Raw genomic sequence first — 72,089 nt, 5'->3', positions numbered from 1 at the left:
TAGAATCTTGACACTTCGTGGGTGACCTGTAGGATGTCCTGGAGGTCAGATTGCCTTGGAGCTGCCTGTCCTAAGGCCCAGTATGGGGTGGGTCAGGCTTTAGACAAGGTAAAGCAGGAAGACCTGAGAACCTTCTCCAGTGTGGTCTCCTGAGCAGGGACCTCTGGTGACAACCTAGCCACTGACTTCCCTCAGAGCTTTCTCTTCCCTCAGCCAGCTTTGCCCTCAGGGCACATCTGGGTCCTCCATGCTTGCCTTCCCACATCTGCTAAGCTGGTTCAGCTCTCATTGGACATAAATATACCAATTGCTAAATGCTATAGAGGCCTGCTGGCAAGGGTGGCAGGGAGAACAGCCTAGTCCCAGAAGCAGGGGAGGGGACACCTCACCAGCTGGATGGTCTGCTTTTCCAGCAGGATACAAGACTGAGAACTAGGCAGAAGCAGCTGGGGCAGGAAGGGCCTCATGAGTGTGAAGCTAATGTTGATGATTTCCTGGGTAAGGTCAGTCATGCTGTACCCTGCAGAGACACACACAGCAGTCGGGGAGGTTGGACCGGTTCCCTTTCTCACCATGGCCTGCTCAGGGCTTGGGAAGATTGAAGTGGGTCCTCCATGGAGCCTAGCCAGTGACCTCCATGAGGAGGCAAGGGACAGGTGTTTCTCTAGACTCACCATCAGAGGAAAGGCCATGGTCGGCCAGGGACAGGTACCCAAGCGACCATCTGGAGGACTTCACTTTGCGGTACAAAGTCCAGAGGATTTCTATGGACGAGGGATCCGGAGGACCAAAAATGAGGGAGGCTTTCACCTCTGGACAGCCAGGCCTGCAGGAAGCAACCAGTGAGGACACGATGGACCTGGCTGGTGCAGACGGTGGTGTGCTCAAGGAGAGGAGCCCACCCGGGCATCTACTAGCTATAGTGTAGAACCTCCGTACATGACTGAAGCAGTCACATGACCCCTGAGGTGCTGGCCTCCTTGGTAAATGGGGATAAAATCTCCTTCCTAGGAGGCTGTTGGAGGTCTGAAGGATGCAGGTGGGAGCGCCCACAAACAGGCACTTGGTTAAAGTTCCCTTACTCCTCAATGGGCTGGTTCTCACAGCAGTACTGGGGATCTTATCGGGGAAAGACCGGGGGCGGGGGGGGGGGGAGGTGTTACGCAGAGGACGAAGCTGGCTGGGAGCTCTCAGGAGGTCTGGTGGACACAGAAAAGTAGCCTCAGCTGCAGCTAAAGAAATAGGGGGGCTGAGCGTGCTGGCGCACACCTTTAACCCCAGCACTTGGGAGGCAGAGGCAGGTGGATTTCTGAGTTCAAGGCCAGCCTGGTCTACAGAGTGAGTTCCAGGACAGCCAGGGCTACACAGAGAAACCCTGCCTCGAAAGAAAAAAAAAAAAAAAAAAAAGAAGAAGAAGAAGGAGAAGGAGAAGGAGAAGAAGGGGACTCTGGAGAGAGGGAAGTGACAGACCTGAGGAGTTTCTGAAAGCCTACAGGTCATGCCCCAATTGCTCAAGTCTTTCGGGAGGCAGCCTTCAGGGGAGATCTCAGGGAAAGATCAACCTCAGAGCCTAAAACAACACCTGCCCTTGCCTGAGAGCACCTGTCCTATCCCAGGGCTTGGGAGATAAAATGGGCTCAGGGTCAGGGTGTGGACTCATCAAAGCAGACTTCAAAAGGGAAAAGGTTTTGCAGCAGCTGGGACCATGGCCTGGATAACCCTCCATCTCTGGAGGTAGCCCACTTTCCTAGCAGCCCAGAATGAGTCACCCAAGGATTTACATTTATTTACATATCATTTACATGAGCCTGTCCCCAGGATAAGTAGCTTGATCGCTCTTTGCCTGTCTTTTTTCACTGTACTCAGACAATCCCGTCCAAACCCAACAGCTGGAATTAGGAAATGGCAGGAAGGCCAGCTGAGGTCATGGAACACAGATGGTAATGGAACCAAATGTAGACCTCTTATTCACCCTTCTAGGCTAAGGTATTCCTGGCTGCGCAGCCTGGGCTGAGCATGGGGATGCTGTCAAGGCACAGGTCAGTTGAGAACCACACACACTCACCGAAACAGCAGGGCGCTGACATTCCTGAAGTTGGGGAAGGCCTCCTGGTAGATGAACCGGAGCTGCAGAGGCAGGGGCGTGGGAGTCAGTGTGAGCACCCCTCCTCGAGTCCCTCCATCTGTGCTGGCCTCTGCAGTGGTCTCATGCCTGATCCTGGTTCAGCTGGGCCTTTCCTGGCTGTTCCCCTCGAGTGGCCTGAGGTTTGTGATTTCTTTGTACTGAAATTCTAACTGAGATTCGTCTGTCCCGGGTCTGCACATATGCACGATTTACCTCTGGGGTCCAGTTCACCCTGGGCTCTGCATCCCAACAGCCGCCAGCCTGGCTTGCCTCTTCCATCCCCATTTGCCATAGAATCCTTTGCCAGCCCCACCTGCAAATTTCATTACCCACATGTTCCCATTGCCCTGTGCCTGGGAAGCCTTTCGTTGATTGATGTGACTCCCTTCTGTCCACCCCAGTTAAGACTCTCCCCACTGCCAGGTTTGGTGGTGCAAGTCTTTGATCCCTACACTCAGGAAGCTGAGGCAGGTTCACTGTCAGCCTGAGCAACATAGTGGGAACCTACTCAAGAGAGGAAACAAAACAAAACAACAACAACAAACCCCACAACCAGACCAGATGTGGTGTCTCAGCCTTACAGTCCTTTGGAGAGGAATGCCCAAGGACCAATTCAAGGTCAAATTTGACTACTTAAAAACTCAAAAAGAGGGGAATGGAGAGATGGTTCAGTGGTTAAGAGTTCAATTCTCAGCAACCACATGGTGGCTCACAAACATCTGTAATGGGATCTGATGCCCTCTTCAGGCACACAGATCTACATGTAGATAGAGCACTCATACATAAGAAAAATTAAAAACAAACAAACAAAAACCAAAAAAGAAAAAGAGGGCTGGGCATGTCACTTGGGAGGCAGAGGCAGGTGGATTTCTGAGTTTCAGGCAAGCCTAGTGTACAGAGTGAGTTCTAGGCCACAGTTGTCTCAAAGCAAAACCAAACAAACAAAAAGAAAAGAGAGGATGATCATCCATTGCTATGGTAGAGTGGTCACCGGGTGTGCACAAGGCACTTCACCCAGCAGGTGGCCAGTCTGCGACATTCCTTCCCACAGTTTGTCAGACTTAGAAGCAGTCAGTCCCTTGGCTCCCTGTCGTTCCCTGAGATGAATCATTCAACAAACAGAAGCCCTGTATGGCAGGGGAGAAATGTCAGTTCCCCGACCCTGGCTCCAGGATGGAGCTGTGCTTCACTTAGCCAGGGGATCAGGGTGTCTGATTCCAGACGAGACTGTGTGCTAATAAAAAGCCAGCAGCCAGTACCTGCTCTTTTTCTGGTAGGTGAGTTCTCCCCACACTGTGAGATTTTTTTTCCCCCCTCTATAATGACTTCAAAGAAGTATTTCTGCTTAGCCTCTCCTCCGACTCCTCTCAGGAGCACAGCATGGCGATCATTAGATTTTCCTACTTTGTGTCTAACTAATGTTGGGAGCTGTAGTCAATATAGTGTGTTATGGCTGTGCCTGGCATGCTCAGAAGGAAAGCAGAGCAGGAAAGATTGTCTTCATCTGCATCCCTCTACCCATCGAGCAGGTGCCACACCTGGTAGCAGATAAGCCTGTTCAGCAGCCAGCGCTCCAAGGGTACCAGGTTCCAGACAGCTTTTGTGAAGCGATTGCTGTTGATCCTAAAGGTCACAGAGTGGGTCGTATGACTACGTCCTCCAGTGGAGAAACTCAAGTCCTGCAAAGACATATCCTGGCCAGGGTGAGGGAGGGTAGAGGCCAGGGTAGGATCAGCATGTACAGATGACTCTGTGAAGCCAGAGCTATGTGCGGTAGAGGGAGGGCTAGAGAAATGTTGGAGGGAGAGCGTGGGCATGTGGATTGGGCTGGTGGGAAGCCATAGCCCAGGGTGACTAGGTTGTAGAGCTATCTGGGGTCCGAGGTTTGAGGTTTTAATGAAAGAGTCTGTAGTTGAGGGTGCAATGACAGACACAGGAGCTTTAGGAGAGTCACTGGCTCCTGTGGTGACAGAGGAAACCGGGACCAGGATTGAGGCTGGTGATGGGAAGAAGGACAAAGCTGCAGGTGATGGGGATGCAGACAGGGGTGATGCTGATGAGGGGCGAGGGGAGTGGAGGGAGGATGCCTGTGAAGGGGATGTTGCTGAGGGCAACAGCAGCACAGAAGTACCACGGGATACTGGGCCTGTGTCCAAAGCCACGGTGTTTTCAGATGCTCTGGAGCCCACTTGGGAGGTGAGGTCCAGCCCTGATCTTCCAGGAGATGCAGGCAACAGGGACTCTGTAGCTTTCAGTATGTTAGGCATCCATGGAAAGATAGGCAGTCCTAAGGAGGTACTTGGAGCTAGTGGCACAGATGAGGATGCCTCTGGCCTGGAGTGGCCATCCCTCCATGCAGGCACTGGTATGTAGACAGTGGAATTGGGGGTACACCATAACAGGTGTGGAGATCTAGAGAATATGGGGGGAGGGGGAGCTTTAATTAAATGCCAAGCTGGTTTAGATGCAACATTTTTCTCCAGTGTTTCAGAGGCAGGAACTGTCCCGCACAACCTGAAGACCTTGTCGAACTTCTGCTCAGATTCATGTCTGGGAGAAGGCTGTGGTGATGACATCGTAATTGTCTCTAGAGTTCCAAGAGCCATGATTTCCTCTATAGGGTCAGCCCCAGAGGACACTGGCTGAGAGGCCATGTCGGATGCAGATGTGGTCAGGGCTGAGGGAATTGGTTCAGGTATGACCCTGCCTGAGGGGCCAGGCATTGAGGGAGACTCCTGACCCCCAGCTCCTTCTGTAGAGAGGCCTCCTGCCCTCCTCCCCAGGGCCTCCGGTTCCCTCTCAACTGAGTTGATACCACCAGTGACGTCTGTCAGGATGCCCAGTAGAATGCGGCTACTTTGCTGAGCTGATGTGCCAGGGGCTGAGGGAAACTGCTCAGGGTCTTCATTAGTAGAGAGAAGGGTCAGGGTAGAAGCAGAGACTACTAGGAGGGCTGCAAAAGAAGAAAGGCCTGGCTTTTCAGTATCGGGTGGACAGGACTGGCCCCCAACCTCTCAGATCTCACCCTGGCACATCTTGCTCACTTAGGTACTGGAGAGTAATACCTAGGCCTGGTTAGGCCCCCAACCATGGAGCTACTTATTTGAGTCATCTCCCCTCCCTCATTCTAGCCGGGCTGACAGTGGCATGATGCCCTTCCCTGGGAATAGGCACTGTGAAGACAAAGGGAAATGCCTTTAGGATTTGTCTGTTTATCTCCATGCTAACAACCCCTATGTTAAGGACCTCCCACCCGCAAAGAGAAGTCTCCCAGGCCCAAGTGGTTGCTAGGAGTTGAAGGTCTTACCTATTCTATTTAAACCACCTCTGAGGCGCAGACTAACTTGATGGAGCAGGAAGTGCTGTCTGATTCTCCGTTGTGGGTAAAATTGTGACCTGACCATGCTCCCTGCATACAGGGTTTTTCTTGGAGGCTGGGAGGTGGAGCATACATGTAGAGGAACCTCTGAAGGCTCTAGGGTTCATGCCAAACCTACCTACAGCTGTATAAAGCTCCAAGGAGGTGATCTTGAGGTCCCTCAAGATGCCTGAGGTCCCCAATCTTTCCCTAGCATCTCTCAGGCTGCCCAAGGCTAAACCATGGAGACAGTGAAGGGGCAGCCTGAGGTGGGAGTCATGGAGTTCCCTGAGGAGAGGATTCCACCCTTCCCTACAAGTAAGCTGGTGGTGATGGGGACATGACACCGCAGCTCACCTTCCCCATCCTACTCACTCACCAGCCAAGAGAATTCCAGCTGCAGGAAACCACTGCTTGTCCATACTGCAGGCTCCAGCCAAGACTTCCAAGGGTGCGGCGTCAGGTGACAGACACAATGATGTTCTTTGCAAGTCCCCTTTGGAAGGGCGTCCTCAGGCTTGGGTAGAACTCAGTGTAGAGCCCTAGCCTAGGATGCCAGAGGCCCTGAGTCCCACCCCATTACCCAGATGTCCACTTCTGCCAGTAGCTGTCTAGGGCTCTGCCTCCAGAGCAAGGTGCCCTGAAACTGCCCTAGCCACCAAGTGGCCTCCTGAAAAGCCCTTGTCTTGTGGAGCTGCAGATTCAAATGGGAACAGATATACCTTTCCCACAGCCTCAACTTTTATTATGGTTAATTTTTTTTTTTTTTTTTTTGGAATAGTTAAATGTCCTTGGGCAGGGAGAGTTAATGCCCTGGGTGAGTTAAGTCATGAGGAGATGTGCTGTTGACAGGGGTGTGGCTATATGAAGGATGCGAAAGCATCAGCCCGTGGGAAATGGCAAAACCTTCCCTGGGCTAGGCTCCCCTGCAGACTGCTTCTAATGGGATTGGTTAAACCTGCATCCTTGAAGCTGTAAGCAATAACCCCACTCACCTCCCTGTTCAACTCTATATAATAAACATGCTGCGCTTCCAGGATACTTTGGCTTCTTTAGTAGAGAGCCCAGTCCACCTGGTCTCCTTTTTTCTGTGCATGTGGCCGTGTGTCTGTGTATGTGGTCGTGTTTCTTTATTCTCCAGTCAGGTCAATTCCTGGAGCTGTGGTGGATAAAGTGCCATGTTCTTTCCTGTCCTTAGGTAAGTGCTAGTGGTATTTTGGGGGTGGGGACAGCAGTAGTCAGAAGTGAGTTACAAGTTGCTAACCGTGCTGTGGGATCTGAGCATGGCCCACCCTGCCCCTCCCCCAGCTTTGTTCCAGCGCAGTCGCTGCTTCCATTCCATTAGACAGGGAAGGACTGGGTTAGGCAGATCATGATAGGCAGCTTCCGTCATGCCAGCAGCCCTTTCTAGAGATCTGGTCAGAACCTGGCACCAACTATGTGGGGGAGGCAAGGGCTTTGGGTAGAAGGGTCTTTCCCAGACCCCCTCTAGCTGCATTTCTGTGCCATGCCCTGGGTTGGGTAGTTTTGTCAACTCGGCATAAGCTAGAGGCATCTAAGAAGGAGTCTCAACTGGAAAATACCTCCATGATATTGATCTGTGGGCAAGTCTGTGGGAGGCATTCTCTTGATTAACGATCGGTGTGGGTGGTGCTACCCCTGGCCAGGTGGTCCTGGGGTGTATGACAAAGCAGAGTGAGCAAAGTGGGGAGAATAAGCCAGTGCGTCGCCCTCCTCCACGGACTCTACCTCTGTTCTTGCCTCCATGTTCCCACCCTGAATTCTGCCTTCGTTTTGCCTGATGGAATGTAACCCTTAAGTTAAATAAGCCCTTTTCTCCCTAAATTGTTTTTGGTTATAGTCTTTACCACAGCAATAGAAATCTAAGGATTGCTCTCTCACACTGTAGGAGACCAGCAGTGTGAGAACCTCTTAGCACCCCTGGTCTCAGCCCTCTCTCTAGGTTTGCAGCCTTTTCCCCTAAGAGGTCCTGGCCTTCTCTGGACCAGCAGCCCTGTTCCCAGGGTCAACGTTAGTCTTTGTCAGCGAGGCTTGACGGGGAGAAAATAACTAGAATCCCAAAAGAGGGAATCCTCCAAAGCAACTGGGCCTGGGACATCCCAGCCGGGATCCTACCACCCCCAGCCCCTTCTACTTGGGCATACCCCTTCCCACCTGGAGGTGTTTGTCTGTCTGCTTATTTATCTGTTTAGCTCAACTGACTAAGGACTTTGGCATGTTGCCCTATGGTGCTACCTTTTATATCCCCAGCCCTTTAGCTTTTTCTTTTCTTGTTTTAAATCTTGAGACATGGTCTCACTAAGTAGCCTGGGTTGGCCTTGACTCACTCGAAGCTTAGACTGTTCTTAAATCTGCAAGCTTCCTGTTTCAGCCTCCCTCTTGGATTAGAGCCATAGATCAGTAAGCACAGCTACTAGAAATATTTCCTAAGACAAAAAAACTATCATTTATGACACAGTTCTACCCCAGGCCACAGATCCACAATCCTACAGGCCTTCCCACTCAACCCGCTCCCTTGGCTTCTTTGTTGCTTGCTATCTGTAGCCCTATACTCTGCTGGTCCCAGGAAGCCACTGCCTGTTCCTTGCCCTCCTTGGAGGTGCTATGGGACAGCTGTCTCCCAGGGAGAGAAGAGAGCTTTGGCTTCTGACAACTCCCACCCGCAATCCTGAATTCACGATCACTCCTCTCCTTGAAGCTGCTCTTCCCAGTCCTCCTCACCTGTCCCCAAGCCTGTACACACCCCTCTTCCTTAACTCTTCCCTCAGTTGTGTCCCCTGGATACCCAGGTCTGACCTGGTACCCCTGGTGCTGCCAAGAAGCCTCTGCCCTCTAGGAGGAGGATGGAGATTGGCTCTAACACTTTGTGCCACTCTTGCCAGGTGGGCGGGGCTACTGCTTTCCAGACAGCCTCAGGCTGAGGAAAATCCTGTCTGTTATGGCTCTAGTCTTCTTCTTTTTCTTCTTCTTCTTCTTTTCTTTTTTGCTTTTTCGAGACAGGGTTTCTCTGTATAGCCCTGGCTGTTCTGGAACTCACTCTGTAGACCAGGCTGGCCTCGAAATCAGAAATCCGCCTGCCTCTGCCTCCCGAGTGCTGGGATTAAAGGCATGTGCCACCACTGCCCGGCTAAATTTTTCTCTTTTTTCTTTATTTTTATTTTATTTTATTTTTGATGGCTCTATTCTAAAGAGTAAGCCTTGCTCATACTGCAAGACTCTGGGTTCCCATCTGCCCCTCTGACACCCTCCTGACCAGACTGAGCTCAAACTGTCAAACTGGAATTAGTTGAGACCACAGTGGGAAAAGCTGTAGCTGCCTAGGGAGCCAGGCATATGGTATACTTTCAACCTGGCACTTAGAAGTCAGAGGCAGGGGATCATCATGAGTTTGAGGGCAACCAGCTTGGTCTACATAGTGAGTCCCTGTCTAAAAAGAAATAAAGTAAGTAAATAAGAAAGTAAATAAATAGAGACCAAACCAGTCTGGACTTTCCTGGTTATGCAGGGTTGGAAACTTAGCTACTCAGAAGGCTAAGGCAGGAAAATGGTAAATTCAAGGCCTGCCTAGGCAACTTATCAAGATCTTGTCTCAAAAGTAAGTAAAACAGAGGCTAGTGTCACATTTCAGTGGTGGAGTACTCTCCTGGAGTTACTTTGCAAAGACTCTGGGTTCAAGTCCCAGTGGGAAGAGAATGAAATCAGGATTTGGCATGTCTGAAAACTGAGAAATAATCTCTTGTCAGAATCAGTGTTAAGGCTATGGCAAGTGTCTAGGATCACTGTGGATGAGGGCGAGGCTCTTCTAGCTCTCCCTGGCCAGATGCAATCCCACCTGCACTTGGAGTAAGTTGAATGGAATCTGGCCTCACACCAATGTCACAAAATGTCAGCAAAGTAAGGACGAGATTCCTAAGTGCTAGTCTGTCCCAAGGTCCAGCCACAGGGCTTGATAATATTTTTCATGTGGGTCAATTTCAATCCTCTAGTAAGGACTCTCTAGTAGGTTCTCTTCTTCTTAAAGCCCCATGATACGGACACCTACACCTCAGCCCTGTCACTCTCAGTCCCTAACAGCCAAGTGCTGGGGAGCCCTCTTACCCTGGTAACTAAGTCATGGATTCCCACAGGTTGTATCCTACCTTGTACTCTCTGCAGTAGATGTTGTGCACGGTCTTCTTGTGTCCTGGCTCAGAGAGAATGTGTACATGCTCCAAGGGTCTTGAGGGGTTAGTAGGTATGGTGGAACACACGGGGATGGGTTCTGAACCAGGTAGACATTTGCCTAGACACACAGGCAGCTGGGCCAGCAGATGCTCATCTTTGCTTACATATCTTCTAATAGGAACCTTCCTAGTTTCAGAGATGGGGCACCAAGGCCCCATCCTCTTCCTGGTACCCTCTTCCTGTTTGAGAAAGAGTGTCATGGAGTCTTTCACTATTCATGAGACCTTAGTCCCTGGATGTCATCTTGGTCATCAGAGAGGGCACTATGAGGCTCAGCCCAACAAGGACAAGACAAGACTGGAGATTTCTGTAAAGACTAGGTAGGAAAGAGTGGGGTGTCTAGGACTCCACCCAGTTCCTTTCCAATTTAGAATTCTTTTTTTTTTTTTTTGAGACAGGGTTTCTCTGTATAGTTCCTGGCTGTCCTGGAACTCATTTTGTAGACCAGGCTGGCCTCGAACTCAGAAATCCGCTTGCCTCTGCCTCCTGAGTGCTGGGATTAAAGGTGTGCGCCATCACGCCCAGGTCAGAATTCTTCATGTGGTACTAGAGGTCTCAGTACTGGGTCAATCCCAGGCCAAAACCAGCCTAACTTCTCTCACATGCCCTGGCTATGTTCTTGCTACAGAGAGACATATGAGAGAGACTGTCTAACCACTGTGCTTCCAGGACAAGAGTTCCAGGCAGGAAGAACAGCCAGAATGGGTCCCACAGCTAAAGGTGTGAATTGGGTCAGTGTGTGTGTGTGTGTGTGTGTGTGTGTGTGTGTGTGTGTATGTATGTATGTATGTGTGCACGCACACGAGCACACACTTGCACATGCACATACTTACTACGGAGGTATATACAAATGAGGGAAGTCACAATCCCGGGATTCCCCAATCTTTGATTCTCTGCTGATCTCAAGGTTCAAGCCGTGGATCCTTCAGGGTCTAGGAAAGGTCTTGGTTAACATTCTGCCAGCTTCTTCTCATCTAGTTCTGGTTCATCATTCCATCTTCTAAGCTGGTGGTGAGAGCTAGAAGCATTCTGTGAACCCTGCCAGAAGCTAGGTCAAGTGGCTAGTTCTACTGAACCAGGCAGTCTGATTGGCTATTATCAAGATTTCCTGGCCCATCTTTAGCCTCATAGGATACTGCTGCTCATTCTGAGGAATAACGATGCCCTGCTGGGACGCCAACCCAAGACTCAAATCTTACCTCCAAAGGGGCTTCTGCTTCCTCTTCCTGCTCTTTTCTTCCAGGCTGGCCCCTGGCCTGACAATGTCCTCTTACTGCTTATTTGTGTGATGGTAGAAGAGAATTAAACCATTGAGCTGGACAAGATGGTGCATACCCACAGTCTCAGCAGCTGGGAGGTGGAGACAGGAGAATCAGGAATTCAATGACTGCCCCAGCCACAAAGGAATTTCAATCTACCTGAGACCCTATCTCAAAATTACAGTTTGTTTTTGTTGGGTTAGTTCTCCTGTGGTCCAGACTGACCTTGAACTCAATATGTTGCTAAGGATAGCCTTGTACTCCTGATCTTCTTGACTATGTCTCTCAGGTTCCGGGATTTCAGGTATGAGATGTCACACCTAGGTTACTTTCTTATTTTTTTTTTTAAAGAGATTTATTTATTTAATGTGAGTACACTGTTGCTACCTTCAGACCCACCAGAAGAGGGCATTGCATCCCATTACAGATGGTTGTGAGCTACCATGTGGTTGCTGGGAATTGAACTCAGGACCACTGGAAGAGCAATCAGTGCTCTGAACAGCTGAGCCATCTCTCCAGCCCACTTTCTTATTTTTGAAACATGTTCTTCCTGAGTTGCCTAGGTTGGCCTTGAACTCACTCTATATCCCAGGCTGGATCTGAACTTTCAGTCTCTTCCACGTCACCTTCCTGTGTAGCGGGGATCACAGGCCGGGCTAGTTGTGCTTGAGAGGTTTTGCTTTGTTTTGAGGCAGGGTTTCACGTATCCAACATTAATCTCAGACTCGCTGTGACCGGGAATAACCTCAGTATAGAAGCCCCAACAAGCAAGTACTGGGACTATAAACTTCTACCACTCTCCCTGGCCTTGATTTTTGAGTTTTGCTAAGACTCCAAGGAGTCTTTAATAATTTCCTTCTGCTAAGCACAGATATTCATGAACAGGTACTTAGAAACTGCTTGTGCTAAACAACACCTCATGGTATCAACACCTCGTGGGCCTGCATGTGGCAATAAGCAAGACAGAACCTAGGACCTCTGCCTTTGTTTTATACAAGTCCTTTACTTTGGGTCGTTTGCTTGCCTGTGCGTATAGACATGTTAATCACTCAGTGATGTCTGTCTGAAAATGTGTGATACCTAACCTGTCTCCCTCTACTTCAAGGCTAAAGGCAGAGCAAGATAAGGAACTGAGGCATCTTACTGTCAGCTTTTACAGTGTCTTGCTCCAGACTCCTAACATCCACACAAAGCTGTCTGGTCATTCATTGTCCTAAGCTTGCAGTTGCCTTGGATTTCAAAACACTGAAGCTTGAAAGAGTGCTGGACTTACAGGCATTGAGTCACCATACCAGGCGGAAATGAATAATCGTCTCATGGGAACCAAATTACCCTCTTCACATGACAGCAGTGCTAACTTCTTCAAACTACCCTAGAGAAGCAGATCTGAGGTAGTGGTCAACCGTCAGGCACATTGGCCAAGACTCTTCCCACTTCCTGCCATAGTTTTCAAATGGTGGCACAGGCCTGTGATCCCAGCAGTTGGGAGAAAGAGGCTAAAGGAAAGTTGTAGATTCAAGGCCAGCCTACTCTACATAGGAGGTTCCACACACTACACAGCAAGAGCTTGTTTCAACAAAACAAAACAGGCTTACATGTTGGTACCTCAGAGACAGACCTGGAGGGATGGAGATGTCAGTCAGTTCATAGTATGCTTGCCCCTCATGCTCAAGACCTGGTTCAATGCCCAGGGTAGCATTAACTGGGCATAGTGACACACAGCTGTAATCTCAGCACTCCAAGGATGGGGACAGGAAGGTCAGAAGTCCAAAGTCATCTCAAGAGAGACATAACAAGTTCAAGGTCAATCTGGGCCAAAGGAGACTGTTAGCATAAGAGGGAGGGGACTGGCTCGAGTTATTTCGACCCTTATCTGGCTTTCCCAACGTGGCCCTATTGAGATAAATCTTCTCTCGGTTTTCCACCGTTATTCTCTTCTTAAATTGGCACATTGGGTTGGGTGATGTAATCTAGCCTGCCTAGAGCTGATAGAGATGGCACTTTGCCCTGAAACGCCAGTATCTAGACTCACCACATATATGCTACTGTAGCCACTGGAAGACTATATTTGTAGCCTATATTTGTAGCCTATATTTGTATAGGATCTCTGGTTTTGGTTAGGAGCTGACAGTTGCCATAGTCTTAGAACTAGGAGTGTTAATGCTTCTGGGTTCACCTTGGACCTTGTCCTCTCAGTGGAAGTTAGAGTTACCTTTCGTCTCCCCTCTCCCTCCCTGTCCCTTACTGTTACCAGCTCTTCCTTTAGTCAGGGTCTTGCTGTATAATCTTGTTCTGATCCTTTCTGCCTCAGCCTTCCAGATAACAGGCATGCAATACATGCCTGTCCCCTCCCTCCCCACCCCCCATATCACATTTTAGGTTTTACTTTTTACTTTTTTTCATTTTTGAGATAGGTTCTTACTATGTAGACCAGGCTGGCCTTGAACTCAGATCCATTTGCCTTTACCTCCCAAGTATTGGGACCAATGATGCGCGTGAACCTTCCTGGCAAACTTTCTCTTAAACATCTCTGATTTAAATATGCATCTTCTGGTTGAATACAGGAAAGCTGGGCTCCTAATGACCTTGCTACAGCCAGTGGGGTTGTGTTTGCTCGTGCAAAGCATATTCCTAATTTCTTGTTTGACTTCCGAGATGGCTGTCATGAAAATCAACTCTGCTTACTGGATGGTTTTCTTGAGTCTACAGTGATCTCAGTCTTCCTTGGGTTTGGTCCAAAGCTGGGGAAGTATATTCAGCCTGCAAACGGGTATGCCCTAGAGATATCAGTGGGTGAGTGTGAGGAAATGTAGAAATGGCCTGGAGAGCCAGTTGTTCTTCTGGGTAATTCAGAGTCAATGGAGACCAGGAAGCCACAGATAAGTTCTTAGAGAGGCATTCTGTAGTGGGACATGGGTTCTTAGAGGATCCTCACAGGACTGGCACCATGGGACAGGACGACTGGCTTCAAGACACTCTACCTTGCCTTTCCTTCCTTGCTGCCTCTGACCCTATCTCCATCCCTCTGATTTTTATCCCTCAGAAAGCTGCTGGAGCCTAGGACAGTGTTGCAGACAGAATGATCACGAGTTTAAATCCAGTCTGGGTAACTTAGTGCAACCCTTCTTTCCAAACCTGAAAAGAAGGCCAAGGTTGTAGCTCACTAGTGGAGTGTCATCATCTTGGAGGCCTTTGGTTCAATCCCTGGTCCCATCTCCACACCTCATGTGAGGTGGAAGGGAGAGCAAGCTGCTAGAACCCACAGGCTTCATGTCGGGCTCCTCTGGGGGAATCTAACCTCGGACAATATAGGCGTGGCTCTTTCTAGAGCTCATGATCCAATGGCAGTGAGTCCCAACCACACCTCGGTTGCTGAAGCAGGGATCCAGTTGCTATGGACATGGGAGAGGTACAGGGCTGTGGTTAAGGCAAGGCTGGTTGACACAGCAGCTCTGGGCCACAGGTTTTCCCAATTAGTCTCCAGGACCAACAGCATTAGCACCACTTGGCAATTTAGCAAGAGATCCAGACTCTGACTCCACCCTCAAACTACTATGTCAGAGAGTATGGGGTGAAGCCAACCTCTGTGCTTCCCCGACCTCTGTGTGAGTCTCAGTTGGATGACATCTGAAAACCACGATCATTATCTGTCTTGAGCTCTTCTGGTCAGTATTGGTGCTTACATTTCCAGGCACACATCGTTTCTGTTTCTCCTGGGACCATTTTGAGACAAAATCAACAGCAGTTTATTTATCTTGTTTTTTTAACAGCAGTTTTTTTTTAAATGTTTCTTCATCCATTATTTATATCTACATTTATAGATAGATAGATATCTTTTATCTGGGGTGGCTGTGGGGGGGGGGGGCGGTGGTGTTGAAGCAGCATCTCACTATAGCCCAGGCTGGCTTTGATCTCAGTCCACCTGCCTCAGCACAGGCTGTTTGTGTGTTTTTATGTTTATGTCCTTTAAAAATTCCTTTTAAAAAATTTTTGATTCTTTGTGAATTTCACCTCATGCACCCCAATCCTGCTCATCTCCCCAAACTTTTGTATCCACAGTCTGCACTTGCAACCTCCCTGCCAAAAGGAAGTAAGATTCAAAACAGAACATTTTGTCATGAAACCTATAGTGTGTCACACACACTGTGTTACATAGTATACCCTTTTGTCCACACATCTTTTCTTAAAAATGTCCATTGCAATGAGTCTTTGGTCTGTTTTGAGGCCTCTGGCTTCTGCTACACGATGAGTCCTGGATCCTCACGGGGACTCCTCCTGGAATTCCTGCCATTGCCCCAAGCCATGGAGATCCTGCTGCTCAAGATAAGCCTTTCACGAGCTCCAGCTGTTCATAGATGGGGTTGATGCTGGGGTAGACCATCAAAGCCCTGGGCCTAGACATGGGAGTTAGCTGAGTTGGTCGGTCTGCTGGCTCTCCTGTGTCTGTCATGGGGTTCTCCAGCACTGCCCTGGCTAGCTTGCCTACTATTGTCCCCACAAAGGACAGGGTCAGCTCTCTTGCTCTCATGAAGTCAGGGCCAGTTTTTCTGCCTGCTGCTGGGAGCGAGAAGTGAGGGGGAGGGAAGGCATTTCTCCCTCACTCAAACCACCTCATGGTAGATAGAAGCCAGACCAGCTCTCCCACATTCATACCCTCAGGCCAGTTCACCTGCTTCCAGGGTCCTCTCTACTGGGCTGCCCAAGCAAGGGGTGGGGCAAGCTCAGCGCAGTGCCCTAGGCGGCAGTTCAGACCAGGGACATCTTCACAGCCTTCAAAGATAACAGGAGCCTGGGACATCAACACAGATCTAGGCGCCATAGGACCACTGACCCAGACATGGCCCCAAGCTGCAGCATGGGTCCAGATGTTTCCATAGCCTCACGTGCAGGCACTCCAAGAAGCCTGTCGCCCCTGTGGCCACACAGCCCTCAAATAGCCACATGCCGCTCAATTTTAAAGCAAGAACAATCAGTTCCAGCTGGGCGGCATTCTCTTTGAGATCTCCCAGCTGTTCCAGAGATTTCTTAAGAAATCCCGCCACACAGGACTCAAAAACTCATTGATTTTCCTTCATATGTGAAACACTCTCCAACATGTAAATGATGGCTCTGTCTATGAAACAACTGCTTGGAAACAGCTCAAAAGAAGAGGCAATCACTTTCAAAACTGCTCCAACCTTTCCCATCCTTTATGCACTGTGTGAGATTATTTAAGGACAGTTGTAGAGTAATATTAACTTCCATGCAGCCTGGTGTTTACTTTATAATCTTAGCTGATGACCTTGGCTCACCTTGGAGTAAAAAACAGTCATTTGGCTTGCCGCCATCTTGGTACCCATGTGACTTGGCTACCATCTTTACTAAGGTTAAAGGGCAAGCCGTGTGACTTCATCTGGGTTAAGGTGATCACGTGGCATAAATCAACCAAGGCAGTGCACATAAAACAACTAGACCCACTGAGTTCTCTGTTAATCATTGCAGCCCCTTTTCTTAGAGGAAGAAGGCGACCACAGGTCCTCCAGCTGGTGTAGTTTATTTTATTTTATTTTTCCCTAGATGAAGGAGGCAATAGCAAGTCCTAATGAATTAGGATGGGTTTTTGTGCATGATGATTTTTGCTCTAAAAATGAAAAATTACTAGTGAGGACAAAACCATGAACAAGTCTTTATAGTATATGTTTGATGATTAAGTCGTATAAATTTCTAAAGTTATAATGCTCTATTCAAGCTAGCAAGCAGTGATGGCTAATCACTTACGTCTCTGCTTATTTTCTGAAGCTTTAGGTAGTTGGTGAAGCTTAGTCATATTAAAAATTAGATATATTATAAATGCATACTATAAAGGATCGGGAAAATAAGATTTCCCACCTCTTTTTGAACTGTGTATGCATGTGTGTGTGTGTGTGTGTATAAACTTTATATATAAAGTTTTTATTTGATACTAAAGGGTCTTTATTTTTTTAACCATTTTTATTTTATGTACTTTGGTGATTTGGTTTCGTGTATGATGTATGTCTGTGTGAGGTGTCAGATCCCCTGGAACAGGAGTTACAGATAGTTGTGAACTGTCATGTGGTTGCTGGGAATTGAACCAAGGTCCTCTGGGAAGAGCTGTCAGTGCTTTTAATTGCTGAGCCATCTCTCCAGCCCCCACTAAAGGATCTTTAATTCAAGAATTATAATTTTTTAGGGCTCAAATTTAATGGGAATATAATTATTAAATCCTAATTTTATAAAAGGTACCAACTTGTTGTCAAGTGTTAAAGGTAATTAAAGACACACAAATTAGTGGTCAGTTGCAAATGATGAGATTGTTTAATGTGCTCAGAACTATGTTTGTAGTCACACTATATACAAATCTGATTCATTTATACAACAAGTTTGAAGGAAGAGACCAATTTGTATTTCCAGTCATAGTATTCTGTATATATTGTCAAAATTGAACCTAAAGCAAGTAGGGCAAAACTAACTTAAAGTAAGCTTAAAGTTCAGTCTTCAAAAACAGTTATATAAAAATGTGCTTATAAAAGGTAAATGCTAGAGTACAATAAGTTAAATTTACAATATGTGGCAGGGAGACCCTAGGTTCAAGTCAGTTCTGATGGATGGAGCCCCATCCTCCCAGAGTAAATTGCATCCTAGCTGCTTATGGGACAAGAATACCTAGGAAAATAAGACTTGCCGGAAGTCTGCTGTTTCTGCCTCCAACTGTGTAGACCTCCCAGCTCTGCCTGTGTGGGCTTGACCAGCTCAGGCCAGTGAGGCAAAACCAGAAAAAAATCCTCCTTAGCTAAAGATGAATTGCTTTTCGTGTTTGTCATGTCATGACAGGGGGATGGAGTGACTTGCCCAGTGGAGGGTCTCCGTGCGAATACCCACATCCTAAATGTCTCAAACCACAGAGATGCAAACCACAAGGGCTCTGCCCTCGAGGTCTCCCAAGCTGGCAGATGAGGATGCTGTGAACAGGGGAACCTTATAAGCAAGCCAGACTGGTATGAGGCCTGCATGCTAGTGCAGTTGGCTACACCTCTATCCAGTTTTTCCTCTTAGCAAAAGCTCATTTCAGGGTCTATACCTACACCTATCTTCTCATATTTCCCGACAAAAGGAGGAGGTCAGATAGTCTCTCATCAAACTCTCAAACATCCCTAGAAAGGTATTCAGAATATCCAAGCTGTGTCTCTGACAGCTGGTTTTGTATCTGTAGAGTCAACAAGTGTTTGTGTTAAGTGATGTCCCAAGCCTTTAGATTCTTCAGGGGGAGAGGACTTAGATGAAGGAGAGCCTCTCCACCCTGTGCTCACCTGCGGCGTTGGGAATATAATCTAGCCTTTACCCAGAGAGCTCCAGAGCCAGTGTCTGCCCTCTCATTTTACAGTCTAGAAGGCATTAAGGGCTTTGGCAGTGAGCTTGTGGATGGTTTCAAAGAAATTCAGAAAGCCTAAAGCTCATTTAATTTGGTTATCTTGCTTTATAACATGCCTCTAAACAGAACTATGACTCCTGCTGTCTTCATGTGGTGACCTAGTGACTCACAGAGAGTCGCCTTTAGCCTTCATTGTTAGTTCAGTTTGTTACATGTATTTACTACAGATATGATGTGGCTTTCATCTTTCACCTGTGTAGCCTCCCCCAGCCTTAAGTAGGCTGGCTTTTACCTTGCTGCCACTGAGTATGAGACCACCTGGGGTGGAGCCTTCTGACTTAGAAGGCTCTGTCACCTGCTGCTGCTCTTCTCCAAGACACTGCTACCTGCTGAGAGGCCCTTGAGATATTCCAGAGACAGCATCCTGCTGTTTCCTTCCATACAGCTCGGGCCTCCCACTCAGGAACCCAGTTAGTGTGGCCGCAGGCGGCTACACACCTGTTGGTTGAGTGCATGGAATGAAAGTGTAGCGATTTTTAAAAGTTCTGTTAATAGGGTTAATTTTAAAAGAACGCTGTTCTGTGTAAACTTTGTAAAAGAATCATTTACTGACCTGGGTAATTGACTCAGGATGCTCTAGAGTATTCTAGAGAGGTGCCCACTGAGGAGAAAGTAGGTCATCTCTGTCTCTAGGAGCAGTTTTAAATTGGAAAATTAAAAATCATTTCTTTGGAGGAATTAAATTGTCTCTTGGAACATAGGTATAGCAATTTGATTTTTAAAGATTATTATTTATGTCAGACAGTGGTGGTGCACGCTTTTAATTCCAGCATTTGGGAGGCAGAGGCAGGTAGATTTCTGAGTTTGAGGTCAGCCTGGTCCACAGAGTGAGTTCCAGGACAGCCAGGGCTGTTCAGAGAAACCCTGTTTCGAAAAAAAAAAATTTATTTATTTTATATATTTGAATACACTGCAGCTGTCTTCAGACACACCAGAAGAGGACATCAGATCCCATTACAGATGGTTGTGAGCCACCATGTGGTTGCTGGGAATTGAACTGAGGACCTCTGGCAGAGCAGTCAGTACTCTTAACCGCTGACCCATCTCGCCAACCCAACAATTTGATTTTTTAAAAAACGTATTTTCATATACTAGACATGGCCATTTAAGGTAGTAGTCCCAACTTAAAAAAATTTACCTTATCAAATTATTTCTAACCAATTGAGATTCTCTATTTTTGTTCGTTAAACAATAGCTTAGGTATTGTTAATATTTGAAACAAATGTACAAAGTTCATTAGATGTAACAGCAAGGGATATCATGTAGAGACTTTGTGTTGAGATACATTCCTTGGGTGCTGACTTTACCTGACTTCTTTTACACAGCTTCTAGGTGCGCATTCAGTCTGATGTAACAAACGGCTACTTACATAAACCTCATCCCTCTACAGAGCTCCGGTACATGGTCGGTCCGGTCAGTTGTACAATCGCATTTAACTCATGTTAATCTTGATGTATACACTTTCCTCAGATACATTGTCTCTTAATGTTCCCCACAAGCTGTGCAGTTATTACCTCCTGACTTAGGTTCTGGATCTTTGCCAACTGTTAAGCTTTATCTATCGTGGCCCCATGGATGGATCCTCTTCTGAGACACTCTAACTGCTGTTCCCCTTATCACCTTTCTGTCAGCATGAGGCAGTTACCAAGAGATCAACACCCAGACTCCTAAAGGCACCTCAGGTGACCTCTAGAAGGAGACTAATGGGCCATGGGCCATCCCGTGGGCTCATCTCTCTTCTTGCCACTCTGGACATTGGTTTTAAGACTCCGAACTGTAACAGCTGGACCACACCTCTGTTGCAGCAATTAACTTGTCTCACCAGCTCAGATCAGCTTAATATCCCTCAGGACTAGCTGGACTCCTTGGCTGTGGCAGTACTCCAAGATTAGAAAGAACTAGCTCTGACTGCTGCTGAGTCGGATTTGAGCCCTTCTCCAAGAATGATGCTGCTTCCGTGGCAACAAATCCTAACTGGTTTGAAATGAAACTTAAAGACACGGGGACCAGATGAAGATTGGTTCTGGTTCCCTCCCACTCTGGCTCCTCCTGGATCACGTCACTCCTTGTTACCCTTGTGGGTAGTTTTTACCCTGTCCTTTAAGGGCTTTGCTTGTTGAACGTCACTCTATACCCACACAAAATGTTCCAGGCAACTCTTCCCGTCATTCTCATCCTAAAACAGCTACGTTTGCTTCGGATACATCGGTAAAAAGACCTTTTAGATGCTGTGGAGAAACTCTGGCTAAAGGAGGCCTTCATCCTTTTCACCCCAGGCCAGATACAATTTTTTGTTTTGTTTTGTTTTTTGAGACAGGGTTTCTCTGTATAGCCCTGGCTGTCCTGAAACTCACTCTGTAGACCAGGCTGGTCTCGAACTCAGAGATCCGCCTGCCTCTGCCTCCCTTACATCAGTCCTCTGTTTTCCTGCTCCCTTCCTTTGAATCTCTCTGCTATTTCTAGCTCAGTTTGGAGCAGCTGTCCTGGCAATGGGACCAGTTTCTGTCATCCTGAATCAACTCTGCCTCACTATTGTTTTCTTGCTGTGAAGAGACACCATGACCAGGGCAACTCCTACAAAGGCTAACATTTCATTGGGGCTTTCTTTTTTTTTTTTTTTCTTCTTCGAGACAGGGTTTCTCTGTGTAGTCCTGGCTGTCCTGGAACTCACTCTGTAGACCAGGCTGGCCTCGAACTCAGAAATTCACCTGCCTCTGCCTCCCAAGTGCTGGGACTAAAGGCGTGCACCACCACGCCTGGTTTCATTGGGGCTGTGTTACATACAGTTCGGAGGTTTAGTCCATTATCAATACAGTGGCAGCATGGTGGCATGCAGGCAGACTTGGTGCTGGAGAAGCAGCTGGGAGTTCTACATCCTAATTGGCAGGCAGCAGGAAGTGATTTAAACACATTTCCTTTGTCAAGGCCACACCTTCTTCAACAAGGCTACTCTAATAGTATCACTACCTATGAGCCTCTGGGGGCCATTTTCTTTCAAACCACTACAACCTCTAGGGTCACTTTCTCTCACCTTGGCTCCTCCCTACCCCTCAACCTTCCCCAGAAAACTCAGTTCTACTCCATAACCAGACCGCCTGTGATAAACCCTTTTAATATTTATTTTCTAAGGATGACCATTGCATGGCCCACTGCAGTCAATCAAGTGAAGACATTCACCCTGCTTCAGTAGACCCAGACCAGCCTCTCCTCACAGAAAGAGCCATAACGCCCCTGCATTTTGATAGCCTCTCAAGAGTTAGGAATGATTGTTTTCTGCCAAACGACTCCATTTCTCAGCTTCCCCTGAGGACTACAGGTTGTCGTGCATCTCCACCCCTAGAAGTGTTCTCCATCCCATCTTATTCTGTAGTCACTTTGGCCATCTGCACATATGGGTGACAAAATGCTTCCTCACCATAAATAAACATGCTTCCATCTAAGGTCAGACTTTTGTGGGATATCCACCAGAGAAGACTGCCCAGGCATGGGTTTAAGCCAGTAAGAGACTCTCTATCGGACAGCTGGTGACTACACTTGGGTTTTCAGGATTCTAGGGTAGCCCCAAGCCTTTCTCAAGGTGAGCTTTTAAGCATAAAAAAACATGTTTTAGATTGATACACTTCAGTTAGCAAGAACAGTTAGAAGCAAAACTACAGAAGTCAAAAAGCAAGGTTAGTACCTTTGGAGACTTTCTCAGACCTATGGACTTTGACAGATTAGGTCTTTTTATTTTGGCAGGTAGTGCTGTCTCTGTGTTGATTTTTTTCAGCCAGAATGCCACTTCCATCATGGAGTCAGTTGTGCTAAGGTCCGGGCCTGTTACAAGACCACACTTCTTTCTTTCTGCCTTCCATCTCTCTACAGCTGCCTTTTAATAATCAAACACAAGGTCATAATACATAGTGCTCTGGGACCCGCCCACTGTGTTTATTTGCAAGATGGTGTATTAGGTATTTTACCAGCATTGTTAAGGTCAGAGTTTGCCTGAGCCCTGGCAGCTTTAACATGCCAAGTTTGCCAAATAATCTTGAATAGGCCAGTGAGGGAGCTCTTCACTAATAATAATGGAAAGTTATTATTAGTAAAAATAAAACTAAAAATATTTCACTATCATAATGAAAAAAAGAAAAGATTATTCAAGTGTGGTCACATTGGACAGAGCAGCAAAGAGATCCAGTGATGGAGCAGGAATGTGTCAGGAAACAGCTCTGATCAAGGAATGAGTTTTTTTGTGTCTAACTTCCTGGCATGTAATTCATTCATGGGAAGGAGGACAGCTTGGACTGAGTTGTACACAGTTCTAAGGGGTTGGCATGAGACACTGTGCATGATCTTTTCAGTTGTGCAATCTCTGCCATGCAAATAGGGCTGTGCAAATCAGACCATGCAAATAATGGCAGCCTTGGTATAAGGGTCTGGTTCCAGGGCACTGGGCTGTGGTTTATAGCATTTGGAAGCTAGCAGTTTGGAGCACTGACTCCTGAAACTTGTCCTCTAACCACCTGTCTTAGTCAGGGTCTCTATTCCTGCACAAAAATCATGACCAAGAAGCAAGTTGGGGAGGAAAGGGTTTATTCAGCTTACATTTCCACATTGCTGCTCATCACCAAAGGAAGTCAGGACTGGAACTCAAGCAGGTCAGGAAGCAGGAGCTGATGCAGAGGCCATGGAAGGGTGCTATTGGCTTGCTTCTTGGTCATGATGTTTTGTGCAGGAATAGAAACCCTAAGACAAATTGGTACCAGGATTGTGGGATATTCCTGTGACAACCTGACTATCATGAAGTACAACTTTGGCTATCTCTGGAACACTGCTGCTTTGTGCTCTCAGAAAATAAAGTCTATGATGGGTGTTTCTGAAACTTCCTTTGTCAATGCAATTAATCTGAGTCTCTCTACCTTAGTCTCAGGCAGAGTCTTTAGACAACGGCAAAAAGTAGCCACATTCTTCATCAAAATACATTCTTCACAAAAACAGTCTCTAGGCCACATATTGAAATTCTCCACTGAAATCACCTGGGCTAGGTCCGCACAATTCAAATCTGTCTCAGGAACAAAGTCTTCCATATTCCTACTAGGATAGCCCGTTAAGCCCCATTTAAAGCATTCTACTGCTTTTCAAACCCAAAGTCACAAAATCTACATTCTTCCAAACAAAAGCATGGTCAGGCCTATTACAGCAATACCCCACTCTCTGGTACCAACTTCTGTCTTAGTTAGGGTTTTACTGCTGTGAACAGGCACCATGACCAAGGCAAGTCTTATAAAGGACAACATTTAATTGGTCTGGCTTACAGGTTTAGAAGTTTCTGTCTGTTATCAAGGTGGGAGCAGGGTAGTGAAAGACCCCTGAAGAGGGAGACCCTTACTCAAGTCGTGGGATGTTGTCGCGTCTGCTCTCGACCAGCAAGAACGACACGACCACCAGTCCTTCTAACAGCAGTTTATTCAGTCCTGTTTCTTCTTGTTTATATCTCCCCCGAACCCTGGGCCTCTTACTCTTTTATACTCTCAGTTCCCATCCACACACAGCAGGCCACGCCACCTCACCAGGCATGCAGCTTCAGCTAATCAGGGCAGCAGGGGCATATCTCCATCAAAATGGATTCACCGGTATCCTGGTACACCTGCGCAGCTCTCAAGATGTTTGTGGCTTATATGAGGAAGTCAGGTGCAAGTCATATGACTTATCTGCAGTCCCTGGCGCCTTTGGGACTGCCGCCACACCCGCTCCTCACAGGATGTCACAACCCCCCCCCCCAAGAATTCACGAGAGACTGTCCTTGCTGCAAGCACATGAGGTTTATTGATAGGAACCAGCATGCTGGGGCCGAGACTCGTATCCCACACAGGGGTAAAGGAGTTCGACCCTGAGTAGCTGGGAGAAGGGGTATTTAAAGAAAGATTTATTTATTTATTTATTTTATGATTTGAGTACACACTGTAGCCTTCATGTGGTTGTTGGGAATTGAAATTTTTAGGACCTCTGCTCACTCTGGTTGTTCTTGCTTGCTCTGATCAACCCTGCTCACTCAGGCCCAAAGATTTATTTATTATTATACATAAGTACACTGTAGCTGTCTTTAGACGCACCAGAAGAGGGTGTCAGGTCCCATTACAGGTGGTTGTGAGCCACCATGTGGTTGCTGGGATTTGAACTCAGGACCTCTGGAAGAGCAGTCAGTGCTTACCTGCTAAGCCATCTCACCAGCCTATTCTGGTGTCTGCCCCTCTTTCTGCTCTGGCCACACTGACCTGGCTGTCCCCAGGACACGGCTCGAGAGAATCTGGATTACCTTCATCTTCCTTCATCTCTGCCCCTCTGTCCCTGTACACTGTGTGGTCCAGTCACGTGGCTGAGGGCTATGTTTCAATACTCTGAGGGATACCTCAACTTTCCCCATCTGTGCTCCACAATTTAATTTCTTCACAGCAACTGTTCCTGCTGGATACACGTGTTCAGTTGTTTATGGCAATGACAGCCAGCTTCCATTTAGAGTCTGAGTCCTGGGGATATTTGCTGGCCCAAGCAGTGGCCTTCATCAATGGCAAGCTGCGTGTGCTTGGAAGCAGGTAGGAGAACAGCAGAGGCACAGGAAAGAGGGACGCCCAGCTTTAACTCCCCCAAGACTCAGCTTGTTCTCCTTATAACAGTCCTGTGGCACATCTGAGGGCTGGAGAGCTTAGGCTGAGCTGCTGAAGTCAAAGCCAGTCTGATCCAGTATGAAAGCCCAGGCATCCTTCTTTCTGGGCATAAGTTAATGGAATTTGGGAGTCAGGTGGCAGTGGTGGCAGTGGGCCACAGGGGAGTAAGAAAAGAAAGCAAAGGTGCCAAGGGGGTGCATGGAGTCAGAATGCTGTTCCTGCCTTGGACTGGCCACTTTATGCGCCCCCCAACCCCCCCCCCCATCCCCAGCTTGGTATTCTTATTGGGTCCCGATTTCTTCTGTAACCTAGGGTTGGAATGAGGGTTTCTTCAGCATCTTTTTCAGGGTCCCTCTGCCCCTGTCACTTTGAATCCCAGTGCACTCCCCCATTCATCTGGGAAGGTCAGGCTGACTGAGGCAGGGGAGAGTGTGGAAATCTGGTAACCATGGGTCCTATACAGTCTGCAGCTTGGTAAATGACTCAGGCCCAGCTGAGAGGAGGAAGCATCCCCGACCTGGGAAAAGTGCTAGAGGCAGGATCAAGGGCTTCGGGGCAGATGAGTAGCTTGCTCCCTTGGGCTGACATGGATAGAGATAGTTGGTGGCCAAAGACCATTGTGCCAATAGCCGTTGCTACCTTCTGTTCTCCCTTACCTGGGCTTGTCGTTCTATCATAGCGCCACCAGAGGGCAGGAAGAGACCAAGTTTCTGGCTATCCAGTTTCTTCCTGGCTAAAAGGAAGGTGAATATTCACCCACTATCTCCCCCCCCCCCCTCCCCGGCTCCCACTTCAGCCTGCTGCAGTGTCTCTGTGGGTTCTGGGGGTATCCTCCACCTCTGTTTGTTTGGTTTAGTTTGTTTTTTTTTGTTTTTTTTTTGTTTTTGTTTTTGTTTTTTGAGACAGGGTTTCTCTGCGGGGGCCCTGGCTGTCCTGGAACCCATGACGTAGACAAAGCCGTGATACCTACTCTCTACTTAGGACCAGATGTGCTGCCTACCTGCTGTGGCCGTCCTGTGCCAGCCACACTTAGCTTCCTGAGACCGAGGTCTCTTTCCTAAGCTAGGCTGGGCTAAGAATCAGTCCTGGGGACTGGAACTAAGGGGCAGTCATCTGAAAGAACCTCTTTCACAAGCCCAGTCAGCCTGTCAACAGGACCCACGCACTCCCTCTCCCATGGTTCTCTGCGCCATTTCCTGCATGCTTCCCCTTCAGAAGCTGCCCTTCATGGGTCCCTAGTAGATCCCAGGGAAACTACTCTCACCTCTACCTCCCCCCGCCCCCCTCACCCCCTTCCACATATGCCCCATTTTGACCCATGGTAACTCCTGTGTTGGTGTGGTAACTCCTGTGTTGGTGTCATTGCCTCTCCCTGGGTCCTTTTCTCTCTGATAGCACTAAGGGGGACAGCAGTAAATACAGCACATCACCCTCCCCCCACTTTCCATGTTTCAGGTACCCTAAACTAGAGGCTCCAGATCTCTTTCCCAGACCAGCTGTGGAAAGCTGAGCAGCTTTACAGTGTATCTGCTGTGTGTGGGGTTCTGGAGCCCTTGATGATGCTCTGTGACCTCCAGTCCCGGACCAGGGATGAGAGTCCTTCAGGTGTGGCTCTTGCAAAAGAGGAGGCTGCTGCTGTTTCAGGTACACCTCTTTGGGCTAGGGCTATAGTTTAGACAGCAGAGTCCAGAGAGCACGCTGGTAGGGGGTGAGGTGCTCAGCAGGCACTTAGGATGTGCACACAAGGTTTGTCTTTCCGATATGCTCAGTTCATTCACACAAACATTTCATTGTTTGTTTATTGAGATAGGATTTCTCTATGATGTGGCTCTGACTGACTTGAAATGCTCTATGTTGAACAGGCTGACCTTAAGCTCACGAAGATCCACCTGCTTCTGTATTCTGAGTGCTAGGTTGTGTGTTGGCCACTACACCCGAACACACAAACATTTTGTATAATCCCACAGTAATATAAAGATTAGACAGACATTTCCCCAAACGGGAAATGGTTGGGCAGAAAATGCTACAGAGTTCCGCTAGAGCAATCCCTGGTGGGGAAGGCTCTGGAGCAGGCTTTGTTGATGTCCACCATGAGGCTCTTCAGGCCTGGCAGATTGGGAAGATGGCACTGGTGGAGGTCCAAACGGTCCTCAAGAGCATTGGCCAGCACCTAGCACAGGCGGGCACCTGTGAGCTCAGGAACAGTGCTGTAAGTTCGATGGTTGCCAAAGCCAGGGTCACACACAGAGGCCAGTTTCAAAGTCCTCTTGTGGATGGAAGGGGCCACTTCCAAAGTTTCAAGTGTTTTGGGTTTGTTTTGGCTTGGTTTCCTTTGGTTTGGTGCCTTTGAGACAGGGTTTCTCTGTGTAGCCCTGGTTGTCCTGGACCTTACTCTGTAGACTAGGCTGGCCTCGAACTCAGAAATCCACCTGCCTCTGCCTCTGCTTGGGATTCAAGGAGTGTGCCACTAAAGTTCTAATGTTTATATCATTTGTATCAAAATTGGCCAAAGTCCCTATTTTCGTATGATTTCCTTGGGCAGTTGGGGCTCACAGCTAAGGACTGATTCATTAACATAGCCATGCCACCTTGGGGGTAGTTCATTAGCATATCAAGGCCCATTTTGGCCTTGGCTCATATCTGAGGCACCTTATGATCAGTCCATTGATGCTAATGTTAATGGGGGGTGGGGGTGGAGATAAGCTCCTGTCTTACAAGCACTGCATTATTTCAAGTCATGTAAAATGGGTTCGCTTCTATTCCTAACACCAGGTCCCCAGGAGAGTAAGAAGAGCTCAAATGGCTGCTGGTTCAGTGGCAGCTCTATCTCCACCTCTGTTGGCCTAGGATCCTTAGGAAAGCAAAAAGCTGCAGTGTTGGCTGCAGGTCTGTGAGACTAGCAGGAGAGAGACTGAAGCAGGAGGGTTGTGGGCAAACAGAACCCAAAACCATACAGAAACCAAGTGTATTAACAACAGTCAACCCCTGCCAGCAGTCAACAGAGAAACACAAAGAGGAAAGGAAAGGGGAAGGGGCAGGGAAGGAGCGGGAGGAAGGAGAAAGTGGGACAGGAGAGGGGGAAGGAGGGGAGGAAGATGGAGGTGGGGGGAGTAAGGAGCTTTAAGATTTCTCAGTCAAGGGTGCCAGGGTAAGGCAAGGGAAAGTGAGTTTCCTCCTACTCAGGGCAGGTGGCAGGGAGCAGAGTGGGGACAAACATGGCTGAAAGAAATTCTGTCCAGAGAGCTAAGTAGTGACTGATAACGCAGCAGAAGACTGTCTATAAAAACTTGGCAAGAATACACGTGCGTTCCATTGATGCTTAGGAGACATGTCTGAGCCAGAGACTAGCAAGACAACAGTTGTGGTAGACGGCGAATGCTTTGTTAAACTTGTTCACACAGCTGAGTATGTGAGAATTGCATGTTGGGAGAAAAGGGTAAAGGGAACCAATTTATCCCATGGTAGGAAAGGTCTATATAAGCAAGTTACCTGGCCAATCTTTATTTTCCTTTGCAGGGTCCTTTTCCAAGCAGCTTCCATAGAAACACCTACCTTGAAAGCCATCAGTGGGTCCAGGGATCCAGAAAGACAAACGCTGGGGCTGGGCCTGGGGGCGATGTAGAGAAGCAAACGCATTACTGCTGGTGCAGTCCATACACACAGCAGCTTCCTCAGCTATCTGTATGTGTGAATATGCAACTCCTTGGATTCTTTGCTTTCCCCCTTCTTCTCCTCAGCTGGGGCAGCAGAGTTGGGCGGGGCAGGACTAGCAGCTGCTGTGGCCCTAGCTGCTGGAGCAGGGGTGGGACACACACACACACACACACACACACACACACACACACACACACACACACACACACACGACACATGGGACATTGCAGATGAGGCTCCCAGTGCTGATGCCTTTGCAAGCAGATCAGGCCTGACATCATCTGCATTCATGAGGAAGCTGCTCTCACGATGCAGGTGAGTTCAGAGACTGAGGCCATGTTGTGGACTGCCCCCGTGCTAGTCCACAGATGCACCGAAGGCTTCACCCCAGCACAGCCTTAGGTTCTTTGGAAGAACCAAGCACCTTGGCAGTAGTTGAGGAAAGAGGTTCACTTTTGTAAATGCTTTTGTAAATGGTAAGAAAACCAAATCTAGCGCCGCTGTTCCTTTGCTTATGACTCCCATCTGCCAGACCTTTTCAGGTTACCTGAGATGGAACTTCCTGAGTGTCTGGGTAATGCAACATGGTGAGTTTCATCATTCCTACAAATGTTATCACGCGTGTGTTTGGCAACACAGATTCATTTCAGGGGAACACACTAGGGGAAATCTAGACATAACATTTAGTTCATAAATTCCTTCATGCAGGAAAATCCACAAGACTCTTGTCTTAGTTAGGGTTTCATCACTGTGAAGAGACACCATGACTATGGTAACTCTTATAAAAAAGAATTGGGGCTCAATTACCTCGTTTCCGAGGTTTAGTCTGTTATAATCATGAGCATGGTGGCATCCAGGCAGACATGGTGCTGGAGAAGGAGCTGAATGTGGATCCACACACAGCAGGAACAGAGAGGCTCTGGGCTTGGAATGGACTTTTGGAACCTCCAAGTCCACTTCCAGTGACGCACTTCCTCCAACAAGGCCACACCTCCTAATCCTTTCAAATAATTCCACTCCCCGGTGACCAAGTATTCACATCTATGAGCCTCTGGAAGCCATTCTCATTGAAACCACCACAGAGGCCTTTAAAATCACACCATCTCCTTTTTTTTTTTTTTTTTTTTTTTAAAACTCTAAGAAAGGCAGGTTCATGCGTGGGAAATACTATGGACTATAGAGGCAGTGAAGTCCATTTTAGATTCACATCACATTCCTATTGATCATACTGTTTTCTTTATTTATTTTGATTTTTTCATAGTTTTACTTTATTAAAAAAACATAAGAACCAAGCAGACCTTTTAGGGTGATCTGCTTTCTTAGGGAAAACTTAGGGTTTTCCCCCCAGCTTTGAGCATGAGGCTTAATAGAATTCCATTTAACCCCAATTTAATTGAACATTCTGTGATATCTTTCTATGGGCTTGCTTATTACCAGTACTGAGGCATTTACACACAAAACCATTCTATTGATATTTACACAGAGTGGAATTTGGTTATAATAATTGACCACGGGGCTGGAAAGTTAGTCCAGGAGTTAAGAGCACTGACCGTTAAAGATTTATTAACCCGCTCCTGGAAATATGCCACTAGACTTGGATGATAGCCCCCACTTAATACATCCTTTTAGAATTGTTATATTTTGATGATTTATAACGATGTTACCTGTTCTGTTTGTGATTCACTGAATACATCGTTTCAGAGTTGTAATGCTTGGATGATTTTTGTGCTTTACTGTGCCAAATGATTTTTGTTGGTATCTGTGATTGTTTCATTGGCTATAGTTCCTAAGAGATGTAATGTTTGGTTTTTTAATGTAAAATCCCCTGCTTGAGATCTGCAGAATACACTCAGATTCAAACTGCCTCTGTGCTTGTTTCTGTTTGTCACCACCGAATCCTTACCCACCTAGCTTCAAGGACCCTCATTCCAGGGACCCCATACCTGACTGGGGTGGTCGTGGCACCACCAGTCTTCAACTAGGAAGTAATCATGATGAATCCATCTCCCACCTCATTTATAGTGGACCAGCATGTATCACTTGCCCTGCATCGTAGTGTAGATGAGATGGTACTTCGTTGTTTCATATAAAGCCCTTAGTTCAGAAATACTTTGAGGGCTAGGCCTGGCACTGGATCTTCTAAGGGTCCTTGCTACACAAGAGCCTTTGGCAGGAGGATCACTGGGTCTTTGTAATTCAAGGCAAGCCTCGGCAACAAAGTAGCCCAAATCTTTAAATAAGAGTAGTCTTCTTGTAGTCACTGTTTTCCCATTGCCACGCTGCAACTGCTCATTTACATCCAGATAACTGGGTTCCACTGTTTTTGTTTTTTTAAATGATCGATGAAATTTCCTTTTAGTATTTGATTATATAAAGGGGGAGGGGTGGAAAATGAAGGTGCTCACCCACTAAGGTGTTCTTGTGGAGGGCAGAAAACAATTTCAGTTGCTGGTACACTAAGAAGAGGAGAATTGAAAGCCAGGGTAGAAGGCATAGCCAATTCAACTAGCATTTAGGTCCCATACCAGTCAGGTGGCAGGCAAGCTTAGGGACAGGGTTTCCCTGTCCATAGCATCTACATTTGTCGGTCTGGGAGACATGCAGTTTGTCATTTGCCTCTCTGTTCTTTGAGACCATTTAGGATGTGGATGCAGACTCTGAGATGCTCTAGTGGAAAAATTAATCCCCCCCCCCCCCCCGTCATGTGAGACACAAGGAACTAATTTCTCCTGTAGCTAAGGTTTCCCTGGGCTGGCCTACATAGCTGGAGAAAGGAGAAGCAAACTTCTGGCAGCTCTTATTATCTCCCCATGCATCTCTATTCTGTAACGAGGCTAGCATGAAGTTTATTTCGTTGGGGTCCATGCCCCATCCAAGGGCAAGGGCACTGCATGAGTCTGGAGATGTTCTCTCAGGCAAGTGTATCTGCAAACATCATGGCCGGCAGAGTAACAGTCCACGTGAGGCAGGAAGGACTTAGCCAGTGCTGGTTCAAACTTCTAGAGTCTGACCCGAGCAGTTTTTAATCCATCTTATTCAAGCTGTTTCCATAATCAGCTTTTTAGAAAATATACCCAACTTCGAATATTATTTTATACTAATCAAACTTTAAGTTTACTTTAAACTTGTTTTTTAAAATAATTTTTTTTTAATTTTATTGGCATTGTTGTTTTGTCTGCATGTGTGTGATGGTGCTGGAACCTTGGAACTGGAGTTACAGACAGACCTGAGTGGCCATGTGGGTTCTGGGAATTGAACCTGGGTCCTGGCACAGCCACATTCACTGGAAATGGCAAAAGTCATGAAGCCAACACAGCTGTCTAGCACAGCTCCAGCAAGCTGAGCCAAACGCTGTGATCGCCGTCATTCTGTCACTCACTTGTAGGTCTTGGTCTCTCTGTGCTGCGTTCCTGGGGACTTTCTTCATTATGATCCATTTTGTCTTTTCCTGAGAAAATTATGTCTGAGTCTTTTTAGGGAAGTTCTAAAAATAACTTTATCTGGCCATTATTTGGAAGTTTTCCTTATGTCCTGGAGATTGTTAAGCACAGATAAACACATAGCTAGATGAGGCCATTACTCTAGGAATCTTCTAGGGATATCCACCTCTAAGCAAACCCAGACAGCCGGACTCAATTCTCCCTCCCCTGGCAGACTCTTCTCAGGAAGCCCCCTACTCCCCACCTCAGCAGGGTCCCGCGGAAGAGGTTAGTGCTTTTAATCGCTGATCCCCTCAACTTGTTTTAAGTTACTCACTTTAGGTTTAACTTTGACAACTTATATAGAAGACTATGTAACAGGAGATACAAATTGGTCTCTCTCTTGGGCTGGTGAGATGGCTCAGTGGGTAAGAGCACCTGACTGCTCTTCCGAAGGTCCGGAGTTCAAATCCCAGCAACCACATGGTGGCTCACAACCATCTGTAACGAGATCTGACTCCCTCTTCTGGAGTGTCTGAAGACAGCTACAGTGTACTTACATATAATCAATAAATAAATCTTTAAAAAAAAAAACCAAAAAAAAAAAAAAAAAACCAAATTGGTCTCTCTCTGTCTCTGTCTCTCTATCTTTCTCTCTTTCTCCAATCCTGTCTCTGTAAATTAAATACATTTGTACTTAGCATGACTACAAGAGCAGCCAGTATTCTTAACCGCTAAGCCATCTCTCTTACATTTTATGAAACAGCTGGTATAATGCGGTGGAAGGGAGCACCTGAGTGGTCTGGCCAAGGCGTTCCCCTGAGGAGTCACCGCTTTGCCACAGGCCTAGTATGGAGAAGGTTTATTGGTGGGGAAAGGGAAGGGAATCTGGAAAGGGGTAGCAACAGAGAAAAGTGGGTGGGAGTGGGGATGGGAAGAGAGGAAGAGACCACCCGGGAACACGTGGGGACGGGAAGAAAGAGAAGATGGAGATGGGAGGGGAGGGGCGAGGGGGAGTGAAGGAGAGAGAGGAGCAGAGAGGGAGAGAGAAGCTGAGAAGCTGAGCAGTTGTTTTATACACCTGGCTCCTGGCTCTTATCTGGCAGGCAAAGATGAAAGCTGTTGCTAAATAGCTGTTGGGTGGAGCCTAGAGGAACTGCTAGTAATCTCACCAGCTCAAGATTTTATATATACTTAATTGAAGCTCTTTTAGTACCAAAATAAACTTTAAACTATAAATATAGTCCATGGAGAAACTGGGAGCTGCATGGGGGGCGGGGGGTGTTGTCCCTGTGAAAGGACAACATAAACCCCATTTGTTTCCATTTAAGGACCCGGCCTTTCAAAAAAAAAAAAAAAAAAAAAAAGGCAGTCATGCGACAGTTCCAGAAACAGACATTAAGTCTCAGAGACTAGGCCATAAGACACCAGCTCCAGGGACAGACCATAAAATCCAGAACAGGGTCATAAACCACCTCCCAGAGACCAGCCAATGAGGAAATACCTCATCTCAGAATGGGCCATCTGTGCTCGGCAGCCCTACCTTACCCGAAGGCTAAGGGTTCATGACATAGGAATGCAGACCACTGACCACCTGTGACTCCCTAGCACCCACCAATGACATTTTAGATGACCTAATCCTTCTAGAGAGTTCCCTGTAAGAAGGCCTGTGCATCTTTGTCTGAGGTCATCATTTCAAAGAATGCTTGGCACCCTCATGCGGGTTGTTTCTGCAGAATAAACTCTCTTTGTCTTTGCAGACTGAGTCTGGGGTCTTCCTTCAGCAATTTTTGGACACTCAACCCCTGCAAAGGCCATGGCCGGCAGAGTAACAGTCCGTGTGAGGCAGGATGGAAATGTGGTTCATCATGACTTAGCCAGTGTTGGTTCGAACTTCTAGAGTCTGACCTGGAGCAGTGCATTTCGGACCTGTTTCAACATGAGGGAAAATGTTTTCTTGTGACAATGATTGCAACATAACAAGGCATAGCTTCACTGACAACTCTTTTGCACAGTCCCTGGGACTTCTTCCATGAAGATGGGTTGAACCCACTGGGAACAATGTTCAGGATAAGGAAGGGTCTGGGACAAACATAGTCAACTGTTTTGCAAAGTACAAGGGACCTCTCTCATAAGAATGGGTCCTATTGACTGAAAAAGAATACTCAGGACTCAGAAGAGTCTGGGATAAACATAATAGTTTGGGGATTCAAATGAGACCTGGCTCTACAGATAGCAAAGATAAACTACACCCATTCCCAGCTTTCCAGGGAATCCCCTCTGTTGATGAGGCCCCCTCCTCCCGAGTTTAACATTCCTGGTTTCCCTAGTGCTCTTTTTTTTTTTTTTTTTTTTTTTTTTGTTATAACCCACTTTCTCCAAATGGTTTGTTGTGGAGTCTGAGATCCCTGGGAAAAAGACCACAGACTCAATCCAATCCTAACTTAAAAGATTTATTGATTCGATGCTGGCAGGACAACAGTCGTAAAACCAAGTCTCAGGCATGTCGTAAAGGAGAGAGAGGTATGGGGAACGGTTTTAAAAGGCAAAACCACAAGAAGACCATCAATATCTACCTACTCAAGCAAACAAGCCTGCTCTGTCAGGGCAACCCCAAAGGATCCTTGGGTGTCAGCATAAGTAAGTTATAGAAGCCAAAGGCGGCCATAGTCTTCTCACCACAGGGTAGGTGGTTGACACTTTGTGTTCCTGGGTGGGGGGCACTAAGTCAGGGTTGTTTTCTGGGAGCTAACTCATCCTCCTGGAACTTTGAGTCTTTAGGTACTAAGAGTCATTAGGTACTAAGATGGTGGCCTAGCAACCAAATGGAGTTTCTCTGCTCTGCGTCTACAGCTAAATTAGACATACATCTTCAGGTCAGACTTTGTTAAATCTCAGTCATCAAACACACACCAGCCTTATGTCATATCCCATAAACCTGTGTAACTTAGACCTGTGAGCTGGCTTCAGGCTTTCATGGTCTTGTTGACATCTGTTATTTTTCATTCTTAGGACAATATCTTTTTTTTTCTTAAAGATTTATTTATTAATTATATGTAAGTACACTGTAGCTGTCTTAAGACACTCCAGAAGAGGGCGCCAGATCTCATTATGGATGGTTGTGAGCCACCATGTGGTTGCTGGGATTTGAACTCAGGACCTTCAGAAGAGCAGTCAGTGCTCTTACCCGCTGAACCATCTTGCCAGCCCCCCCCCCTTTTTTTTAATCACACAAAATCCACTGCTATCCAAAATATTCTCATTAACCCCTTTAAAAAAAAAGATTCATTTATTTATTTTATGTATATAAGTTCTGTAGCTGTCTTCAGACACTCCAGAAGAGGGCATCAAACACCATTACAGATGGTTGTGAGCCACCATGTGGTTGCTGGGAATTGAACTCAGGACCTCTAGAAGAGCAGTCAGTGCTCTTAACCATTGAGCCATCTCTTTGTTAACCCTTTTTAACCAAAAATAAATCCTCAAAAAAAACTTTCCCCCTCATACTTACTCTTTTTTAAAAATTATTTTTCTAAAAAAAAAAATTGAATCCAAATAACATACATGGCATGTTATAGCAAACTAAGATTATCTGTACACACACTGTAGTGGGCTACTAAACTATAATTATACCATCGCAGAAAAGTATTATTAATACTTCAGCTGCTAAATCTACTAGGAAAACTGGTCTTTGGTAACTTAAGATGAGCCATAAATTGTTATACAATGTATCTTTGTCCTAAAGGTTATGAGAACTGCTTAACTGCTCATTATCAAGAGTTGGAATCCTGAGGGCGAAGCCCATGTGACCTGATCTATGTCCTTCTCCAAACACACACACACACACACACACACACACACACACACACACACACACACACACAATATATGCAATATACAAAATACTTCAAAATATACATATATTATACATTTATGTATATATAATACACATATGTAATATACTATATATATAAAATAATACATATACATGTACACACATAAGTATGTATAGTAGGAAAGGGGGAAGAGAACTGTTAAATTTGTGATAGAAAGACCAGTTCCAAAATTTTGAACCAAATTGGAAGCAAGCGTTAATTAAATACTTACTGCGGTTATTGTGAGAAGGTGTGTCTGCTAGCTTGAGGAGCTTGCTGCCCCACGGAGAGAGAACTTTCAGGAATTTGCTGTCTGACTGAGAAGCTGCAGGCTCAAGCTTCTGAACTGGTAATGGATTAAGTTTGAAAGCAGTAAAAGAAACAAGTAGAAACAGTTAGAAGTGTACTTTGCTGTTGAAATAAGGGAAATATTTAGTTTGAGAATAATAAAGTCAAGTCTCTGAAGGAAGGAGAGAATTAGATTAAAACTGAAAATATATTTTGTTAAGATGTGGAATATACAATGGCAGAGGGCAAGTGGACCCGGTATAATTTTATTTCATATATCAGCATAGAAATATATGTTTGGTAATGACCACAATTTTCAATGCTCTCTTTAAGGAAAGATCAGAATAAAGCAGACTTTGATAAGGAGAAGATTGAGAAATGGAATTCCAGATTAAAAGTGATAGAACAGAGATTAGAGGATCCTGTAGATAAGAATAAAGAAACCTTCAGACAAATCCAATCTTGAGCCCACGGCGCCACCTACAGGATGGCCCATTAGAAAACCCACAACTAATTTTCCAGTTACTGTAAGAGAAGTAGCTCCAGGAGAGAGAAATCATACTGGCTTGAAGTATTTGGCTGCTGGCAGCCTATAGAAATACTAGACTTAAAAAGACTTAATGAAGCAATAATGTCTTATAGCATGCATTCACCCTACGTGAAACAGATAATAACTGGGCCATGCAAAAATTGTATAATTCCAAAAGATTAGAGAGATTTGATGTCATCCATGTTAGAACCTGGCCCTCAACTACGGTGGCTGACATGGTAGACAGATGAGGCTTCAGTTATGGAGCAACAGAATCAAACTAGAGATATTAATATTGTCAAGGATCAGTTGCTAGGTGGAGGTTAATATTCTGAACTAGAGTACAAATTATGTTTTTTTTGATGCCACCTTAAAGTAATGTCATTTAAATGCTTGGGACAAGGTTGAACAAGGGAAAATGATCTGGATCATTTACAAAGATAACCCAGGGTTCAGACAAACCCTTTGGCTGACTTCTTTTTTTTTTTAAAAAAAACAAAGATTAACTTCAGCTCTAAATAGAGCAATATCAGATACAGATGCTAGAGAAATAATTGAGTCTTTTGCTTCTGAGAAAGCTAATGCTGAATGCAAAAAGACTGTTAGATCTTTAAGAGCCAGATCTGTACCAATTTTTTAAAGATTTATTTTATTATTATTATATATATGTAAGTACACTGTAGCTGTCTTCAGACACACCAGAAGAGGGTGTCAGATCTCATTACAGATGGTTGTGAGCCACCACCATGTGGTTGCTGGGATTTGAACTCAGGAACTTCGGAAGGGCAGTCAGTGCTCTTAACCACTGAGCCATCTCTGGTACCCGATCTGTACCTATTTATGAGTGGATTAAAACTACTTCAGATATTGGATGTAATGCTTACAATTTAGTTGTGGATGGACAGACAATGGCAGAAGATATGAGAGCTCAGGCTGTCCAATGCTATGGCTGTGGAGAACCAAGCCAGCTCCTAAAGGACTGTGAGCAAACAGGATACATTTTTCTCTAATGAATGTCCCTAGGGGGCTGGAGAGATGGCACAGAGGTTAAGAGCACTGACTGCTGTTCCAGAGGTCCTGAGTTCAATTCCCAGCAACCACATGGTGGCTCACAACCATCTGTAATGGGATCTGATGCCCTCTTCTGATGTGCCTGCAGACAGTGTACTCACATTTTATAATAAACAAATTTTTTAAAAATGATAACCCTGGAATATGTAAAAGATGCAGAAGATGGGCACACAACGCTTATGAATGTAGTTCATCCAGAGATATTAGAGGCAATTCCTTATGGTCAGAAAACTGTCTAAGGGGCTTTGCTTGGGCCCCAACAAAAAACAAGAGCCATTTGTTCCCTATCAGCCAAGGAGAGACTGAGAAAGCGACTGGAAAAATTAAAACCTACTATGACAGACAGTGCTGCTCCAAACTTAACTAAACCATTCAATCAAGATGGTGTAGCTACAACAGATAAAACAAGAGGATTCAAGTACTAGACAACAGGTATTTCGGCAAACTGCTATAAATGATGAGAGACCAAAATTGTAGTAACAATTAGATGGAATTGAGATTGAAGGTCTAGTGGACAACTGGAACAGATGTAATAATAATTTCACAAGATCCCTGGAATCCAGCTTGGCCACTTCAAAAGGTATCTGCACAGTAACTAGGGATTGGGAAATTGTCTCAGGTAATACAAACTCTAAAATTGATTAAATGTATAGGACTGGGGGGCTGGAGAGATGGCTCAGCAGTTAAGAGCACTGACTGCTCTTACAAAGGTCCTGAGTTCAATTCCCAGCAACCACATGGTGGCTCACAACATCTGTAATGAGATCTGGTGCCCTCTTCTGGAGTGTCTGAAGACAGCTACAGTGTAGTTAGATATAATAAATAAATCTTAAAAAAAAGTGTGCCGGACGTGGTGGCACACGCCTTTGATCCCAGCACTCGGGAGACAGAGGCAGGCGGATTTCTGAGTTCGAGGCCAGCCTGGTCTACAAAGTGAGTTCCAGGACAGCCAGGGCCTCGAAAAACCAAAAAAAAAAAAAAAAATGTATAGGACTGGAAGATCAGGTAGGAAGGTTAATCCATATGTGGCAGATATAGCCATGAACTTATGGGAAAAGATCCTGATAAAGGTACTGAAACAATGTCATCAAAGACAGTTACAGACTGTCCATGCTGTCCATAAGCAGGATGCAGCAGAGGCTGCCTCCACTGTGAGGAGGGCCACTGCTGATAGAGTACCCACTGCTCTACCACTAAAGGGTTAACCTACAAGCCTGTTCGAGAAGTTACAGGCCCTAGAACAACAGGTCCAAGAGCAGCTGGAGGCTCTACATATAGAAGAGTTCACCAGTCCTTGGAATTCCCCTCTATTGTCATTAAAAAGATTCTGGAAAATGGAAGACACCGATAGATCTGAGACCAATGGGTTCCTTACAACCTGGACTCCCATTAACTTCCTTGTTACCTAAGGCATGGCCTATTTTAGAGATTGACTTAAAAGATTGCTTTTTCTCAATATCCCTTGAGAAAGAGAATGAAGATTAAACAATGAAAAAATCAACTAAGAGATACCAATGGAGGGTCTTGCCAAAAGGAATGTTAAACAGTCCCCACCGTGTGTCAATATTTTGTTCCACAGCTGTTAGAGACTAGTTACAAACTCTTAATGATTTTTTTTTTTTTTTTTTTTTTGGTTTTTTGAGACAGGGTTTCTCTGTGTAGCCCTGGCTGTCCTGGAACTCACTCTGTAGACCAGGCTGGCCTCGAACTCAGAAATTCACCTGCCTCTGCCTCCCAAGTGCTGGGATTAAAGGCATGCGCCACCACGCCTGGCTAATGATTTTTCAAAAATTACTAGAGCATATTAACTGGCTATGGCCCTAATTTGGATTAACCATTCAAGAGTTAAGTAATTTCTTTGACACCTTACAAGGCAATTTGGACTTACACAGTCCAAGAAATTATCAGCTGAGGCTGAGAGAGAATCGGCTCTAGTGGGAAAAGAGCATAGAGATGCATGTGTGGAAAGCCTGGATCCAAGGCTGGGCTGTTTGTATTCTAGGTATTTTGTCTTTTACTCACTCTCCTACAGGAATTCTTTTTTTTAAGATTTATTTATTTATTATATGTAAGTACACTGTAGCTGTCTTCAGACACTCCAGAAGAGGGCGTCAGATCTTGTTACAGATGGTTGTGAGCCACCATGTGGTTGCTGGGATTTGAACTCCGGACCTTCAGAAGAGCAGTCGGGTGCTCTTACCCACTGAGCCATCTCACCAGCCCCTTACAGGAATTCTTATGCAGCAAGAAGATAACATCTTAGAGTGGATGTTTTTAGCACATAAACAGAGTAAAAACTGAAAATCTCTATACAAAAGGTTTGTTTTGATTGTGAAAGGGTAAGATTTGACCATCAGCAGGGAAACCCAGCAGAGGGTGCTGTGCTTTATACTAATGCTGAAATTACCTCATTATGGGTAGTCAATGAGGCCTGGCAAAGAGCTTGCAAATACCCCCAAAGCAAGCAACTACAGTTTATAAAAAGAACTAATTGGATTCTTCCTCGTATAGTAAGAGGAACACCAACTTTTGAAGTTTCTACCTTGTATACAGATGCCAATAAATCAGGAATGGTAGGTTATAGGTCAGAAAATGTATGTAAAGTAATTAAAAGTCCACATGCTTCATCTCAGTTCACAAATCAGAACTATATGCTAGTCCCATGGTTTAATTAGATTTTCCAGAATCTCTTAAGATGTTTACTGATTCTGTTAGAACCTAGTGAGGAAACCCCCACTCAACTCCCAATTCGGCGTGCACCCAAGAATCACGAACAGATGACCATCTTGATGTAAATACATGAGGACGTTTAATTACGGAGCTCTGGACCGACATGTATCCCACACATGAGATAACGGATGTCGGCCACGAGGCTGGAAAGCTAGGGGTTTTTATGGGGTGAGGAGCTTAGGGGTGTGGAATTCAGCATAGCGACACACTAGACACACTATTGGCTTATTCAAACATTAACAGAAAGATTACACGTCAGCAAAAGGCATCAGGACTTTGTTCCTGTGGGCTGGGGGCTTATCTTGTTCACATAGCAACCAGTTGATGTATGACTTTACCTGGTGTCAAGGGGCAGTAGACAGAGGGGGAGGTTCCGGCCAGGTGGTGTTGACCCAGACAAGATAGCTCTGCTATGTCCTCACATTCCTCTTAAAGGTTAAGCTGTTCCCAGGAATGTTTTAACTACGGGGCATACCCAGGTTTGTTTTTCTTTTTTCTCAGCCCCAGGCAGCCTCTAGCTCACAAACAACCAGCAATTTCTGAGTACTTTATATGACTTACAGGTCTTGAAATTTCATCTTTCTTTCAATTCTCAATATGCAGAAAGAATTGTTTTGCATATAGAAACTGCTGAACTTATTCCAGATGATTCAGAATTAACTTTGTTATTTTATACGGCTATAATAGGTAATTCGAAACAGAAATCATTTATTATAGATAACCCATATTCGATCTCATACAGGTTTGCCAGGACCATTGCCATTAAAAAATGAGAAAATAAATCAGAATTAATAGAAAATATATTAGGGGATTCAAATTTTCATAAAAGGCATCATATAAATAGTAGAGGCCTAAAGAAAAAAAATTCTATAACCTGGTGACAAGCCAAAGAAATTACAAAAAAAAATTGTCCTACTTGTTCTTTATATAATCAAGCTCTATTACCTGTGGAATATAACTGTCAAGGTAATGAAAGAAATGAAATTTGGCAGATGGATGTGTTTCATTTTACAGAATTTGGAAAATTAAAGTATGTACATCATACAACTGATACCTAGTCAGTATTTCAATGGGCGTCTGCCTAGAGTTCTGAAAAGGCTGATTGTGTAATTACACATTTAGTAGAAATGATGGCTATCTTAGGGATATCTTTACAGATTGAAACTGATAATGTTCCAGCATGTGTACCCAATAAAATGCAACAATTCTTTAAATATTACAACATAAAACATGTTATGAGTATACCTTATAATCCTACAGGTCAAGTAGTTGTGGAAAGATATAATCATACTTTAAAGAAAATGCTCATAAAACAAAAGGGGGATATAAGGCCTCCCAGAGACAGATTGTGTAAGGCTTCATGAATTTAAATTTTTAAATGTCAATGAGACAGGTAGCACAGCTGCTGAAAAACAATGGATGTTAAAAAGGACTGCTGAATTAAACTGTAGGACCCCAAGAAGGAGCCCCCCACTCAAGTCTCGGGACGCGGGGTTACCCAAAGAAACACGAGAGACCTTCTTGTTGCAAAAGCACGAGGTAGCTTTAATGGCGGAGCTCTGGGTCGATACATATCTCACGCAGGAGACAGAGGAATCGACCCTGAGACTCAAAAACTCGGGGTTTTTATAGGGTAGGGTTTAGGGGCTAGGAAGAATTGGCGTGGTTACATACGATTGGCCCATTCAAACATCAGCAACATGATTATGAGTCAGCAGAGTAGTACGTGCAGGCCGGGGCGTCTAAGGATTCTAAAGCCGGGGGCTTATCTGAGTCGACAATGCATCTGGTTAATGTTGCAGCTTTTAACTTATGCTCTCTATAGAAAGGGTGGTGAGCAGGAGGCACCGGGCTGCCAGATGCTCAATGAGTCATCCAAGATAGTCAGAACCAGTTCCTGCATTCCTTCCCTTATCCTTACGACCGGGTGACCTAGCTTCAAGACGGACTCGGGCATGCCCGGGCTTGTTTTCTTTGCAGTCACCGTCCCAGGCCTTTTTAGTTTAAACCTTTCATTTTATTTAATTTCCTTTCAAAACCAGCCTATAAGGATGTGGTAACCTCAGAATGGAAGTCAGGAAATATATCACCTTGGAGAAGATAATATGCTTTATTGAAAAATAGGAAATGAAAAGCTGAAGATTTCTTCAAAATTAATTAAGATTAGATTCAATCAGGGGAAACCTCCTGAAAATCTTGGCTGCTGACATGGAAGAAGAGACCTAAAAGAACAAAATAGGTGACACACATGCTAATTCCCTTATGTGGGAACAGCTCAAGGGACTGGCTGAGTCAGGAATGTCTCTGCAGATTCCCAGATTCTAGTAGGAAATGATAGCCTTGAAGCACACCCCCCCTCCTACCCCCTACCCCCCCCCCCCAAAGGAGGGGACACTCAGCTCCTCCTGTGCTCTGTCCTATGCATGTGACTGGGAATGTCATTACCTACTGCTGACTCCTTCCTCGTCCTGGAGGCTCCTCCCACTTGCTCGATCATCCTGCAGTGTCAAATCAGTGTCAGATCCTCAAAGTCAGGAAGAAAGTCAGTAGGGAGCGTGGCTCACACACACTGGTGTCTACAGCAGGCAGAAGCCACGCTTCCTCCTACGAGGACAACCTCAGTTCTGCTCTGTTTTGTAGCATTCGGTGGGACGCTAAATGAACATTTAAAGGCTTTCTAAAAGTCTTTCTTCTACCGGTGAGCTCACTAAGGTCACACTGCCGTATCGTAGAGCCACGTGTTAGACATCATCCCTTTCACATGTGAACTGCAGTATCATCTAGTAGTGTGAATGGCTCAGGTGACCATTCCGTTTTGACAGTACTTTCTTCCATGACACCGCACTGCCTTTTTGTCTCAGGAGGATTTGGAGCGCAACTATGACAGCCTGCCTTCAAGAATCTTTCCTCTTAATTCAGAGTTTTTTTTCATCATGGTGGAAAGCAGAATGCCAAGAAAAAAGGTAAGACAGCTGAATACCATAAAGGAAACCAGGAAAATGGATAGCTGCTCTTTCTGTACCTGATATCATTACTTTCTCAAAGTCCACTATCTGATTCCAGGGATGGTTCTGGAAGATCTCCAGGACCAGTGGACCCTTCACATGTACGTCACATGGTCAGGTAGGGACGGGCTAAGTTTATACGGGTGGGGCACAGACACGGAAGAGCAGTGTGACTATGAGATGGTACCAGGTGGCCACATTCAAATAGCTTTAATAGACACTTGAGCCCAGGAAAATATGTGCAATCCCTCAGTTCTCCATTCTGTCAAACATGACTCAAAGATAATACTACTGTCTCAGAAGGACTCATTTTTAAGCCAATAAACCTAAGACAGAAAAAAAAAAAAACCACCAACAACAACCCCAACAAATGTAAAGTTTTAGAGAAAAGCCTGAGCTCTGCAGACCTGCTCTGTGCCAAAGGGTCAGCGAGACCTTAGTGACTGGATCCAGGGATGGTGTGTGCATGGCCTTGGTGCAGCCCACAAGGGTCTTCTCTTTACTCTGATGTTTCAAACTCATGGGAGGCACCTAATACCACCTCCAGGGAAGGAGGCAGGTAATAAGCTATGATTCTTCTGTTTACCTCAGGGACTTCCTCAGTTACATACCTTCATGTCACTGATACCTAGCTACCTGACAGGAAAAAAAAAAAAATGATAGGGAAATCCTCCAAATTCGGTGGTGTGAGAGACCAGGGAAGTTTCACCTTCATGATGCCAGCTTCATGATGCCTCTCAGTGAATACACCTAATGTCCAGGAGACCACACAGTGACTCAGCCTCTTAGTCATTCTAATTTGGTTGTCACACGACAGTTGAGACACAAAGACACTTCTCTTCAATTGACAAACCTTTGACAAACCTCCAGTATCTGCTGACAGGATAAAAAGCATGGTGCTCTGCTGGTTTGGTATTGTGTGTCTTCATATCACTTGATGACAATTACCTCCAAACCATCTATGTACCTGAGTTACACCAGGCTCCTCAGAGAAACGCAGACACTGTACTAGCTCTGAGTGTGCGCCTTCCCTGCTGACCCCTCCTCAACAAAATTTGTACACTGCAAACACCTGTGGCATACACAGGCCACCTGGGGGCAGGACAGACATTGCTAGCTCCCCTTAACAAAACAAAATCCTCCTTAGCCAATGTCTGAACACAGACACATCCTGAAACACCAGGTAGTTGGGACATGATGCCATACAGCCACACTTTTGTCAGCTCTGAATCTATACATCCAATGAATGGATGTAAATGTATAATCTGTTCCTTTGGCTCACACTCAACAGTCATCACAGAATCTGACCCTCTGTGATGGGAAGTAATTTTAAGCTCAGAGTCTAGCATGTCTTTGAAATGGTATGGTCAAAAGAGCCTGGAGTGATAACCTGACATAGCCTTAGTAGACTGTGTGGCCCTATGTGTGCATAATAATGCTCTTTAAAATGCTAATGCATTCCACCAGTTCTTTTTTGTTGTTTTTTGTTTTGTTTTTGATTTTCGAGACAGGGTTTCTCTGTGTAGCCCTGGCTGTCCTGGAACTCACTTTGTAGACCAGGCTGGCCTCGAACTCAGAAATCTGCCTGCCTCTGCCTCCCAAGTGCTGGGATTAAAGGCGTGTGCCACAACCGCCCGGCATTCCACCAGTTCTTGCTAGAAGGATCCATGTTGAAATGGAACTCAAATATGACATATGTCCACCTTGCTTTTGGATACAGATTTCTCCTGTTGTTTCAATATCAATAGGGGCAGATGGCCTCCTTATTGGGGTTTTGTTATGGTTCTTGCTGTTTCCACCCAACATCTTGTGTCACAGCCTAGGCTGGCTTCGAAAGGCCTAAACGCAACCCCTGACCTCCAGTGTGCCACAATACCCCAATTTATGCAGCACTGAGGATCAACCCCAGGTTATCTTGGGCAACAGGCTGCAGTTCCTAGTCCCTGCAACCTGGTCTTTCTCAGCCATTGACATTTGTGAAGACATGTAGACAGGAACATGGATGCTGCCTTGGCTGTTGGATGTGTGCAACAGCAATGGCTGTTTTTGTGTTCTCTGCAATACTTGTTCTGGGGTGTTGCTTGAAGCTAGACCTCTTCCATAGTGCCCAATGTCCTGGAAGATAGAGGCTATAGCTTCCAGTGTCCTTTGGTTCCACATATTTGGGGATTCATTTACTCTTTTTTTTTTTTTTAAGATTTATTTATTATATGTAAGTACACTGAGCTGTCTTCAGACACACCAGAAGAGGGCATCAGATCTCTGTTACAGGTGGTTGTGAGCCACCATGTGGTTGCTGGGATTTGAACTTCGGACCTTTGGAAGAGCAGGCGGGTGCTCTTACCCCCTGAGCCATCTCACCAGCCCCTCATTTATTCTTATACTCCATAAATATGCTGCTGGATCAGTTAGCTCTGTGTCTTGGTTCTTCCTAAGTGGTGGGGCTAACCTGAGAAATCTACTATACCTGTGTGGCCTGAAGTTGGAACAAAGAAATATAGGTAATTTGTTAACTCTGACTACTTTTTTTGCACTGAGAAGTTTGGGTTGGATGACCGGGAAAGCCTATAGAGGAAACACACATGCAGACATTTCTCAAGGGACAAACTTCCAGAGGTCAAGGCAGGGTACCTGGGGCATGAAATGAGTGTGAGTTGTTACTTGAGGTACTGTTAGATCTAGTGGGGAAACCCCACCCAATTCCCAATTCGGCGTGCACCCAAAAAAATAACGAAGGACCATCTCTTGATGTAATTACATGAGGACGTTTAATTACGGAGCTCCGGACCGACATGCATCCCACACAGGAGATAAGGGATGTCGGCCCCAAGGCTCAAAAGCTAGGGGTTTTTATGGGGTAAGGGGCTTAGGGGTGTGGAATTCAGCATAGCAACACACTATTGGCTTATTCAAACATTAACAGAAAGATTACAGGGCATCAGGACTTTGTTCCTGTGGGCTGGGGGCTTATCTTTGTTCACATAGCAACCAGTTGATGTATGACTTTACCCGGCGCCAAGGGGCAATAGACAGAGGGTAGGTTCCGGCCAGATGGTGTTGACTCAGATAATATAGCCCTGCTGGTCCTTGCATACCTTTTTATCTTTACAGTCAAGATGTTCTTAGGAGTGCCTTAACAACAGCCCTGCCCTGGCATGCCTGGGGCCTGTTCTGCTTTGTTCTCAGTCCCAGGCCGGGGCAGTGGGCTCCTAAACAACTCACAAGTTACAATATTTTATCTTCCTTCAGTATCAGTTGCTGCTTTGTTATTTAGACTATCTTGTCTATTTTCACTGCCATCTGGTTACTCAGAGAATAGTGATGTACTTCATAGACCAGTATTTACAATATTGTCTAAAAATGTATCCTAAGGAAGCCATGCAGAATACATTCAGGAGCTTCTCTTTTGAGATGAACCTTCAATTAGGCCAACATCATTTTGATTGCACATATTTTTTGTTCCTCTGATGATTCCTGTTTTTTTTAAAGGCTTATTAATTTGTATTCTATTCATTTGAGTGTTTTGCCTGCAAGTATGTAATTGCACTGTGTTGTATGCAGTGCCTATGGAGATAAAGGGAGGGCACGATCCCTCAGAACTGGAGTTACAGATAGCTGGGGGCCACCATATGAATGCTAGAAACTAAACTCATGTCCTCTGCAAGACCACTCAGTGCTCTTAGCACCTGAGCCATGTCTCCAACCCCCTCTGATGATTTTGACAATGGTGACCCAATTGATAAGATTGCTCAAGTCAAGATTCTATGTTAGTCTGTTGTGTGATACTGTTCCAAAGACCTGAGGTTACCTACCATAGGAGGACAAGAAGTACAACTCATACTTCTGCCTATCCCTCTGCTACACACACCCCAGTGAAGTTTGCTTGGCAGGCTGAGAGGCCTGGGAGGCAAAGAGTTTCACAAGTTTCACGGAAACTCACCTCCTGGAACTTTGGCGTTCTCATAACCTGTATACTCATACCCTATCCCCGAGTTAGTCTGGTGTATTGATCCACGTGCTCTCTTATTATAACTGCTTTTTAAGATTGAATTCTGACATAGCTAAGCCTTTGCCAGTGTTCCAATGTCCCAGAAAATTCTTGAAGCTGACAAACTGGGAATTCAGTAGGAATTCAGTGAAAAGGTTACCTATTCAGTAACATTCAAATTTACTTCTAGTAGAGACAGTGAAACTAATTAGGCATTACAAAGAACCAAGCCTGAATAGCTCAGCGCTAGTCTGCAGAGTGTTTACTTGAGGCAGTAGCCAGTCTTACCCAAACACTAGCTAATAGGTGGGTTTACCATGAAAGAGTTAGGGAATCCCACTGAGACATAAATCTTCACTACAGCCAGGTATAGCAGGCTACATTGCATATTAGAAGCAAATTGGTGAATTCTTCTGACAAATGGAGATTCTCCACAGATACTTAAAAGTTACACTCATACAAGAATTTATCAGGGCCCAGGAAATGGGGGGCGTTGTAGTATTGCATTATACACTAGAAGGTCTGCTAGAGCAGAACCCCCTGGTGCTAGCTTTCATAGGCTCAAAGGAGTAGCATAAATTGTGACTAGGGTGTGAAATCCTTAGCTGACCCTAGGCAGGACTGCTTTATCTTTACTGTAAACATTTACCTGGTTCCTGTGAGTCCTTTTGAAGTCATTCCTTTGTTTTGTGTCAGGTAACTTCAATGTACTTTGCCTGCTGTGACTTCTTACCCCCTTTTATTTTCTGTATTATATAAGACTGGTGTTCACTTTGTGATAATACATTCAGATTTTACACAATCTCCTGTGTGCATCTGTCTGTCATTCGCTGACTCCTTGCCCATCTGCACCCAGAGACCCGTCCTACGCAGACAAGGGACCCAAGAAGGTCTGCGGCATCCCTCCAGATCTTACAGCTCTGTAACTTTGGCTATACTAGGGTATTTCCCAAAGACACACTGAAACACGTCACAGAAACAAAGTGCTCTTAGGAGATGAATCTCTCCTAACGGTGCTTCCACGCCCCAATTATCTACTTTAAGCTTCCTGCTTTCAAGGGCTCACTACCCCAATATACGGTAAGAGACCTAGAATCATCCACTATATCAACAATTGGGGAACATACCCCAAATACCTTAACCTTAGAAGTCGAGTGGTATACCCCAGTTTTGGAGGGTTCTCATGACTCCAGCCAAGGGGCCAGGCTTCTTTGAATTTGGATGGTGATGCAGCAGAAGCTTGTGGGTGATATTGTGCAATGAAGCAGGGTCTTCAAGCTGATGAGAATGAAGATGTCCTGAGCAACAGAGACTGTCCTTGCTGTATATTTTTCTGACCTTCAGAGAAAATTGTTCTTACCAGTCATCAGCTACCTGGCTCTGTACCTGTGGCAGTCATGGTCTAGGAAGGGGTCCCAGAGCCAAACTGTCAATCAACTTAAAAACCATGACTGGGGGAGTGAGGATGATTATAGGAAAGGCAGAAAAAAAGATGCAAGAGACACACCTGGGAGGCCTGCAGGTCAATACCACACCAGCAGCGAGTATATTTTCCTCAGTGTCTTTTAAAGGCAAGCAGCATAAACCACAACTGATTCCAGGAAGTTAAACAATTACTGCAAATGCTTACATGGCAAGTTTATGGTATGCAGTATCTATGTTTGATTAAAGCTATTTCCTTCAGGCTTGGACAGTTTCTCAATGTATATGTATAAGTGGAGGAACTTGGCAGGATATAACGCATGTTAACTAAAAACAAAGACAGATGTCAGTAGACTAATTCATGATTAATCACAAGCAAGAAGTCGGCCAAAGTTAACTCTGGAAGTGCTCCCCACATGTCTTTCTTTTTATCTATACCAGCCAAAGCTGTCTCAGCTATTGGCACAGAAAGACTGTGCCTATTTTGGGCATCCCCTTAAGAAGTGTGGACCTTACCTGTTATCAGCACATGAATCCTAGCATTCATGCCCTGTCTTAGGTTGATCCACCTCTGAGAGAATCCTATACTTTTTTTTTTTTAATCTGTAAGAGTCACACATCTTATCAGTCACAGAGCTGAAAGTTGTGCCTGTCTTAGGTTGCCATCCAAAGACACAGCTCTTACCTGCTCTTACCTGTCATTGGCATGTGACTAATCTTGTATTCATAACCTATCTTAGGTTGAGAAGATTTTCAAGTCGATCTTACCCATTATTGGCTACCAACTTCTGCTAGGGAAGACATCAGAGCTTGAATTTATGTAACTCTGCTTTGCTATCTGTAAAAGCTCTGATGATTTCTCTCAAAAGAGCAGGTAATAGACATGCCATAAAAAGGTTCATAAAGCCAAGCCCTGCTACATCCAATAAGAGAGATTTAAACAAGAGCCATGAAGGAAAATGGCCTGTAACTTTTTCAGGATTTCATTTGCAATGCTAGCAGCGTCAAAAGACAAAGACTTTGCATTTCTAAAACTTACAACCTCCTCATGTAGGACTAATAAAAGAAGTATTATTATTGTGCCATATACCTTGAAGGTGCCTTTTTACTCTGGTCCAAATACGCTGACTCTCATTATACATTTTTGATGTTATACAAAGCCATAGATATCAAGCATGGCATTCCAAATGGCTTCTGACTTTCATTCCTTGTACCTTGTCTCCCATGGTCTGCACTATATCATATAATGCTTTGTTCTAGCCATCTTCAAATCCTCTTGTCTACTCAGGGCATTGCAGAAGTAGTAGCACTGGCTATGAGTTATGGTAGCAACAACACTGGCAATGGTCAGCCCAACCATACGTGTGCTTCTTGCCAGAGTGTGATCTAATTCTTCCAATATTTGTAAGCCCCCTTTCAGAATACCAGGGTGCCGGGCGAGGTGGCACATGCCTTTAATCCCAGAACTTGGGAGGCAGAGGCAAGTGGATCTCTGAGTTCGAGGCCAGCCTGGTCTACAGAGTGAGTTCCAGGACAGCCAAGGCTACACAGAGAAACTCTGTCTCGGATAAAAACAACAACAACAACAACAACAACAACAACAACAACAACAAAAAACCAGAATACCAGGGTTAAGATAAACTTACAGGAATCATAATAAAGCTGATTGATATACTACCATTACAGATTGAACATCATACAGTGAAGAAACACAATTGGACAAAAGACAAAACAAGAAACACTAAACTCATTATCAGCGCCAATAACAAAGGTAAAATCCCCAATCAGTAAAATATTAGGTGAGGTAATGCAGGATGTCACATTTACCTTAACCCCAGAACCTGTTCCATTTTTATCCACAGCAAACATAGCATCATACAAGGCAGCTACCAATTTCCAAATACGTCTCTGATAATGTCTAGAACCAGCCTTCCAAATGTCCATTGTAGTTTCCTTTTGAACAATATTGGATTGGCTTCTGGACCAGTCCATGATTGAGTCAGGATAACTGGTCACATTAAAGGAAAGAGGAGGGTCATTATAACAACTTCTTCATTTGATTGATTTTTCTAAGACAGATTTGATAGTCTCTGTGTTCTTTGTCTTACAAGGTCTAAAAACCCAAGGCAAGGCAGCTTGTCCAGTCTGAGACATAGGCATTTCCATCCTAATGTTTGCACTATGGTCTTAGAGATACTCTTCCTCCAAGTTTGTGGGTCCACAAAAAACACATCCAGCATTGGTACTATTTCTAGTAAAACAAATAGGTCCTGACACATAGCAGTGTCATTCACCAATTTGGAATACTTTTTACTCTCAGACCAAGGGAATACTAACAGCTGAGTACTATTAGAGGTTGCAAGTACCCCTGGCCTTGACCATACAGAAGGATGTAGCAAGGGTGGGTCAGGAACACACGCCCAATACAGCTTTCCCACTGCCATTGTCAGGGCACTCAGCAAGATCACGGTCAGCATCATTTTTTGTCCCAGCATCAGCATGTCTCACCAATCTCTCTGTAGCCATTGCACTCCTTCAGCATCCTGCAAAAACACACAAACAGATATTAATACAAGATCAGGACCATGCCATATGCTGGTAAGCAAATCCTCCCATTTCACATAGGCATAAGCATGCCTAGTTGTAGGGTGCCATAGACACTCAGCAGCAGAGAGTCCTTTGGCATTTAAGGTCAGAAAAATTCAAAGTAACATTTTGTGGTAAAGGTGTATACAACTCCCCCATTTATATTTTATAACTAATTTTCTAGAGCTCCATAGGCTTATTCCATAATTCCCTGTCTTTTTGAGGACATGCAAAATTATGTATTTTACGTAGATTCTAATGTATATTTTATAGATTTAACTCATTTTAACATATATGGTTTATATTAAGAGTAAAAATTTCATTTAAAGTATAAAATATTTACTGCATGATGTATATTTACTGTATATAATACATTAACATATATAATATGTATATATAATTTTCATTTATATTTAATGTGGATAATTTATATATATATATATGCATATGCAAACATGCATGTAGTTATCAAGGATGGGTCATCTTCTGATGACACGTGAATAAATATACATTTTATACATGTTTCAATGTGTATAAATTCTAACTTGTATGATAAATGTTAGTTTATATAATTTAAATTTGGGGCCACCTGCATGGAAGCCTGGAATCCTAACTGCTTACCTGTGCCAGAGCTCATGAGTCTGTGGTGCTGTCTGCTACAGGGCTAAGTTGCTGCCTCCACAGCTGCCTGAGAAGGGTGGGACAGAGTGAGCTCAGGCTGCTGACCATCCCACTCCATGCTGGCTCCTCCAACCACACATCATTCCCCTCTCTGCTGTCTTACCACCGCTGTCTCTACCCCTCTGGGGGTCGTTGGCAGGCAGTCCAGCTAGTGCAGGGTGGCTAGGTCAGGAATGAGACTGGCAGGGGACACTCTGGATATACTTCCCACAAAGACGGCATGTTGGTCCACATCTCAAGGGCCCTGATAGGATACTCACACTCTACCGAGGTAGTCCCTGGAACCATGACTGGAGACCTGAGTGGTCACATCAGCAGAATTATCATCCCTCATGTGAATACTTAGTGAATTTGTGGAGGGGTCCAGAGGGAGACTCAGCTGTGGTTCCAGTGCAGTGAGCTTTTTATCTGGCCAGAGCATGGCTATGGTACCACAGCTGCTATGCAGCTTGGTGGTTTGCAGTGCCCTTTGCACTTTAGGGTCTACCCATGACCAACTACATCTGTCAGCCATAACTTAAGTCCATACCCTTCCCATCACCCAAATCATTCCCTCTGTACCTTTTGCCCAACTCCACCCCTGGGTTTTGTGCTCCAATGGAATATGCCTTTTCGTATCCTAAACCAGAACGATATTGGACTATATCTCTTTGTACCAAAGTGCCAGACATCATTTGGGGTGGTATGAAATATGAATTCCTTTACCTCAAGATAGAGACATTAAAATCTATCCTGTTAAAAATGGAAAAAATAAAAAGAAGTCCCCTTAAGAGGCAAGAGCATTTACACATAAAATAAAAGATGATTGATAAGGTGTCTGTCAACTGTTGAGTGAAAAAATAAAAAAAGGCTTAGTCAAAACACAAACACTTGTTTCAGAAGAAAAAAACCAAACACCCACTAATATACCATGTGGATCTGACACAGCACTGTATAAAAGGTGGTTTGCATGACCTGGTGGAATTCTATTTCCTCCTTTTCCCAAAGAGACTCGCTACCTCCTACAGTGTATATGATCACTCTGGTTCAACCATGGTACTTAATGAAAAGGTATCACAAAAGTCACCTTTCTGTCTAGAAAAAGCAAAGGCTGCCTCACCTCGGTCATAGTTGTCCTTGCTCCCTCCTCCTCCCTTGTGATCATCAGACCCTGACCTTGCTCAGGGAGCAGCACTAGGAAGACACAAAATAACCCTCAACTGGGGACACCACAGTGGGCTCTGCCTGAGTTGTGTGGCCAGTGTCATGTCTGCCACTGAGTGAAGAGCAAGCACTTTGGCTACTTGAGCCCATCCCCCTCTCTGGGGAAAGGACAGGAGAGGAAGAGCTGGAGAAAGATGAAAAATGGAACATTTCTAAATGATGAGAATGTTAAGCCAAACGAAACAACCCATCTTTGATTTGGTCAACACTGAATTAAATGTTAGGATAGAATGACTGAATTCTACCACTTATGCTAACCAGATTGCAATCAGGAAAGTTGACACTTTCTCAATGGCTGCCCAACCTGTCTTTCATCAGCACTGATCAATATGCAGATTCTCTATCCACCTTGAGCATATATGTTATGTTTTAAATGTGCATGTGTGCATGGTATTCATATGGGGTTCTGACTCTTGTGTTCCCTGTATGAAGGTCTGAGCCCTACTTTGTGGAGTTCACTTTCTGTTCCTGTCTTTTCTTGGATCCTCTGAATAGAACTCAAACTGTCTGGCTTGGGAGACAAGCTTGTTTCCACTTATCCATCTTTCGGGCTCGAACCTATAGTTTTGACCTTGATAATGTATATAGTTTTATCATAGAACACATTTAATATCAGGTAATGCAATTTATCTGTTCATTCTTTGATGTAAAACAGCTTATTTTACAGTGAAAGACACTGATAATAGAATTTGAATATACATGGTACATTTACATCTCTTTCTGGTTTTTGTTTACTGTAGTGTCATTTATATTCATAGTTTCAATTCAGATTTTGACTAGCCAAGAGCATGAAGCTGGCGGAAGGGATAACCCACTTACCTGTGGTAACACAGCTCCACGTGCAAGTTTCCACTATAGAGAAAGGTAGTCATGGTAATTAAGATGATGCCAGTTACTAACATGTCACTGTCCCAGAGAGTTTAGCTCACAAACCTCAGGACCTCACTCATACTATGTTTAAATGTCATAAATGGGTTTATCATTTCTCAAAGGCTTCAGGGCAGGAATGATTAATGGCCCACTCCTCACAGCATGTGGGCATCTGACTGGTGATAACCAACTCTCCCTGCCAGCACTGGGTTTGTCTATGTGCTGTCTACATTGAGACTATGACACAACCTGACATTCAGGCAGTAAAACATGCCCTTGGCTACTTTAGCTCAGACTCCATGATCACACATTTTCTACAGGTCTCAGAGGTCAGGGATTTATTCAGAAAGTGGGCTCCCTTGTGTGGATGCTAACTACCCCACAGCTAAATGTTTCACACTGTTTTATCCACCACTGATTGTAATGTGACGTTGTCATCACAATTTTAATTTTAAATTATTCATTACTATTATTGTGTATGAGAGTGCATGATGTGTACAGACCTGTCATAGAAGCTTTCTGAAAATCAGGACACAGTTTTGTACATTTGATCTCTCCCTCTAACTTTCTGTTGGTTCTAGGGATTAAACTCAATTGCCAGGCTATAAGGCAAGCTCATTTACCCATTCAGCCATCTCACTGATCTCACATATAGGAATTTAATGTTGACAATACACACAATTATTCTAGGAAAATGGATTTTACAAGATGTAATTATGAAGATCTATTCATACCCTGCTATGAAATATTTTATTGACAAGACGCTGATAACACTTTGTTTTATTTCTTTATCTTGTGTGCGTATCTAAGTGTGGGAGGTCAGATGACAACTCTCATGTGTCGCCCCATGGAGACTGAACTCAGGTCAACTGCCTTGGTTGTGGTTACCTTTACTCACGGAACCATCTTTTCAGATCCTCACACTATTAAATAATAAAGTAACCATTGCACATCATTTATTTCTTCTAGTTTTCCTCTGCTGCCAACTATCCACATTCATGTATGATGTGGCTGTCTGGGCTCAAACCAGTCAACTCACATTATGGTGGAAGAATGGTAACCTGGCCTCTGCAAAGGACAGAGTATAAGGATGAAGCACCATGGCAACACTGACTGCTACTCTGAGTACTTATATATCATCATCTGTCTTAGTTAGGGTTTTACTGCTGTGAACAGACACCATGACCAAGGCAACTTTTATAAAAACAATATTTAATTAGGGCTTACAGGTTCAGAGGTTCAGTCCATTATCAAGATGGGAGCATGGCAGTGTCCAAGCAAGCATGGAGGAGCTGAGAGCTCTATATCTTCATCTGAAGGCTGCTAGAAGATTGACTTCTAGGCAGCTAGGATGAGGGTCTTAAAGCCCACGCCAGTGATAAACCTATTCCAACAAGGCTATACCTTCTAATAATGCCACTATCTGGGCTAAGCATATACAAACCATCACACCATCCTAGGTTGTAATGCTCATAGAGCCTCAAAACTTCTAAAACACACTGTTTCTTTTAAAGATTTATTTATTTTATTTTTATGGTGCACTGTAGCTGTCTTCAGACACATCAGAAGAGGGCATCAGATCCTATTACAGATGGTTGTGAGCCACCATGTGGTTGCTGGGAATTGAATTCAGCAGTCAGTGCTCTTAACCATTGAGCCATCTCTCCAGCCCCTAAGTCACACTTATGCCTTCAAATATCATGAAAGGAAAGTCCCCCATTAGTAAAAGTGTTAGGAGAGATCTAGATCTCACAGGGTGGGGGTAGCCCCGACAGTGATATCAACACTCATAATCGGCGCTTGTTTCTTTCTATGTGCTGTCTACACCATGGCAATGAGAACTCTGATGCTGCTGGAGCAGTACCTGCCCATGGGCTATGTGACTGAGGACTCTCATCACTTGCATATCTACAGGCTTCAGAGATTCACACAGAAATTTACACAGAGACAGTTGATCCCACAGCTGAGGGATGAGCACAGATAAACAGTTTAGAAACACGGGGCCATGCACCTAAACCACATTTGGCCCTTTCTTCCAAGCAAAATGAGCTTGGGTTCATTCATTTCTGTATCATTATTTTTAGTCCCACACTCTTGCGCGCGCCCGACTCGACCAGCAAGAATGACGCTGCAACAGGATCCTTCTGCACATGTTTATTGGGAGAGCTTGATTGCAGAGGCGAAGAGACCCTGAGCCCAGAACTGGTGCTGCTTATATAGGCGTGTCTCACACCTGGATTGGTTATGCACTAAGCCTCATTTGCATGTTCCTCATCTGACTGGCTACTCTCTCTCTCTGTACCTCACAGAGCCTCATTATCATACCTCATTTGCATGTCTCACATCTGATTGGTTATACTCTCAAAGCCTCATTATCATGCCCGGGCCAGGCAGTGTCTTTGCAAAAAACTTTACTGCATATGTACACATTGGTTGTTTGTCCAAACTTATGCGTGGTGGCCAGCAGTAGTCAATGCCACTCTGCAATGGCACATGTGGCTTCCCACACCACACTGCAAGTAATATGCATCATAAGTAAGGAAGAACACACATTTGTGCTCTTCCTGAGTGATTCAATGAAAATAATAATAATAATAATAATAATAATAATAATAATAACATATAATAATATAATAATGCAGTGTGTCTTAGCCAGTGAAGAGAAGTTATGAAGAGATGCCATGACCACTGCAAATCTTATAAAAGAGCATTTCCTTAGGGCTTGCTTACTGTTTCAGAGGTTAGTCCATTTTCATCATGGCATGGAGCATGGTGACACACAGGCAGACTTGGTGCTGGAAAGTTGAGAGTTCTACATCTGGCTCCATTGGCAACAGGAAGAGAAAAAGCCATTGGGCCAAGCTTAGGCCCTCGAGACCTCAAAGCCCATGCACAATGACACAACCAACTCCAACAAGACCAAACCTACCCCAGCAAAGCCATCCCTCCTGATCTTTGCCAAGTAGTGTCAATCCATGATGACTAAGGCTTCAAACATAGAAACTTATGGGAGGCATTCTGATTCAAACCACATTCCACTGCCTGGCCCCCATAGAGTCAAACCATAATGAAGAAAATTTATTCATTCCGACTTCAAAATTGGGAAGAGACCCTGAATGTTCAGGAGGTAGAGACCCCTAGTGTAATTGAGTCACTGAGGGTTGACCATGAAGTTTGAGAGCCAAGCACGACTTGGCTGTCTGCTCTCTGCTTTATGACTGTGAGTTCAGTGTGAACAGCTGACCTTTTCTGGCACTGCTTCCTTGCCCGCTGCTTTGTCCTCTCTCTTGTAAAGGAATAATTCTCTCCAATCTTTATCTAGAATAAACCATTGTTCCCTTAATTACTCCTTCTTGGGCATTTGGACACAGCATGGGTGGGGAGAGCAACCACAGTGAGTTAGTGATAGCATCCACCATTGCTGAGTTAGTGATAGTGTCCAACATTGCTGAGTTAGTGATAGTGTCCACCATTGCTGAGTTAGTGATAGCATCCACCATTGCTGAGTTAGTGATAGCATCCACCATTGCTGAGTTAGTGATAGCATCCACCATTGCTGAGTTAGTGATAGCATCCACCATTGCTGAGTTAGTGATAGCATCCACCATTGCTGAGTTAGTGATAGCAACCACCATTGCTGAGTTAGTGATAGCGTCCACCACTGTTGAGTTAGTGATAGCATCCACCATTGCCTCTGCCCAGCTGGCAGTCCATTATAGTGATTTGTTCACTTCTGCCTCTGAAGCAAGTATGACCTAGACTATGTTCCATATGATATGACCGGGGTGCCATACCTACCAAAAGTCACCCCTGGCTTTTTAGGTTTCTAACCATTGTTAAATTATTCTTCATCTTGACACTCTCCATACCATCCATATCTCAAAGTCAGGAGGAAGAGAGAGAGAGAGAGAGCGAGAGAGAGAGAGAGAGAGAGAGAGAGAGAGAGAGAGAGAGAGACTCAAACACAAATTGGTATCTATAGCAGGTAAAGCCATACTGCCTCACATGTGAATTTCTGACTCCCTTGCTTAATGTCACTCACTGAGAACCAAATAGACTTTTAAATTCTGTAATAGTTGTTGGACTTACAAGCTAGGTAAATATCCCTTTTACATATTAAAACATGTTAGACATCTTCATCCTTTATTCATATGCTATGCACTACCATGTATGACTGTGACTAACTCAAACCAATGAATGCATTTGTACTGGACCAACATTAGTGTTGCTGGGGTTTTCTGTTTCATTATAATGTTCTACTGAGTTTCCTGTACTACACCCTATTGACTTGCTATGCCTGAAATGTAGAAGTTTCATTACAGCTGAAACTGGAATGCAATCACAAAAAAAGGACTAAGTCATCTGCATGGCATAAAGAAAAGAGAAAAGCCAGTGTAATGTGAAGCTATATACATTCTCACCCAGCACTTGGGAATCAAAGGTGACTTTGAGAACAGTCTACTGAACTCATCTATAAAAGTGAATGGTCACAGTTATTGAGCCCTGATTAACAACCTAACATTGATTGGAGTACCCAGGAAACACAAGTTTTATGCTGTGTGGTTCGTTGGGCTTATGATAATGGCACCTTATATACTAAAATCATATCACCAGTAGTTACTGGAGTGAGCCATGTCAAAGTGAAAACTAATAATGGCATACATCCAGCATGCATACATAAAGTCTCTTATTGTCAGATTCAATGTGAATAGAGGCAAATGGGCTTTTTTTAAAAAAAGTATGCATATGTATGTATATCTGTATTGTTCAATGCAGGTATGTGCAGGCATCCCAGGGAGGCTAGAAAGTGTTAGATCTCAGGGAACTGCGGTTCTGGGTGGTTGCAAGCTATTTTCTCTGAATGTTGACAACTGAAATCAAGTACATTTCAAGGGTGGAACACATTCTCAGCTGCTAAGAAAGCCTTCAAGCCTGCAAGAGGTCCTTTTTCTGTTGTTGTTGTTGGTGGTGGTGGCAGCGGCAGCCATGGTGGCCACTTTCAGAGAGTGTCTCTTGTCAGGAAGTTCCTGAGACTGAGGGAGACTTTGGATTCCTGGTCTACCTGCATACCCTTCTGGAGGGCTAGAATTACAGTTCCATGCCAACACCCCAGTTTATATACAGCTGGGGACCAAACCCAAGGCTTCTTTTCAAAAGCCTTCCAGTATACCTGAGGCTCTCTTTCAGTTGTGAAGGACTGCAGCTGGAGTCATATATGCTGTCGACCACTGCAGCCGTCATGACCACGTTTCTGTTCCCTGTAGTTTGGCCTAGTAGGTATATGCTAGGAAGCTACAACTCCTCAATAGCGTCTTGATGGAGTGACACTTGGGTGTAGACCTTAGAGTATCACTTTTATACCACATGTGTGAGATGTATTTTGTGCTACCCCTAGAGATGGCCGGCTGGACAACTTGCCACTGTGTTCTGATTGGTTCTTCTTGGGTAGGGAATGCTGAGAAATGAATCTACCATAGAAGACTGTGATGATATTTGAACTAATAAATGCAGATAAAGTGTGAACTTGGATTATTGAAAAAAAAACCTGATATTTGAAATTGTGTTAGGTCATTGGAATATCTACTAGGGAAAGGCACATGTAGACATTTCCTGATGTACAAAATTCTAAGCCAAGTCAGCTGAAAGCAGAGCCTATAGACACATGCATTTGTTACTTGGGCTGTCAGTAGGTATTTCCAATGCAATGGGCAATCACCATTGCCAGCAGGTTGTTCGTAAAATAGTGCAATGTACAAAACTCAAAGAGCACTCACACAATTCTTATATAAAATATATTCTAAGAGTCATTACAGAATACATACAGGATCTTCATTTTCCCAACTGGACCTGCAATTTAGAAAAAATACACTTAGGCTTAGGCACTGTATCTCAACCTGTTGGTCATGACACCTTTGGAGGATCAAATGACCCTTTAACAGGGATATATATCAGGTATTCTGTATAACAGATATTTATATTACAATTCACAACAGTAGCAAAATTACTGGTATGAAGTAGCAACAAAAATAATTTTACAGTTGGGGGTCACCACAACATGAGGGTATTAAAGGGTCACAGCATTAGGAAGGAAGGCTAAGAACCACTAGGCTAAGATCAAGCTAACTTCTGTTTCCACAGTCTCTGGTTTCCCTGAGAATTTATGACAATGGTAACAGAAAGAGAGGGAGTTCTCAAGTCACGATTCTATGTTAGCCTGCTGTGTGATACTGTCACCAAACACCCAAAGCTGTGCACCATGTGAAGAAAAAATAAGTTGTTTTTTTTGTTTTTGTTTTTGTTTTTTTTTTTACCCTTTTTACTCTTTTACTAATTCAACCCACATCTAACTGTTGGAAACAAGCAAAAGAAACTTGTCCTAAATATTGCCATTGCGTTTCAGACTCCATTTTAAGCATAGGGTGAGACTATTTCAAGTTCCCAGGCCCTAGAGGAGCTTCCATTATTCATCTTTCCTCCTCTAAAACAGCAGCACTGATTCTGACCAGCTTCCCATATCCGAGCTTGACTGTTCCAAAACATAGCGACTGTTTTCAACCACAGCTGTTACTCACATTTGTTCCCCAAGGCAGAATGGCTGTTCCGAACCACGAAAGAACAAATGGATTTGATTAGTTGAACTGTAAAACCTACACCCCGTGCAGGTTGACGTAGATCAACCTTAAAAAGCCCTTATCCCTCCCTCAATCCTGATTGGTGGGAAAAGGTAACTAAGTTACCACAGATGTTTGTGGGTTTCAAGCATATAAGCTCTGTAACATTCTAGCTTGGGGTCTCAGTTCAGCTCCAGAGCCTGTTCTGTGGCCCTGGTTTGTCAGTAGCTGCTTGACTCCACTAAGTTTCTATCATCTGCATTGACCTGGTGTTTGAATTATATTAGATCTAAGAGGACACCATAACAATACAACTCTATCTCTTTGACCTATACTAAGTGTTTCCCCAAAGTTATATTAAAACTTGGTGGAGGAACTTTCTATCAGTCTGCTCTTGTGAGATAAATCCCTCCTAAGAGATGCTCCTGAGTTCTAATTATTTACCCTAAGCTTCTTGCTTTAAAGGTTCACTACCTTAGTGCCCCTTTGTTGGTTGTGGCAGCTTCTACCACATTAACATTTGGGGATCATATTCCATCTGTCTTAACAACTAAAATGATCCCAGAGGAAAAATGACAGGACATAGAAAAATACAAAGTTTTTTTTTATCTAAAATGTTCCTGCCACCTTTCGAATAAAAACCACACATGTTTTCATGAAAACAGCAAAACAAGTGTTAGAAGCAAAGGCCCCCTAATATATACTGTGGAATCTGACATTCACATCTGAGTGCCCTGCTCAATAAAGGATGAGCTGATACAATCCCATTGCATCTTCTCTCACAGTAAAGCCTGTGATATCTATATTGTACATGATCAGCTTACTTTACTCAAATGTCATATCCACTAAAACATAAAGATATCATGAAAGTTACCCTTCGATGTTAGAAAAGCAAGTACCTTCTTACCTTAGTGAGTGATGACTTTGCCTTCTTGTAAGGTCTTCATCTGGTTTTCAGGCAACACCAAGAGAACACAATTAACTCTCGGCTCTTAGTACCACTTATTACATACTAAGGGCTTCAGGCTTGATCTGGACAGTGGTATATAAATTTAGTTTATAAGGCTAACCTTAAGGGGGTATATAGTTCATTTACAAGCATGGTTGGGCTGCTGCATTGAAGACAAAAGAAGAACAGAACTTTTCTCTTTTCTGTACATTGGAAATCCATCTTAAACAACATGAAACAGTCTGTCTTGGATTGGCTAAACCCTGGAATAAATGTTAGCTTAAAATGCCAGATTTCAGCTGGGCATGGTGGTGCACGCCTTTAATCCCAGCACCCAGGAGGCAGAGGCAGGCAGATTTCTGAGTTCGAGGCCAGCCTGGTCTACAGAGTGAGTTCCAGGACAGCCAGGGCTATACAGAGAAACCCTGTCTCAAAAGACCAATATATATATATATATATATATATATATATATATATATATATATATACATATATATATATTCCAGATTTCTATCACTTATTCAGACAATTTTGATGTCAGGAAAACTGACCCTACTTTGTAGATACCCGTCAAGTGTATCTTAACCGCTGCAGATGGATAAATACAGAGATTATACTCATTATTGAGCATGTAGGATATTTTATAGAATCACATTTTTTTTCTGTATGTGTATACATGATGTCCTGTGTGCACATGCTGTGGGACACATCTGGAAGACAGAGGACAATTCTGAATTTTTTAAATTCACCCCACATAGAGGTTCACAACTATTTGAAACTCTAGTTCCAGGGGATTTGGTTATATTTTCTAGCCTCTGTAGGCACAAAGCATGCATGTGGTATACCTACTACCATGCAGGCAAAACATTCATGTGGACGAAATAAAAATAAATTAGCAAAAATACTAACAAAACAAAACAAAACAAAACCACCCTGTAAGCATAAAAACGATGCTTGTGTTAGCCTGAGTGCATACTAAGTGTCTACTACTAAAACAAAGGCAGCATTGCTTTCCAGGATGCTCCAATTGCAGCATCTTCAATAGATCCACAGAGTCAGCTGAACCTCAGAACACTGGATAGGTTAATAGTTCATAGTAAGACATCTATGATTATAAGACCTGGAAAACACATCTTCTTACATTAAGGCCTCACATTTAGCTACTGGCCAAGTCACAGGATAGTCCTTATGCTTGAGAGGCAAGAACTTTAGCAACTGAGCTTTCCTCCCTGTCCTTAAAAAGGACATTAAGAGGAACGAAAACAGGTGTTTTGGTGACAGCTTCATCTCTTCATATAACGCATGAAAAATTTCCACTCTATTTATGCCACTAAAAAAACAAAGTAGATTTTAAGTCTCCACAGATTTATGTTTGTATCACATATGTTCATCCTGTCTGACATTCCTACCATCAAATAAATCCTGTCTATGTTGTGTGTGATTTCCACAAAAGGGAACACATGAAAGAAGTAAAATACATATTAAAGAAGGCAGCAAGAGGAGGAAGCAGCAATTTCTGCTTGGAGTACACTTGCTTCCTTTTTAAGAGAGGGGTCAGAAAGAAGCAATAAAGGGGAAACTGAGTCACTATGCTTCTACTAGGGTCCAGCTCATGTGACATGAGATGACCAATCAGCACATAGCTCCAAACCTACAAAACCATCTTTGCTGCCAAGAGATTTGAAATGGAGTTTCTCATTTTTAATGCAGAAAGAGTCTGTCTGTCTGTCTGTCTGTCTGTCTGTCTGTCTGTCTGTCTGTACAATTAAAGTTGTCTTTGGGGTGGCTTACTGTGATTCGCTATCTCAGAGGCTCTGGTTTGACTGTGAAATGTCCCTCACAGTCTGTGTTTGAACTCTTGCTCGTGCAGCTGGTGGTATTGTTTGGGAAGGGTTTGGAACCATTTACTGGTGAACCATTCCTGAAGGAAATGAACTGTGGGGCCAGAACTTGAAGCTTGAGAGCCAAGCCCTGCTCGTTCCATGTATTCCTTCCTAAATGTATTCCTATGGATGCAATGGAAAGGGCTGACCTCTGTACTTGCTCCATGACTTCCAAGAGTCCTGCAACGGCTTCCTCATCCTGATGGAATTATGCCCTTGAGCTATGATCCAGAATAAGCCCTTCCTCCTCTAAATAGCTTCTCGTCAGGCTTGGTCACAACAATGAGGAAAGTAAGGAGCACACAGTGATTCAGGTGTAGACCCCCATCGTTGCTTCTTGCTGTTTGCAGGTACACTAAACTGACTCACTCCTTCCCACTGCTTCTCAAGCAGCTACCATGACCTGGTGTTTCTAGACTCTTCCCTGGATCAGACTAGGAAGGCATCACTATCTACCCATTTCTCTCCTCACTCTGCAGGTCCTCACAGTTACCCTGCATCTTCTTGTCATTCTGTTTAGTCTGATCAGCTTTTGCTGTCTGGAAGAGTGAGAAGACGGGGGCTCACACACACACTGTTGTTGACAGCAAGGGAAGCCATAACACCTGACAGAAGAAAAGCCTCAGATTTCCTGTGTTCCACATCATTCAAAGAACAAAATGGATACAGAAGTGCATTTTATGTGTACATGTGTGCTGCCTGCATCTCTGTCTATGGCACATGCATTCCTGGCACCTGTGGAGTCCAGAAAGGGGTGTCAGATCTCCTGGAACTGCAGTTAGAGATGGACATGAACCAAGATGTGGGTGCTTTGGAGCAAATCCACATTCTGAGAGCAGCCAGTGCTCTAAACCACTGAGCTATCTGGTCAGACCCTTTAAATTCATTCTTAAATATTTCCTGAAATGCTATGGCCTAGTTCTCTTGAGCTAGGTCAATTAATATTCACACATTAAAAAGTGCTGCATGACAGCTTTATTCCTTTTACATATGGGAACAGTATACTATATATAGTGAACAACAAACCAATTTTTAAATTTCCACGATACCTTCAAAAAAGTGCTTCAGAGTTCTTCATTTTGCTGTTCTACTGAAACGACAGCATTGTGTCGCAGCAATTTTTTCTTAAAATTTAGTCTCCACACCAGAGCTGAAAATGGATTGTATTCACAGCAACAAGCATTAGGCTAGCAGAATTGTATTTTAAAAAGGAGCCCTTAAATATTTGATTTCCTCAAGTACACTCACTTGATTCAGAACAGGACTTCCGGAAGCTACTGCATGAGTGAGTGCACACTTAAACTATGTATTATATGGTCAGTGAAGACAGATGTCATTCTAAATGGATGAGATATAGCACAATACTGATTTACCAGCAGAGTTAACGAGCGTGGGTTAACACCTGATGGCCAGCATCTACACTAGTAAAGCCTTTCACGGCTTCTCACTAGAACCGGCATGGAGAAGAAGCCCAATTATGACAAACGTGCAGTCTCTCCCATCAGCAGATCGAGGATCTGATTAAAGGCAGGTGAACTTTTCTCCTGTTTCTCATTTTACCTTCTGTGCCTGTCTCCCCATTTTATTGTTGTCAGACAGTTACTCTGTACCAGCTTAGGCTGGCCAGGAAGACCCAGAGGTTACCAATAACCTTGAACTCCTAACCCCCATTTCCACTTTTGGAGTGCTAGGATTACAGGCCTGTGCGCCAGTACCTCCATTTATACAGTGCTGATGATCAAAGGCAGGGCCTCCTACATGACAGGCAGGCACTCTACCTCTGGAGCTGCCTCCCAGCACACATGAACTTTTTCTATCATTCACACTTGAGAATGTCTGCACCGTGGTGCTTAGACAATGCAATGGGTTTATGACCAGTGCAGTAGCCATGATAGGGTCTGGGGCATCTGCAGGTATACCTGGGAAATTGGAACCCTTCTACAGTGGCTAATAGTGTTTTGATGAAGTGATATATGGATATTACAGTTCACAGCATCTATAGTGGATCACATTTGCAGATATAATGTGGATGTTGGCCTGAGTGTGGGGCGCTTACCCCTTTGTCTTGGTTGACTATTCTATGGAGGAGCTCACAGAGATAGAAAAATCCCAAACATATCTGTGATGAGGTCTGAACTAATTAATGTAGGGAGAGTGTACACTCTGATATTTCATTGAATGAACACTGGAAACAGGGCTGAGTGTTTGGCATATCTGTTTAGGAGAAATCAATAATAGACACATCCTGATGTACAAAATCTCACAACCAACCGAGATGGTCACAACTGAATGTTTGCATGGTACACAAAGGGCCATGATTAGTTACTTGAGATTCTGTTTTTTGTTTTTAAAATAAAGCCCCAATTATCAGTAGGTGGCTGAGATCACAGTGATGTATCTGAGAAAAGACAAGCAGGAGTTATACAATTCTTATCCCAAAAATGTCTTAGGAAACCCATCCCATAATACGTACAAGTTCTTTTCTTCCTTGGTGCCACCTACAATTTAAAGAAAAGAAACACTCTTAGGCCCAGACTGTGGGAAGTATCCACCTTGGCTTTGTTGGGTAGGTGTTCTAGTCTTTGGTGCTGATATGCACTCTGGATACTAGCCAAGTGTGGTGGCTGTGTGGTCCTGGGAGAGCATGGTTCTGCAAGTCATCGGGTGACACAGACAGATGGAGATGGGCTAGGAGGAAAGGCTGAGAGGGGCCGCAGGAAAGAGCTGCACCAAGAAGCAGAGTGCCCAGGGAGTTGAGGGGAGGTGGGAGGAAGGGCTTCTGTTAGCTTCAGTGAGATTTATCCCATCCCGCGGGATTCAGTTATTCGTGGGTGCGAGGGGGACCGCAAACCTGGAAGGAAGAGAAGGAGAACCTGGAGACCAAGTAGATTGTACCTATCAAGGTCTCCGTTTATTATCAAGGTCTCTGCTTATTATGCTGAGGTGCCTTGTTTTAAAGCATACATAGCGGGGGAATAGGGAGGGGTTGAGGGGGAATTTTAACAAAGAACAAAGAAGTGAGCATCTGCTGACATGAGGGCCGAAGTCAGGCTCTAGGCGGCGGGTACTCTGCGTCTATTCTCTCCGGAACACAGATCCTCCTTAACAGCCTTGGGATATCAGGCCGGGCTCAGGTGTAGCTCGTGTCCTTGGATGTCGTGGGAATTCAGGAAGAGATCAGGAAGAGGGGACTATAATTCAGCTTTTACAGCCTCAGGTGCCAGGAAGGGAACAGGGAGGAGGGAGTGATAACCAGCTCCTAGCACGAGGCCATTTGGCCTGTCAGGGTGGGAGATTGTGAAGGGCTCACTTTCTCACGGGATGGTCTCTGACAAAGATTGATCCTGAAGAGATCAGAACACAGGACAGATGGAATAGTGAAAATCGCCTGCGTCTCAGCCCAGTGTGCCCACTGAGGTCCTTGGTATAAAGTGTTTCTGTAAGTAGGCAGCTGACACAGTAGAGTGGCGATGGACTAGAAAGAAACCTGAGAGGGCTCGCAGGAAAGAGCTAAGGGGACTCTGGGTCTGCACTAAGAAATAGAGTCCCCAGGGGATGCAAAACACAAGTTCTTCATGAATAATATGTCTGTTACTTCTTTTTTTTTTTTAAAGATTTGTTTATTATTATATCTAAGTACACTGTAGCTGTCCTCAGGTGTACCAGAAGAGGGCATCGATCCCATTACGGATGGTTGTGAGCCACCATGTGGTTGCTGGGATTTGAACTCAGGACCTTCGGAAGAGCAGTCAGTGCTCTTAACCACTGAGCCATCTCTCCAGGCCTTGTCTGTTACTTCTTAATTGAACATTATACAACATCACATTGAGAAAGGAACATTTACTCAAGAGGAAATGACCACCGACAATATGTCTGAAACTGACATTGGGTATACCTTTGTGAGTCAGGGATGACTTGCTACAATTTCATTCCTGCCTCTTCCTAAGTGAACACCCTAATATCTATGCTGTCTGTGATTTTTATTATTCAAATATGGTATCAATTAGAAATAACAGATTTATGAACATAGCCTTTCTATCTTAAGAAATGGGTCGATCATCTTACCTTAGGTGACTTTGCCTCCTCACCTTCTGAGGCCTTTTTCTGGAAGTCAATGGGAAGAACTAGAAAGACACAAAATAACAGTCAGAACATGGTGCTGCTTGAATTACCCAGAGTTCTTTGCTTCAGAATGGATGTAGTTGATTAGCAAATATGACGGGGCTAGTTCTGAACCATTGTACTTGATGGGAAAAGGACTGAGAGTAGACTAGAAGAAACGTGAGGGACTGTGGTTTTGGTCTTCTAAGTAATGATAAGCTAAAGCGGTGTAGAGCAATCAACCCATTGTCAACTGGGTAAAAACACTGAAGTAAGTTGTATGCTTAAAGGAGAGCTCCACCACTTCGGACCATCCTAAAGACCAAGAGAACTGGGTCTGCTTTCTATTTATCTTTCAACCCATTTCAATGCCCACAAACTCACACTGTGCACACACACACACATACATGCACACACATATTCACATCACACTCACAGTCTGTATTTATCATAGCATATAGGAATTTAAAATTGATAGTGTGCATGTTGTCATAGGTTAGTTGACTTAGTAGCAGGTACAAGACAATATATTCATACACTTATCCTTTCAAGCATAATAAGAGATTATTGAATAGTAGAAGGGACTGGAATTCATAAACAGAATCTGTGATACATCATTTTATTCTCCTCCGATCTTCTTTTGCTATGCCATCTATTGTGTACATTGTGTGAGTAGATGTTCAGTGTCTGACCAAGGAACATACTGAGATGATTTAGCATGGTGATCTGAACCTTACTGACCACCAGAATTACTTAATACAACTCTACTTCAGAAATGCCAGAGTTGATGCATTGTGTTAGCACTGGAGTGGTAATGTGTTCTTATGTGTCACTGTAATGAGCTGTGTACTCATATTGTCTCAGCCTCTGTCATCACTAAAGGCCATCCCCATCCTGACTTTAGGACAGATGTGTGAGCTGATCCAAGATTCCCAAAACGTGCATGCCCCGATCCCCAGTGTTTGTGAACTAACCAAAACCTTGGGTTCTATATGCTTTCCACATAATGACCATGGTTAACTTTGACACTCATGCTACAATATCTGCCCCTGGGGTGTGTGAGCATGAGCTCCATCTCATGAGGTGGATATGGTAGAGGATTTCTCAAGGCTGTTAGAAATCAAGACATTTGCACAAATGATAGACCCCCTTCTCTTGTAACTAACAGCTCAGTGATGAGCCAGGTCAACAGTTCAGAGTATCAGCATCAGCACCACAATCTGGGCTCCCATCTTGGCTCTTCCACCAAAGAACAGAGGAGTCTGGGTGCTTTCATCACTATCTGTCTTTGATTTCAGCCCTGGGGTGTGCACAAAGAGTTGACAAGGATGTGTGTGTCTGTGTTGTCGGTGTGTGGTTGGACATGTATGTCTGCACTGTTGGTGTGTGAGTTAATGAACACAGGGCATGAGGTGTAAATGCTCAGGAAGGTGATTTGTGGGGGAAATGTGCTGCCGAAGTCCTTCCAACTTCGTCTAAGTCAGACCTTGGATTCCAAATTTCCAAACCATTGTTCTTCTATGACATATGCCTGCCTGGAATGAAAGCAGCCATTTTCATTTTATCCAGACTCAGGATAGACAAGAGTCAGTTAAACACCTAACAGGAATGCCTGAGTACTACTCAGTGTCCACTCCTAAAGAAAGGTCAGTGTTCGCATCAATCTCCCAGTTGTCTGACTGTGACCAGTGGACTTGTTTCAATCTCATAAAGCCCAGAAGAGTGGGTGGATGAAGTTCTATAAGACATCAAGTATTGCAAGCACTGGAGAGCCCTTACATTATTAATCACATTATTAATGCCTCACAGATAGGAGGGCCTCTACATTTAGCTATTTGCACAAAAATAGAAAGCCTACAGTTCAACTTCTTGAAAGAGCTCAAAAATGAAGGATCAGGAGAACTAAGCCACATAACACATGAAAACATGTTTAGCTACCAGCATCTTTTCAGTGTTGCGCGTCTATATGAAGACTGGTTTAGCTAGCTTGAATTGGTCATTACAGGGCACATTATTTACTCCCTGCTGGATATAAACCACTATTAAATACATATGTTCTTACTCATCAGTCTTGAGGATTGATACCATTCTCATTTTTTACATGATGAAACAGTGACTTCTCATTGGAAAAAGTGGTTTCCATTCTTGAAAATGCTTACCTCGAGGGCAGTGAGATGAAAAATTAAATACAATTGAGCTTTCTAGTGATTCACATAAAACGTTTTCAGTTTAATTAAATACAGACGGTACAAATACCTGTGAACCTTGACATAAAAGAAAAATACATGCCCATAATTCCCTGAATGTATACATCTTACAGGGAAAAAGAGAGACTATGTTTAAAAATAAAGCTACAGGGGCTGGAGAGATGGATCAGTGGTTAAGAGCACTGACTGCTCTTCCAGAGGTCCTGAGTTCAATTCCCAGCAACCACATGGTGGCTCACAATCATCTGTAATGGATCTGATGCCCTCTTCTGGTGTGTCTGAAGACAGCTACAGTGTACTCATATACATAAAATAAATAAATCTTTAAAATATAGATATATAACTATGAAAAATACCTCAAAACATTAACATTTTGGACTCCCTCCAGCTTTATGAGCTATATTTCAATACATATAACCTAAATCATAACCTATAGTAGCTGGATATTGTGGTGCATGCCTTTATTCCCAGCACTCAGGAGGCAGACACAGTCATCTCTCTGTGAGGCTGAGGTAGCCTGGTTAGTGGCTTCCGGGATACCCAGGGTTACTCACAATATATATTGTCTCAAATATATGCATGCCATAAAGTTGCTGTAAATACACCAAGGAATATCTATGGAAAACTTGATGAATCAAATAAATAAGTTATAGAATAGCATAATCAAAATTGTGTAAATCAAAGGGAAAAATTATTTGAACAAAATATATTGAGAAATGACCAGTCCAGTTGAGGGATGACGTTCAAAGGTGAGTATTACCTTTAGAGGAACATCTGTTTCCCATTGTGAAATCTCTATCAAACCAAAATATATAACTCTGCACTATCCCAAGTGTATGTTGAGAAGTCTCACATCACACTGAAATTCAGAACTGAAGCATCATACCATATCATCACACAACCATAGCAACACTATGTCACAGAACCTTCAGAATTAATTCACATTCCATACTGTGATATCCAGGAGCTGTTAGGTCACTGAGCCAGCAGTTGGCTCAGCTGCTAAGAGCACTTTGCCCTATAAGCCTGTGACTCAAGTTGAGAACCTATGGTGGAAGGAGAGGACCAGTTTCTCAAATTGCCCTCTAACCTGCATCCATGTACCATGGCATACATGGGGGACACTAATATATACACTAAGCATGCACACAGTAGTGATTTTTAAAAGAATAGGGAATAGGTTATCATAAGTGATATCATATGCACAATATCCTTTCCCTGAGAATATACCTACCAGAGTACACATTTTGTCCCATCTGTTATTATGAAATTCCTTGGGCTGGTGAGATGGCTCAGTGGGTAAGAGCACCCGACTGCTATTCCGAAGTTTCGGAGTTCAAATCCCAGCAACCACATGGTGGCTCACAACCATCCTTAACAAGATCTGACTCCCTCTTCTGGATTGTCTGAAGACAGCTACAGTGTACTTACATATAATAAATAAATGAATCTTAAAAAAAAATTCCTTGACTATGTTTCTGACTTCACTGAAAATTTTCTGTCACTGTATATTTAAACAATGAGCTATTTTCACCAGGAAAATAACAGGAAAAGTGGTTTTCTGAGACCATTCTCCTTGGACCTAAGCATAATTTTACTAAACATTAAATTTAAGATAACCTTCAATATGAAGCTACACCTATAAAGTCTCATCAACATGGCTGCCTAGATATGAGCTCAACAAGAACGACACTAACAGATATGCCAGAGTGGGCAGGGGAAAAGCCACATTCCCTCAGACCTACATAAAGAACGACAAGCAACTAAGGAAAGCTGACAACAAGAGAAAGTCTTCCACAGGGAACAGTACGCCCATTAGGTATCCAATACCACGTGATCAGCCCTAAAACATATACATACAAGAAAAATTAGACAGTCTAATATACAGGTTGTATTTAGGAATATATCGTATACATGTACTTATATGCATATAACAAAATTTTTAAAAGAAGCTGTG

The 72,089-nt window shown here is 44.3% G+C and overlaps 1 protein-coding gene and 2 long non-coding RNA genes across 3 annotated transcripts in view; 1 reads left to right on the top strand and 2 right to left on the bottom strand.

Annotated features, from left to right (window-relative positions):
* Trcg1 (taste receptor cell gene 1) overlaps positions 1–9,712 on the bottom strand; it is a 13,309-nt gene extending 3,597 nt beyond the window's left edge. The window contains exons 1-7 of the mRNA NM_001014398.2: positions 9,644–9,712; positions 5,863–5,979; positions 3,664–5,078; positions 2,066–2,127; positions 675–826; positions 390–520; positions 1–26 (exon numbers count right to left, since the gene is read on the bottom strand). The exon at positions 1–26 is cut by the window's left edge and continues 39 nt beyond it. Coding sequence (NP_001014420.2) covers positions 1–26; positions 390–520; positions 675–826; positions 2,066–2,127; positions 3,664–5,078; positions 5,863–5,905 — 1,829 coding nt within the window. The 5' untranslated portion in view covers positions 5,906–5,979; positions 9,644–9,712. The remainder of the gene's footprint in view (positions 27–389; positions 521–674; positions 827–2,065; positions 2,128–3,663; positions 5,079–5,862; positions 5,980–9,643) is intronic.
* A 33,360-nt stretch (positions 9,713–43,072) lies between these two features.
* On the top strand, positions 43,073–43,979 carry Gm46115. Its single transcript, XR_001779181.1, has 2 exons — positions 43,073–43,589; positions 43,672–43,979. It is a non-coding gene; the product is annotated as a predicted gene, 46115 (long non-coding RNA).
* Positions 43,980–60,159: 16,180 nt separating this feature from the next.
* On the bottom strand, positions 60,160–70,993 carry 1700041C23Rik (RIKEN cDNA 1700041C23 gene). Its single transcript, NR_033784.1, has 6 exons — positions 70,893–70,993; positions 67,890–67,948; positions 66,298–66,322; positions 64,874–64,974; positions 61,900–61,939; positions 60,160–60,228 (listed from the first exon to the last, which is right to left on the bottom strand). It is a non-coding gene; the product is annotated as an RIKEN cDNA 1700041C23 gene (long non-coding RNA).
* Between the last annotated feature and the right edge of the window lie 1,096 nt (positions 70,994–72,089).

This window comes from Mus musculus, chromosome 9, assembly GCF_000001635.26.
Source record: "Mus musculus strain C57BL/6J chromosome 9, GRCm38.p6 C57BL/6J".
In the NCBI taxonomy this organism is placed as follows: domain Eukaryota; kingdom Metazoa; phylum Chordata; class Mammalia; order Rodentia; family Muridae; genus Mus; species Mus musculus.
Note: the sequence above shows the minus strand (reverse complement) of the source record. Positions and strands in the feature narration are given on the sequence as shown.